Below are 70,325 nucleotides of genomic sequence, written 5' to 3'. Positions count from 1 at the left end.
GTTAAACCTTCATTTCTAGGTATTCATAACGGAGAGATTCTTTTTTGTATGATAAGAGTTTCTTCTCTTTTCAACTCAAACACTTCTTTTCTGGGCTGGATTGCTTCTTAGAACAGTAATCGGCTTAGAATATCACTGCTATAGCATTTGATGGTTTGGATTTTCTTTTCCTTGATAAGTTTGTGAAATGAAACTTTTTTTTTTTAATGATTTCTTACACCATGAAATATAGGTGGCAAAATGAAAAGCATGTTCAGAAACCATCCTGTTTTTGGTTTTTTGCTTCATGCCCGGAAATGGTACAAAGCTTGCAACTTTTGAACAAATCCATATATGCTTTTATTTGCTACAGAAGACTTGAAAGTCTTTAACTTCAAAATATCATCTGCTCATTTGTAGATACCTCCAAACTAGGTGTCAAGCCTTTTTGGCTTTGCATTGAGGGCTTTCTTTTGGAGGTGGTCTTCAACTAGTTGATCAAAATCCTATCAATAACAAACTGAAATAGGAAAAATGAAAATGTTTTAACCCATTAGCCTCACTTCCTCCCATATTTTTCTCAGTACAAATTCCCTTGGAACATTTTTTCTTCTCCCTGTTCCTATTTTTTTGGTGGGTCCGTGTTTATTGTCATTTATAAACAGTCAGATAAATAATGAAAGAATGTTTATTTTTAAGACTCAAAAAGATTGAGAAATCTAACATTTTTTGTTTTAAAACTACTTTACCTGGTCCTTTGATATTACAGCTTCTGTAAGCATTATTTTTTTTTTTTTTTTCGGTTTCCTTTACTTTTCAATCCTTCCTTTGTATTATCTTCTCTTGTGTGACAGAAATCTAAAATTGAAAATGCAGGTTGCAACGAAAAAGAAAAATATTGCAGATGATGCTACAGTAGTCTTACAGGCGAAACTAAAGCAATTAGCCCCTGCAACTTCTTGATTGCTCTAAGATTTTACTAAATTATTGTTGCAGTGTCTTCAGCAAAAGAAGTGCTTTCTATAACTTTCAATTTGAAACTTTTAAGGTTTTTGATCTGCTTAACAAGTGATCTTAGCTCTAGCGTATTCAGTTGTTTCACTCAGCGTTTGGTGAGGGCTTTCTCACTTGAAATCAAACCAGATTTGGATTGTGGTGACAATATTCAGATAGGTACATGTTGTGATATTTTGGGTGGCCGTTTTATTTGTTTTTCAATCAGCTGTACTTAAGAGGATTCATATATGTTCCTTGAGAGTTTATTTCCTTGACCCAACAGAAGTAGTTATATAATTTTATTTGTTTCTTGTCGCAATTTATGGTAGTATCAAAAGCAATGCTTTTACATTGAAACATTGACTTTATCAAACTCAGTTGGATTAAATATTGATTTGAATTGGAAAATTTATTTAAATTATCCAATTTAAGAGAATTGAAAATTTAACCCCACGTCTGTTCTATCCAATCTGATCTTGGGTTGAAATTTAATTTGATCGAATTCAATTTAAGAGAACTGAAATTCAACTCAATCCCATTCCAATTGAATTGATTTGGATGGAGCAAATTACCTTCATCTGACATGAACAGAGTAAATTGATATGTTTTTCTCTTAGTAGGTGAAATCCATTGTAGTTGAAGTGGAATCTTTTGCCTCTTTTAAATTAGTGGACAATATTAGGTGGTAAAAGATGATTGGGTGAGAGTGTAATTTTAACCTAATTATCTTTTACCATATAACGTTGTATATGTAGTATTATTTCTTTTAAATACTAATGTTCTTTCAGTTTTGGGTGAAATTTCAAATGAACTTTATTATCAGATTCAAATAAATTAGATTTTAATATATTGTTTTGAATTTGATCAATCAAATGAACTGATTGAATTATAGGTTTTCAATGTGTTGAGTATCGTTAGGATCAAAGCAAACCAATTAGAAGTTTCAGAATTTCAAATATACTAGGCCTTGAATGTTACAGTTTTGTTTGATTTCTCTGAACCAACCTGGAAAAAAACCAGCAGTTACCTTTAGTTTTTAGTTAATGCAGTGGCCGACCAAAGTGGCTTGTGATCTTTATTAGGTTATATGCATTTATATCAGTTCCCCATAAAAAATGAAGAGGTCAAATATACACCAGAACTTGCTTTGAAAATAAGCAGACTTGGGCAATTATTGAACCTTTAACCCGCGAAGTTGAGGTAGGTCTCAGAATATACAGGAATTACTTTTAGGTTATGGCAACATCACAAGAAGCAAACATAGATACTGAGAGGTATTTATTGCAAATACAGATGAGATTTGGGAGAGTCATGTAGATCTCTGATTCTTGCTCTAAGTTTACAGCCGTGTGATGAACATTGGTTCCAGACTCTTGTATGTCTTGTTTTCCCGAAGTCTTTGAAAATATGAAATCCTTAATCCTTTCTTCCTGGCAATATCAGAGCGCACCCAACTTGAATAGTTGTGTGGAGCACCACTGACTATTACAGACGTGTTCTCGTTAGCCAAATTACCCAGAGCTATCATTGTCTCTGGTTCAGTTGCTGATGAATCATCAACAAGAAAAATATGACTGAAATGTCCAGCAGTTATGCCTTCATTATGAAGCCGAGAGCTGCTCACAAAAGTAGAAAATATGACCCTGAATTGCCGCAGTTTCTGAACAGAAGGACAAGAAAAGCACTCCCCTTCGTAAAGACACAAAGGGAGGATGTCAACTGGTACCCCATCTACCTCTCTAAATGCAGCGTTGGCTCGAAACATATCTGACTCTGGAATCTCCTTCCTCAAACTTCTGATTAGCACATCACATGTTCTGTTTATTGGAGCACATATAAGAATTCGATTCCTAGGTGAGCTCCGATAAATTTGGAGTACTGCTTCTCGAACAACAATTCCAGTTTTGGATAGTAGTTGAGACTCAGTTACAGAAAGTGGACCCTCAAGGAGATATGGTGGGGAGCCTTGAAAGTTTAAGATGTGATGAACTGCAGAAGTTTGATCCGAACCAAGTTTATAATTGCGATAAAGATTTGGTGGTGATGGGGGGTTATTCTTCCGGGACGCACCGTCAGGAAAAAGATAGTTGTGGGATAAAGGATCAGATGCAGCTGCTATTGCTTGGTGAGCCCTTTTCAAACACACTCTGTTGAATGAGAAGCTAATATCATATTTGCGTTCCGAATGATGCTGAGAATAAAAATCTTCTTCAAATTCAACCAGCACAATGTTGCTCTTCACCACACGATAAATTAATCCCTGCTCCAAATTAGACAACAATAGTAATCTGAAAATGATTAAGATATGAAACCAGAAACTACATGAGGAGGACACTTACTTGAAACTGCTTGACAGTGCTGCCTAAACGTCGTGCATAGACGAAGTCCCTGGCCAAAAGGAAGGGTCGTCTCTCCGGAACAGAATCAACCTCAAAGGCTACAAACATTTTATCTTGTTTTTCATCATTCCCTTTCAACTTCTCGTTTTTGGGTGGCTTGTTATATATTGTTGCTTTATGAAACTTCAATGTTACGCTGAACAACTTAAACTCGCTCCACTTCTGAACAAATTAAAGGGCACAATTAGAAAGTCTAAAATTAATCAGAATGAGAGAGAGAGAGAGAGAGAGAGAGAGAGAGAGATAAAATTATTAGTATAAAACAGCAAATATGAAATAGCGTCGTTCATTTATCACCTCAGTGTAGAAATCCTCGGCGTATAGCAAGGCAGCGAAGTAATCCTTATAGGTTGTTGGAGACAATGGCTTCTTCAGAACGTCAGGCACAATGTCTTTCTGGATCAAATTTTCAATGTTCTTGGGAATCATATAAATTGGTGATGTGGCCTTTTGAGTCACTGTATAATTAGCTTGAGTATGCTGATTTGTTGAATGAATGGGGAGTGCAGAGAGAGTTGGCTTAGAGGATGGAGGAGCCTGCCGGGAAGGTGATTGTGATAATAGAGGTTGATCAGAAGATAAAGACTTCCCAAAAGAGGATGATGAAGATGCTATAGAGGAAGAAGGTATTGCAGGTTTAGGAAGTGGCGATGATTGTGCAACAGACTTGGGGGTTTTTGCAGCTGAAGATAATGAATTAGTAGCAGTTGATGTGTGTTTAGCTGAAGATTTAGACACTTCGGGAGCCCTTCTCAGATTTGATTGAAGAGATGCAGCATTAGGCTCTTTTGCAGTTGAGTTACTGATTGATAAATTTGGGTAATCTTCGTAGCAGTAAATTATGGTTGGATCAGGTTGGCGTAGCAGATCATTGCAAATTGGAGAAGAACCCACCTTCACAGAAGAAAGTGGTTTAGAAGAATGTGAAGTGGAATTAGAGAATGATGAATATGGTTTAGAAGATGATACAGAAGGATTAAATGAAGGCGGAGTCTGTTTAGCTAAAGAGGAGCTGCTTAAAGTTTGATAATAAATTTTGGGATCAGATTGGCCTTGAAGATGATTACAACTACGAGCAGAATTGCTCCTAACAGAAATGTCATAAGAAGCTGACTGAAGAAAAGGGTCTCTTTGAGAAGTCTCGTCATAATCCCCATGATGAAATTCGTCATCGCAACAAAGAATGCATCGCAAAATTTCAAGAAACACAGACATGTTTTTTCTGCAATCAACAAACAGGCATTTATACATCTGATTTTTTCCTTCATTTAGTTGTTCAGAAAAGTAACAGTAAAAGTCTGATTTTTAAACTCCACAGTTATTTGTTTTATCAAAATGAAAATTTCAACTCCACCAAGTTCAGACAAAACATGTAATTCATCTTATCTCCTGGAGAAAAATACAGAGAGTGATAACTTAAACCCCTAAAGTTTGGATGATGAGAGAACTAAAGCTCAACAATTAATACTTGAGCAACTTAAACTAAGGGAAAATACAACATAAATGTACTCTTCTTTCTCTTATAGAATCAAAAAACTGAACAATCTAAAGAACAAAAGACACGCATCATGATGATATGAACACTGAAACAGTAAAGATTGAACTTTACCAAACACTCGCCAACCATGACTGGTGTAAAGAAGAAAAAACTATGAAAAGTAAATTAATATTATAAAAAGAAACGAGACTTACTTATATGGTTAGAGGCAGATGGGATCTGTGATGAACCATTTGTTAAAAGAAACAGGAAAATGTATAAAGCTTTTGTAAAGATGAAGATGAATATGGCATGACTAATAAATATACGCATTTTTCTTCCTTCCATATAAAGCAACCAACTCAGAGTGTTACCACGTCATCAACAGTGAGAATATGACGTGGAATTTAGGACTAACGTTGACAGTAATTGTAAGCGCGCTGACCAAATACAGCTTTTTCCACACGTCAACGTGGCTTATTTTTCCTAACTCGCATGGAATTATTATTTTTTTAGCTCATTAATATTTTGTAAGTGTTGAGGGGGGTGTTTGGACTAGCTTGTGCATACTTTAATTAATATTCGTGATCTATTAAATATTTTATAAGTCTAAAGGACCAGATAAGTTATAGTGTTATTGTGGTATGTAACTCTAAGTTTTAAACCTAATAATTCAATGAAAGGAGCAAACTTTCTTGATCGTCAGACCAATCCCTTGGATATATTTTTATTTTGGTTATTGGGGTGTTTGGGCTTACTTGTACACATCTCAATTAATCTATAGAGTCTATTGAATATCAGACAAGCCCAAAATATCAGGTAAGTCATAATGCTATTGTGGTAGGTGGCCCCAATGTTTGAATCCAAGAACTTAAGGAAGAGAGCAAACATCTTTGACTGTCAGGCTAACCCCTTGTGGTTCAGAATATCATTTATCTCCTTTGTGGCTCGATAAATACCAATAAAGCCCCTATTTTAAAGATTTTTTTTTTTTTTTTGGAGAGGTCCCTATTTTAAAGATTCTTGTGGACTTAAGTGATTTTGCCATAATGAAATTCAAACAAGGCTGTTTTTATTTTGGGATAAAACGAATGGTTTTATTGTTTACTACTTACTAGGGTTCTTAAAACGACACCTTTTAGTTTTCCATTGAGTCGTTTCAGTGGTATCCAAACGACATGTCGATTCTTTTTGAATGGCAGATTGTTTGTTTTGTAGAATATTTGCTAAAAAGTATGGAAATATATTGAAGCTTGTGAAACTATGATTCGTAGGAGACCTAAGTTATATTTACCAATTTCTTTGAGGTTAAGAATGACTAGCCGTAAACGAACTTTTTTTTTTTTTTTTAAACAATCGACATTCCGTTGATCAATCGACCTATTATACATTCTACTATGAATGTTGGTAACTCCCCATTTTTCTTCGTATTACTAAAAAGGCCCCTAGTTTTTTTATTCTTAGTGTACATAAATAAAAATTTACTCGTTGGAAATGGAATCCTTCTTCCATTATTAAAATGAATATCTTAACTAAGCTTAGCAATGTAATGCATTGTTGACGTTTGATTTTGGATGCCAACGACTCGCACGTGAGAAGCGCTAAGCGGACATAGGAATCACACGTGATGGATCCATGAGATTTGAATATGAAGCTGAGATTATATATGTTGCAGAAAACATAAATAAAAGATTGGCAAGAGGGGTTTTTATAGTGGTTCGGATGCAACAAGTGACTCCTACATCCACTGTTATTTTATTGATCTCTGACTATTTCTATGATATTGCCCATAAGACATACAAAGATGAAGAAATATAGTGTTTACAGAGAGAGAATGAAATGAAGCTCAAATCTCAACCCAGCCTCCTTCTTCGGGAAGAGGAGTGCCCATTTATACACCTAAACACTTAATGTAATGAGTGTTTTGCAAGTTGCCTTGACACATGGAAGGCTCTCATCCATTCATCTCTTTGAAATGAGATAAAGTTGGTGTGAATATTTTTGAGGAGATATGAGCTTGACAGCACATTTATTAGGCTGACATAAGCGTGACTTTTGAGACATAACAGAAGCCCCCCAGTTTTTGAAGTGCGTAATCGCGCTTCAGAAACTAAAGTCTTTGATCTGAATGGCTGTAGTCTCGAACTGAAGACCTCGAACTGAAATCCGTTAGGAGTATGACCTGAAATCTGTTAGGAAAACGACCTGAAATCTGTTAGGAGCTCGACCTAAAATCTGTTAGGAAAATGACCTGAAATTTGTTAGGAAAATGACCTGAAATCTGTTAGGAGCTCGAGCTGAAATCTATTAGGAAAACGACCTGAAATCTGTTAGGAAAATGACCTGAAATCTGTTAGGAGCTCGACCTGAAATCTGCTAGGAGCACGACTTGAAATCTGCTAGGAGCACGACCTGAAAGGTCATAACGAGCTTAATCTAAGCAAAACGAGCTCAACTTGAGAGCAAAACGAGCTCAATCTTATTCTATTCAACTCAAAATATTTAACAATTACATTTCTTAATAAAAGTTTATAAATTAACAAAAACACCACTATCCACCCAAGCAACAGTCACCCGCCAACACTAGCACCACCACCAATCACTGTCGCTGCCATTGCCAGCACTAGAATGACATATGATTGGTCAGATCTGACCAATTGTGTGCCGATCTAGATATTTTTGGCTAGATCTACGGTCAGAGATCTGGCCGTTGATGGTGGCTAGATTTTGGCCGTTAATGACAGCCAGAAAAGATTATGGTCGTAGAGATCTAGCCGTTGACAATGACTATATCTTGACCGTCAACTTTGGCCATTAACGAAAGGCAGATTATTGCCGTAGATCTAGCCGTTTCTGACCAAATACACGGTGGATTTGGCCAGAAAAGGCCAGATGGTTGTGCTCCATTTTGGCAACTGTCAACCATGGTTTGACGGTGGTGGTTGGCTGCTGGTAGTCGGTTGGTTGGGTGGATGGGGTGTTTTTGTTAATTTATAAACTTTTATTATGGAGGGTGTTTAGCTAAATTAACAAATGTAGGGGGTTAAAAATTAATCTAAATATTTTCAGAAAATGTTTTCTAAAAATGTACCAGACACATTCTCAGAATCTTATCCTATTTGATTAAATCTTATCCTATCATATTCATAATATAATATTATTTCAAATAATGTACCAAACAGGCCCTATGTTTTAATATTTTGTAAGCGCGTTGACAAGGTGTTCGGGCTAGCTTATGCACACTTCAATTAATATTCGTGGTATATTAAAATACCCTACAAGCCCAAAGGACCAGATAAGCCACGGTGTTATTGTAGTAGATAGCTCCAAGATTTGAACCCAATAATTCAATGAAAGGAATAAACCTTCTTGACTATCAGACCAATCCCTTGGAGTTATTTTATTTTTTATTTTGGTTACTAGAATGTCTAGGCCAGTTTGTGTGCACCTCAGCTAATCTTTGAGGTCTATTGAACACCATATAAGCCCAAAAGACGAGGTAAACCACAATATTTTTCTGGTAGGTGACGTCAAGGTTTAAACCCAAGAATTTAACTAAGGGAGCAAACATCCTTAACTGTTGGACCAATCCTTTATGGTTCAGAATATCATTTATCTCCTTTGTGGCTCAATAAATACCAATAAAGCCCCCATTTTAAGGATTTTTGTGGACTTAAGTGATTTTGCCATGATGAAATTTAAGCGACACTGTTTTTATTTTGGGATAAAACAAATGGTTTTATTGTTTACTAGAGTTCTTAAAACGACACCTTTTAGTTTTCCATTGAGTCGTTTCAGTGGTATCCAAACGACATGTCAATTCTTTTTTAATGGCAGATTGTTTGTTTTATAAAATATTTGCTAAAAAGTATGGAAATATGTTGAAGCTTGTGAATCTATGATTCGTAGGAGACCTAAGTTATATTTACCAAATTCTTTGAGGTTAAGAACGACTAGTCGTAAACTGGCATTTTACTATTTTAGGGTTTGGTTTTTTTTTTTTTTTTTTTTTTTTTTTTTTTAACAAACGACATTTCGTTGATCAATCTACCTGTCATACGTTCTACTATGAATATCATTAACTCCCCATTTTTCTTCGTACTATCAAAAAGGCCCCTAGTTTTTTTTATTTTTATTGTACGTAAATAACATTTACTCGTTGGAAATGGAATCCTCCTTCCATTCTTAAAATGAATATCTTAACTAAGCTTAGCAATGTAATGTATACTAAAATTTTATATTATTAATTAATACAAATATCGAATTGATCATATAAAATAATTGGATTTCTGGCTGAGATTCTGAGTCGATGAGGTTGGTAAACCCTGACAGAGTTTTCCATTTGAATCAAGGTGGTAATCATATGAAAGAATATTCTTTCTCGAATGAATGAAGGGCCGAATGCAGCTGCTACAATTAGAGAAAGAGAAACTGATGTCATATCATATTTGCGGTTTCTTCAAATTCAACTAATACAATACTGTTCTTAATTAGAGCACCTGCTCCTTAAATTTGAAATTTTGACTAGAATTTGTCAAACCTACACAATTTTGGTCATTCATGCACGCATAACTCTGAAATTTATTTACCATGTCCAGTTTGAATCGCTGCATCTTCAATAAATTTCACTTTTATAGCTTCTTTTGAGCTTAACTAATTAAAAAAAAAAAAACAGTTTACTTTTTTCGCCGCATCTTTGCTTACTGATTAAATTTCAAAGAGCAATTTTTCCAATCTCCAAACTCTTAATGAATTTCCTCCATATTCAGATTACGAACTCTGATTTGAGACCCCCATCTTATATGAGATACATGAGAGTTTAACAAGGATTTTTTACCTTTACTTTGTATACGGAGTTGCTCAAATTTTGTGTATAAATTAATTTTTGTCAATGCTCTATATCAGATTAATCAGTCGTCCCTGGAACACAGGAAATGCATATAGCAACAGATACAAAATCAGCTTACCCAGGATCCTAACATTAGCAGCAACACAGTTTAATAAAATAGCGGTTGCTGTTATCGTGTTTGTTGGTTTTACTGGAGAGTGATGAAGAAAAGATATTAAGCAAAGGAGAAAGATATTAAGCAAAGGAGAAAGAGACGACAGCATGAATATGTGCTCTGCTTTTCATTCATAATACTGGGGAAATATACACGCAAACCAGTTCACTGTTACACCTAATGCAGTGGATATTTTTACAAATTTGAGTTTGAACTAAATTACATTCAACTAATACAAGATCAAGTCATTCAAATACACCACTTAACCACTGCAGGTTTCAACTAAACCTGTCACAAATTACATTAAAATACAACAAAATAGCAGCTTCAACTACTGCAATCAGAACAACAACTTTGAACACTTGGCGCCAAAAAGGTTTTTTAAAAAGTTGACTGATTTTGCAGCATTTCTAGCAAAATATCACCGGCTTCAACACTCCCCCTTGATATTTTTGCTGGAAACACCAAGTTTGAGCCTTAAATCTTCAAACTTGGCTTTGGATAAAGCCTTAGTCATGATATCTGCCACTTGGTCTTCACCCTTACAACGGACAAACTTAACTTCTCCATTACATTTTGCCTCTCTCACAGCATGAAACTTAATTTTGATGTGCTTGGTTCTGTCGTGTAAAACAGGATTTTTTGCCATTGCCACGACTGATTGGTTGTCACAAAGGATCACAGTAGGACTCCTTTGTGTTTGCTTCAAATCCTCCAAAATTTTTCTAAGCCAAATGGCTTGATTTACGGCAGCAGCAACATAAATGTATTTTGCTTCTGCTGTGGACTGAGCTACGATATCCTTTTTTTGGACAGCCAACAAATAGCACTTGAATTCAAGAAGAATATGTAGCCGGAAGTACTCCTCATATCATCAATGGATCCAGCCCAGTCACTGTCAGAGTATCCAACAAGCTAAAATTTTTTAGACCTCTTAAACCATACACCAAGATCAGAACTTCCCTTAATGTACCTCAACACCCTCTTGGCTGCCCTGAGGTGAACTTCACTCGGGTTACTCATAAACCTGGAGAAGAGGCTTGTTGCAAACATTAAGTTAGGCCTAGTGGCTGTCAAATACAATAGACATCCTATCAAACTTCTATAAATTCGCCATCAACCTTCACAGCCCCATCATCTTTGCTCAGCTTCAAGTTTACAACCAATGGAGTGTCCATTGGTCTGCATTTTTCCAAGTTGAACTTGTTTAGGACTTCATTATTATATTTTCTTTGGCTAACAAATATCCCATGAAGAGTTTGACTAATCTCCATTCCAAGGAAATAAGACATTTCCCCTAGATTAGTCATTTTGAATTGATTATGCATTGCCTTCTTAAATTCTTCCAACTGACTTGGACTGCTTCCTGTGATGAGCATATCATCTACATATAGTGATAAAATAATGAACTTCCCTTCCAGCTCTCTCACATACAATGTGTGCTCATTTGGGCTCCTCATATATCCCAAACTAATTAAGTAATCGTTGATTCTAATATACCAGTTTCTAGGGCCCTGTTTTAGGCCATATAAGTGTTCCTTAGTAGATAAACTTTGTTCTCCTACCCTTCAACTTCATATCCCTCTGGCTGCTCCACATAAATTTCTTCATTGAGCCAACCATTCAAGAATGCAAACTTGACATCTAGCTGATAAATCCTCCATTCAAGTTGGGTTGCTAAACAAGGAGAAACCTGATTGTATCATGCCTGGACACTGGTGCAAATGTGTCTGAGAAGTCCAATCCAAACTGTTGAGCAAACCCCTTGACAACCAACCTTGCTTTGTGTCTATGAACTGATCCATCTGGATTTAATTTTCTCTTATAAATCCATTTAACTTGAATCAGTTTTCTGTTTGTTGGTCTGCCTACCAATTCTCAGGTGCCATTTTTCTCAATCATGCTTAACTTCTCCTTCATTGCCTTCCTCCAAGTATCTGGCTTAGTAGCTTTATTATAGTTTGCAGGCTCAAGTATGGCTGCATTATACCTTTCATAAACCTCTGTCAGAGGTCTGATACCTCTAACTGGAACATCTTCATCTTCATCTATCCCCTATTGCTTCACCTTGGTTCACTGCTGGTTCTGTTAGCTGTCCCCTGGAGTCTTCATCAATTTTGTTTTCTCCCAGTTCCATACACCATTGTCATCTACTTTCACATCTCTAGTGATGTGAATTTTCTTAGTTTCTGGAACATAAACTCCGTAAGCCTTGGATTAACCACTATAGTCAATGAAAATTCCTATCATGGCTTTGTCATCCAACTTGCTTCTCTTAACTACTAGGATAAGAGCATATCATATACTCTAAAAAATTCTTAGGTTTTCCACTACAGGCTTCACCCCATACCAAGCTTCATTTGGAGTTTGATTAACTAAGGCCTTAGTGGAAAGTCTATTAAGCAAATAGACATCAGTGTTCACTACCTCTGCCCAAAAGGACTTAGGCAATTTCTTCTCAGCAACCATGCACCTAACTATCTCCATAACAGTCCTATTTTTCCTCTCACTAACTCCATTTTGTTGTGGAGTATAGGGACTACTAAATTGGTGTTTAATTCCAGCGTGCTTGCAAATTGATTCAAACTCGTTTGAAATGTACTCACTCATATTGTCACTTCTCACTGTTTTGATACTAAGGCTTGTTTGGTTTTCAACTTGCAGCTTAAATCTTCCAAACATGGCTGCAACTTCATTCTTTCTTTTCAGAAAATAGACCCAGCACATCCTAGACCAATTATCAATGAACAAAATAAAGTATTTGCTCCTACTCAATGAATGTGTCTGTATGGTCCACACACATATGTGTGGATGAGTTGGAGTTTCTCAACAGCTCTCCAAGCCTGGTTTACGGGAAAGGGCTGCCCACTCAACTTGCCAAGTTGACAAGTAGCATACACAATCTTAGTTTCTTCAATCTGGGGCAGATTCTAGACAAGGTTTTTGGTCTAAATTTCTCCAAGACCATGGTAGTGGAAATGGCCAAATCTCTTGTGCCATAACTCAAACTCATTTACTTTAGTAGTATAGGCTTTAGGTTTTGGCTTTTTCAACCTAATAGGGAAACTTTTCCCCATCAATCTAACCCTCATTAGTTCACTACCTTCATTGTCCAAAATTGTGCAGAATTGGTCGTGGAAATGCAGGATGTAATTCTTTTCTAGCATTTGTCCTACACTAAGCAAATTGTGACTTATTTCTGGCACATACAAGACATTAGGAATTAGTTTAATACTTGGCTTAGTCTGCACAGCAACATCTCCTTTCCCTTTGACATCCACAAACTCTCCATTCCCAACTTCAACTCTGGAGTGATATGCCTTGTCCAAGTTGACAAAATCTTGCAAGTTTGTTGTCATGTGGTTGGTGCAGCCACTGTCTATCAACCAAGCATCATTGCAAACTTGAGTTGCACAGCAAGATGCCACAAATAGTTGCTTAGATTATGAATTTGGCTGATGATCTTCAACAATCTGGGCTTGCTGTGGTGGCTGGTTTGGCTTGTTTTTGCAAACTTTTTCAATGTGGCCAAATTGTTTACATGCTCTAAATTGAATATTTGGTCTGAACCAGTACCTCTTCTTGGAATGGCCCTTCTTCTTATAGTAAGAGCATGTTGGATACTCTTTCATTCCACCTGATTTGTTCCATTGATTACTGGTTTTCTCCTTCCCCTTCTTATCTCCAGCAAACCTCTTGCTTCCTCCTTGAACAACTTTGCCTTTAAAGCCTGCCACCATTGCACCCTCACTTGAATCCTCTTGTCTTAGCAACCTCCTTTGCTCTTGAGCTTGCAGAGCATGTACCAGTTCTGTGAGTGTGATCTGTGACAAATTCTTAGAGTCCTCAAGAGATGAGATCTTGGACTCAAACCTCTCGGGTAGGGTCACTAATACTTTCTCAACAATTCTTTTCTCTGTCATTTCCTCACCTAACAATCCAATTTTATTCACCATATTCATCAACCTATCCACATACTCCTTCACTGATTCTAATTCTTGCATCTTCAGCATCTCAAACTCCCTCCTTAAGTTCAATACATGCATATTATTAGTTGTATCACTATTCACTACCACCAAACTCCTCTGTGAGCTTGTCCCATGCTTCCTTGGTTGTTTCATACGTAGAGCTAGCAAGGACTGGTCCCAAGCAGGATTGGGCCTGGGCCCATTTGGGACTATTCCCATTTAGGACCAGTCACTCATGGGTCCCAGGCCCATGAGCAATTTTAGGACCTAGGACCGGTCCTGGGCCTATAGGACCGGTCTTATAGGCCTGCAAAATTTTATTTTTTCCTATCTTTTTTATATTTTAGGGGCGAAATAAAATTTTGTAGGGGGGTTTACGTAATTTTTAGGGGTAGATTAGTAAGTTTTTTAAAGTTTAATTAATTTTAAAAAATAATAAATAAATTAATGGTTAATTTTAACATAAATGTAATATTCACACAATCACACATTCACGCTTCACAAATAAACAATTAAATAAATTTTTTTATTCAACAATATTTAAATCATTAAAATTGTGTTCCTAAAGAGTTCGAGTAGTTCAAGATCTTCAGGGTGATGTTATAGTCTTTTCTTTGCATGAGTCCAATCTTGTAAACACCTTATCACTTCAATCATCTCATTGGTTAAAGAGCATCTTCTGTCTTCAACAATCTGGCCACTCGTTGAAAATGCTGACTCGGATGCAATTGTAGAAACCAGCACAGATAAAATGTCACGTGCCATTTGGGCTACAATGGGGAATCGACTTTGATGTTGGTTCCACCATTGAAGCACATCCATCTCACGTTTCTCTTTCTTCGTCATGTAGAACATGTCCATTTGTAGGTAGTGATTTAGCTCATTTGGTCCATATATGTACAAGCTAGAGTTGCTACTTCCGCCATGTTCCATATACGTCCAAATGCTCGATCCTTGATGGAGGTCTTCATCAGGGCCTTGATCGTCTCTCCTGGACATTCTACTTCCACTTCCATTGTACCTGTTCTGATATAAAGAAAAAAGGCTTTCCAATTTTTGCATAAAGTCAATCAAATAAGATGTATAATCATGTCCTAAATGCTTGTCTATCTCAGTAATTATACATTTAACTACTTGTAATTTAAACTTAGGATCTACAACAAGGCTTAATCCATATAAGAATGGAATATCTAACCAATATTTCTCGTATTTTTCTTCCATCTTTAAAACAATTTCCATTAAAACGTCATTATATCTATATTTAGCAAAAGTTTTAGAAATTTGAAGTAAAATATCTAACGCTAAATTAGTAGTCGGATAATAAATACCACTTAATATATTAGTGGAATCATAAAAAAATTTAAGAAATGAATAAAAAAATTCACAAACCGCTCAATCATCATAGTTGACAACTTCCTCTGGATGGTTCTTATGGTTGACGGAATTTGTAATTTGTCTTGCGATTGACAAAACTTTTTCCAACATCAAGTAGGTGGAGTTCCAACAGATAGGCATGTCCATACATAACTTCAAAGGTCGAACCGGTGGGTCCTCTTGCCTACAATATTTGACGTATTCCTGCCATCTTTTGTTGCTACCGCCGATGATAAATCTGATAGCCGCGCACACCCTCTCCATCTTCAAATTTATAGCATCTAAACTTGCTTTAACAATCAAATTGATGATGTGACAAGCACATCTCTGGTGAAAAAATTTGCCTTCACCACGCGAATCCAATCTCTTTTCAAATAAAGAGATTGTCGTGGTGTTAGCAACTGCATTATCAAGCGTTAATGCTACAACTCTATTAGTTAATACATATTCTTGCAAAACTTCAAGATTTGTAAAATAAATAGTGTCAGCACTATGTTTTTCATATAATGGTTTAAAACCCATCAATTTTTGTTGTAAACCCCAACTATGATCTAAGAAATGTATTGTGATAATTAAAAATTTTGTTTTTGATCTACAAGCCCATATGTCTGATGTAAGTGCAATAGATATATTCCTAAAATTTTGAAATTCGTTTTTAAGTTTATTATTTATTTTGTTATAAAGTTTTAGTATATCTCTTCTACTTATACTTCTACTAACAAGGGTATATGCTGGACAAAATGCAGTTTTAATCATGTGAATAAAACAAGGATATTCAGATAAACAAATGGGAGAGTCCGTAGCAACTATGAATCTTGCTATCTCCTCTCATGCAACATTTGCATTGTATTGACATGTTGAGAGAGATAAGGATTGTGGTTAAAATTAAGTTGAGTTTGAATTTGCCTACTTGATCCAGTTGAAGATGTACAAGACAACTGCATTATTTGGGGGTGTTTCTTCTCCAAGTGTTGTCGTATCGTCGAAGTCCACTTCTCAACGCTTATAATGGTTCCACAGAAATTACATATCCCACACGATTCTTCCCCCTCCCCATTTGTCTTTGGCCATTTTGATTTGGTGAAGTGTCGCTATACATCGGACACGACCCTCTTTGATGGTCAAGGGGATTGGCCCATGCCCATGCCCATGCTCATTGAGTTGCAGCTCACTTGTGTTTGGCTGCACCTCGTTCTGGCCGAATGTGGTTATTGAATGGTAGTTGCTGCCTCTAGAGGAAATGGTGAAAATGGATCGAACCCTTCTATTTCTTCGGTGGATGGAACGTAAAACTCATTTGGGGATGATCCTCCGAATGCATCATTTTGGGAATCTATTATGAATTTATGATAAAATAATAAATAATTAAAATGAAAAAAAAATAATAATATGAATAAGAGATGATTATGAATAATAGAAAAAATTGAATAATATAAATAAATAAATAATAAATATAAATATAAATATAAATTGAATGAGAATTTGATTGGAAATTTGGAGTAGAGAGTAGAGAGTTTGAGTGGTGCAGAAAAAATGAGAAATTTAGGGGATATTTATCACCGACGGACCAACCACCCCTCCCCCCAACACCCCCCCCCCCCCCCCCCCCCCCCCCCCCCCCCCCCCCCCCCCCCCCCCCCCCCCAACCGACCGTTGGCTACTGCCAATAGTTATTAAATGCAAATTTTTTTAATTTTGTAAAATATCATTTTAACCTTTACAATTTCTGTCTATTTCAAAATTTATAGAGGGTTTTATGTAACTGTTTAGGGGGCTAAAAAAATAATCCAAAAGGGTTTGGACCTGCGCTTGGGACGGCCTCCCAAGCCCGGGCCTTGGAGGAGGGCCCAGCGGAGGGACCGAGTCCTCCTCCTTAGGCTTAGTCCAGTTTTGGGATCAGTCTTGCTAGGACCGGTCCTAGGATCAGGTTTTTGGACCCAATCCCAAATGCCCAGCTCTATTCATATGCCATAATTCTTATGAAAACAAGTTTAGTTACAACTGCATGAATGTGAGAGACAGCTCTAGGAGCTTTTGTAGCTTCCTCCTCAAGAAGCCTGATTTGGTTCAATGTGGGGTTTGGCCCCAGTGCAGGTGGTTGCTTATTCTCTTCAACATACTGCCACAAACATTGTCCCTTTAGGAAGGTCTTCATTTTGACAACCCATATGTGATATTGTTCACCATTGAAGACTGAAGGAGTAAGGGAAGCCGTGTGTTGTGCCATTGAATCAAGTTATTTGGAGTTTGACAGAAAATTTGACTGTAACAGAGGTTGAGGAGTTGGATAGGAGGAGATGAGTGTATCAGGCCCTTTAAGATCAATAAGTGCTCTGATATCAATTGTTGGTTTTATTGGAGAGTGATGAAGAAAAGATATTAAGCAAAAGGGAAAGATACGGCAGCATGAATATGTGCTCTGCTTTTCATTCATAATACAGGGAAATATATACACAAACCAGTCCATTATTACACCTAATGCAGTGGATATTTTTACAAATTTGAATTTGAACCAAATTACATTCAACTAATACAAGATCAAGTCATTCAAATACACCACTTAACCACTGCAGGTTTCAACTAAACCTGTCCCAAATTACATAAAATACAACAAAACAACAACTTCAACTACTGCAATCAGAACAGCAACTTTGAACACTTGCCGGCAAAAAGGTTTTTTAAAAAGTTGACTGAATTTGCTGCATTTCCAGCAAAATATCACCGGCTTCAACAGTATTAACAGACAAGACTTAAGAGAATGACAGAAAGCTTATTCATCTGATTCTTTGCTCTAAGAGTCGGAGTTGAGGATACTGATGAACATTGGATCAAAACTCATGTATTTGTTGTGCTCACGAAGTCTTTCAAAATATGACCTCCTTAATCCGTTCTTTCTAGCAATATCTGAGCGGACCCAACTTGGTTGCTTCCTCGGAGCGCCAGTGACTATCACGGACGTGGACTCGTTAGCCAAATTGCTGAGAGCTATAAGTGTCTCTGGTTCAGTAGCAGATGATGCATCAACAAGAAAAATATGACTAAAATGTCCAGCAGTTATGCCTTCATCACGCAGCCTAAAGCTACTTACAAAAGTTGAAAATATGACCCGGAATTCCCTCAATTTCTGAACTGAAGGACAAGAAAAGCACTCTCCTTTGTAAAGACACAAGGGGAGGATATCGTCCGGTACCCCATCTCTCTCTCTAAATGCAGCATTGGCCCGAAACATATCTGACTCTGGAATCTTCTCCATCAAACTTGTCATTAGTACATCACAAGTTTTGTTTATAGGAGCACATATGATAATTCGATTCTTAAGTGAGCTGGAATAAATTGCGAGTACTGCTTCTCGAACAACAATTCCAGTTTTTGATAGTTGTCTGTCAGTTACTGAAAGTGGACCCTTGTATTGTCTGTCGGTTACTGAAAGTGGACCCTCTACAAGATAAGGTGGTGAGCCTTGAAAGTTTAAGATCCGATGAACTGCTAAGAATTGATCCGAATCAAGATAATTATAGCGTTTTAAAATAGACTTTGATTCAGGGTCATTCTTTCGGGAGGCACAATCAGGAAAAAGATAGCTGTGGAATAAAGGATCAGATGCAGCTGCAATTGCTTGGTGAGCCCTTTTCAAACACACTCTGTTGAATGAGAAGCTAATATCATATTTGCGGTCTGAATGATGCTGAGAATAAAAATCTTCTTCAAATTCAACTAGCACAATGTTGCTCTTCACCACACGATAAATTAATCCCTGCTCCAAATTAGACAACAATAGTAATCTGAAAATGATTAAGATATGAAACCAGAAACTACATTAGGAGGACACTTACTTGAAACTGCTTGACAGTGCTGCCTAAACGTCGTGCATAGACGAAGTCCCTGGCCAAAAGGAAGGGTCGTCTCTCCGGAACAGAATCAACCTCAAAGGCTACAAACATTTTATCTTGTTTTTCATCATTCCCTTTCAAGTAATCATTTTTGGATGGCTTGTTATATATTGTTGCTTTATGAAACTTCAATGTTACGCTGAACAACTTAAACTCGCTCCATTTCTGAACAAATTGAAGGGCACAATTAGAAACATGGATGAAAGTCTAAAACTAATGATAATCAGAGAGAGAGAGAGAGAGATAAAATTATTGGTATAAAACAGCATATATGAAATAGCGTCGTTCATGTATCACCTCAATGTAGAAATCCTCGGCGTATAGCAGGGCAGCAAAGTAATCCTTATAGGTTGTTGGAGACAATGGCTTTTTCAGAACGTCAGGCCCAATGTCTTTCTTGATCAAATTTTCAATGTCCTTGGGAATCATATAAATTGGTGATGTGGCCTTTTGAATCACTGTATAATTAGCTTGAGTATGCTGATTTGTTGGACGAATGGGGAGTGCAGAGAGAGTTGGCTTAGAGGATGGAGGAGCCTGCCGGGAAGATGATTGTGATAATAGAGGTTGATCAGAAGATAAAGACTTCCCGAAAGAGGGTGATGAAGATGCTATAGAGGAAGAAGGTATTGCAGGTTTGGGAAATGGTGATGATTGTGCAACAGACTTGGGGGCTTTTGGAGCTGAAGATAATGAATTAGAAGAAGTTGATGTGTGTTTAGCTGAAGATTGAGACACTTCGGGAGCCCTTCTCAGATTTGATTGAAGAGATGCAGCATTAGGCTCTTTTGCAGTTGAGTTTCTGATTGATAAATTAGGGTAATCTTCGTAGTAGTAAATTATGGTTGGATCAGATTGGCGTAGCAGATCATCGCAACTTGGGGAAGAACTCACCTTCACAGAAGTTTCGGAAGAAGCTGATTCAACTGATGAGTTTCTTTTGGAAGTTTCATCATCTCTATCAATTTTATCTTTTGCATTGCGACCAAATACAAATCCCAATATTTCAAGAAATACAGACATATTGTTCTGCAATCAAAGAAGAGGAATTTATGCATCATATCATTCCATCATACAATCATCTCACACAGTTTTTAGTCTTATAAAAATGAAAATCTTTACTCCACTAAGACATAATCCCCTAAAGTTTTATTAACAGACACTTTAATGAAAGGAACATATGTTTAGATTCTGGGTACCTGAAACCGGAATCGAAACCTATGTTTTAGGTTTTGTTCTAGGTTTTTAGGAACCAGAACTGATCGATTGCTTCAAAAAATGCAGGGTACCGAGAACTGTTCACCCCTAATATCTAGACATTAAATCCTTGATATATTTTGCTAGGCAAAATCTATAACATTTTTTTTTTTTTATTATTGTTAACAAATTTAAAAATAATAATAACTTTAAAGGTACAATGGATCCGAATAGATCTAGGATAAAATTATGTAGGATAATCATATGTACATATAATTTATAACATATTGATCAAAGAATGTCATGAAATTAAATCTTGCCAAATTTATATATTTTGTTATTAGTTACTTATGGTATAAAAAACAATATTAATAGAAGGAAGAATGAACGATTAGATGAATATTTTCACTTCGAAAAAACATATGCATGTTTACATTTTTCACATTTTACATCTTATTTATATTAAATTAAATTAATTTGAAAATCAATTAATATTTTAAATATAAACTAGGGATATATAGCATGTTGGGCTTAAAATATAATAAAGAAAAAAATAAAAAATTTGAACTATAAACACATATTGAAATTTCTGGGTTTGGTGACGCGTTACCTATAAAAGTGCAAATAAGTGGTATAAAATTTATATTATAGCGAAATACTATAACAATCGTAATTGTACTTATCGAGTGATAGATAAAAGTCTAAAAGATATAAAAATTTCAAATTTTAATTATTTGCAATAAAGTAGGTTTGAAACCAAAATATGAGTTTGTATAATAGGTAGGAATTAATACAAAATACAAAAATTAGATTAAAAATACATAATAAATTTATGGGTTCGGGTTACCCAACCCAACCCAACCCAACCCAACCCGTTCTTAATTCTTAAGATCTTGAAGAAAGGGTTGGGTAAAACTCCATGCGGAAAACACAACCAAATCCAGGCCCGTATTTTTCTCATTCTGACATGGAACTTTAAAATGCATCAGTTCTTAATATCACTACATTACCATACATGTCAAATATTGGAATATTTTTGGGGTCAAGGGGTTTGATTCTTCTGTAGTCGTAGGTTCGAATCACAAGAACGATTATTAATATTGTTGGTCACATATCGCAGAACTTTTCTTATTTTTGAAACTTTATTTGGGGTTGAAGGATTAATCAAAGTACGCGTAAATTGGCCTAAACATTCTAGATAACGTAAAAATTATTGGTATATTTTTATTTTTCTTTATTATTACAAAAAAAATAAAATAAAATAAGGCCTTTGATTAAAAAATTTAAGACGAAAAAAGTAAAATCAGAAAAGAAAATGGTGACTATAAAAAACACAATAATGGCACCATCACAGCGAACCCAACTTGAATGGTTTCGAGGAGCACCAGAGACTATCAGTTCTCGTTAGCCAAATTACCGAGGGCTATGATTATCCCTGGTTCAGTGGCAGATGAGGCTGGCATAACAATATGACCAAAATGTTCAGCAGCTGCGTCTTCCTCATTAAGCGGAAAGCTATTAACAAAAGTGGAAAATATCACCCTCCATCAATTGCTTCAATCTCTAAATGCAGCATTGGCTCGAAACATATTTGATTCAGGGATCTCCTTCTTCAAACTTCCCATTAGCACATCACATGCTTTAATATTGGAGAACACAAAAGAATTCGATCCTAGGTGAACTCCTATAAATTTGGAGTAGTACTATTCTAGTTTTTCAGAAACAGAGAGTGGACCCTCCCAACGTTAGAATATTCCTTCAATGTTAAAATGCACTTCCCCAACTCACTTGCAATGCAAAAATCCTTCTTTCTGTACTTTGTAGTTTTGCGGCAACTTCAAACCGATACTCCTGAAGAGTTTGGGCCCTCGCACAAGAGAACTGGAACGACATCGTTTAGTGTTCAGTTGAAAGGATGGCATTTCAACTGGAACCAGAACGACATTGTTTTCCGTTTAGTTGAAACGTCGTCGTTTGGAGGGGAAGTAAAACGTTGGTAGTTGCTATTTACTAAAACAGCATGGTTGTACGTAATATCATTTAACTCCCTTGTGGCTTAGTAAATATCAATAAAGCCCAACTTAATTATTCTTAATTTCTTATGGACTTAAGTGATATTGGCCATTAAGCATATGAAACGATATTGTTTTTTGTTTTAGCGAAACGACGACATTCTGACTAGGTGGGAACTTGGACAACATCGTTTTTGGACAACATCGTTTGGAGGGGAAGCAAAATGTTGTCGTTTGATATTTACTAAAATGCTGTCGTTTGACGTAATAACATTTAACTCCCATTGGCTCGGTAAATATCATTATCCCTATCTTGAGTAGAGCTGGGCATTTGGGACCAGACCCAAAAGCCCAACATCAAAACCCGGTCCTGAGAGGACCGGTCCTAGGAGATCTGATCCCAAAACGGGACCAGGCCTAAGGAGGAGGGCCCGGGCCTGGGCCCAAATTTTTTTTTACCTTTTATCATTTTAGTCCTTTGTAAAATTATTTAAACCCCCTAAAATAAGTAAAAATTATAAGGACTAAAAACTTTTTTACAAAATTTATTAAAAAAAAAAATTTACTTTTTATAACCATTGGCTGCCAACGGTCACAACTCACACCAACGATTATAAACTTATAATTATAAGTTTTTTTTTTCATTTCCCCCCCCCACAACTACACTATAAATAACCCTAAAACCTTTAATTTTTTTCACCCCAATCAATCTCTCATTCTTTCATTCTCTCAATCTCTCCACTCCAAATCTCCAATCAATTTCTCATTCAATTTATATTTATAATTTATTTATATTATTCAAATTTTTTTCTATTTTTCAATATCATCATAATTTCATATTATTATTTAATTTCTTTTCATTTTAATTATTTATTATTTTATCATAAATTTATAATGTCTTCCCCAAATGAGTTTTACGTTCCATCCACCGAAGAAATTGAAGCCTTCAATCCATTTTCACCATTTCCTCCAGAGGATGCAGCTGTAATTCCACAACCACATTCGGTCGGGACGAGGTGTAGCCAAACACATGTGAGCTGCGAGTCAACGGGCACGGACATAGCCCAACCCCCCCGACCGTCAAAGAGGGTCGTGTCCGATGTCTGGCGATACTTCACCAAATCAAAACGGCCAAAGACAAATGGGGAGGGGGAAGAATCGTGTGGGATATGTAATTTATGCGGAACCATTATTGGGGCTGAGAAGGGGACTTCGACGATGCGACGACACGTAGAGAAGAAGCATCCCCAAATAAATGCATCTTCAAGCGGATCAGGTAGACAAATTCAAACTCAACTTAATTTTAATCCACAATCCTCAACTCTCTCAACATGGCAATACAATACACATGTTGCACGAGAGGAAATAGCAAGATATATAGTTGCTACGGACTCTCCCATTTGTTTATCTGAAAATCCTTTTTTTGTTAATATGGTTAAAACTGCATTTTGTCCAGCATATACCCCTGTTAGTAGAACTACAAGTAGAAGAGATATACTAAAACTTTATAACAAAATAAATAATAAACTTAAAAACGAATTTCAAAATTTTAGGAATATATCTATTGCACTTACATCAGACATATGGGCTTGTAGATCAAAAACCGATTTTTTAACTGTTACAGTACATTTCTTAGATCATAATTGGGGTTTACAACAAAAATTGATAGGTTTTAAACCATTATATGAAAAACATAGTGCTGAAACTATTTATTTTACAATTCTTGAAGTTTTGCAAGAATATTTATTAACTGATAGAGTTGTAGCGCTAACGCTTGATAATGCAGCTGCTAACACCGCGGCAATATCTTTATTTGAAAAGAAATTGGATTCGCTTGGTGAAGGCAAATTTTATCACCAGAGATGTGCTTGTCACATCATCAATTTGATAGTTAAAGCAGGTTTAGATGCTATACATTCAAGGATTGAGAGGGTGCGTAGAGCTATCGGATTTATCGTCGGCGGTAGCAATAAAAGATGGCAGGAGTACGTCAAATATTGTAAGCAAGAGGAGCCACCGGTTCGACCTTTGAAGTTATGTACAGACATGCCTATCCGTTGGAACTCTACCTACTTGATGTTGGAAAAAGCTTTGCCAACCGCGAAACAAATTACAGATTTCGTCAACCGGAAGAACTATCCAGAGGAAGTTGTCAACTATGATGATTGGGCGGTTTGTGAACTTTTTTATTCATTTCTTAAAATTTTTTATGATGCTACTAATACATTAAGTGGTATTTATTATCCAACTACTAATTTAGTGTTAGATATTTTAGTTCAAATTGCTAAAACTTTTGATCAATATAGACATGATAACATTTTTAGTGAAATTGTTTCAAGTATGGAAGAAAAATATAAGAGATATTGGTTAGATATTCCATTCTTATATGGATTAGGCCTTTTTCTAGATCCTATGTTTAAATTATCCGTAGTTAACGGTGTAATTACTGAGTTAGGCCATTATTTAGGACATGATTATACGTCTTATTTGATTGACTTTAAACACAAATTGGATAGACTTTTTTCTTTATATGAGAACAGATACAATGGAAGTAGAAGTGGAAGTGGAAGTGGAACGTCTAGGAGAGGCGATCAGGACCTTGATGCAGCCCCCCCTCAAGGATCGAGCAAGTGGACGTATGTGGGACGTGGCGGAAGCTCCAGCTCCAGCTCGTACATACATAGACCAAATGAGATGACTCGTTACCTACAAGTGGACTTGACCTTTATGACGATGAAGGAGCAACTTGACATGGATATTCTTCAATGGTGGAACCAACAAGAAAGTCAATTCCCCATTATATCCCAAATGGCACGTGACATTTTATCTGTGCCGGTTTCTACAATGGCATCCGAGTCAACATTTTCAACGAGTGGTCAGATTGTTGAAGACAAAAGATGTTCTTTAACCGATGAGATGATTGAAGTGATAACGTGTTTACGGGATTGGACTCATGCAGAAAGAAGACTACAACAGCACCCTGAAGATCCCGAACTACTCGAACTCTTTAGGAATACAGATTTGAATAATGTAACTAGTGTTGAAGATGAATAATTTAATAAAAAAAATTATTTAATTGTTTATTTGTGAAGCGTGAATGTGTGAAATGTGAATATTACATTTATGTTAAAAATTAAAAATAACTATTAATTTATTATTTTTTAAAATTAATTAAATTTTTAGAAACTTACTAATCAACCCCTAAAAAATACTAAAAATCCCCTATAAAGTTTTGTTTTGCCCCCAAAATATAAAAAAAATTGAGGGGGGAACATAAAATTATCCAAACCCCATGGGACCGGTCCTAGGACCTGTCCTGGGCCCATGGGACCAGTCCCGACCAGGCCTTAGGCCTGGTCCAGGTCCTAGTTTCTCTCATGGGCCTGGGACCAGTCCCAGGCCCATGAGTGACTGGTCCCATTTGGGACCAGTCCCAAGGGACCGGTCCCTTGCCCACCTCTAAATTCTTGAGTATTCTTGATGGAGTTAAGTGATATTTGCCATGAGGAACATGAAATAATATCTTTTCCAGTTCTAGGAAACGACGATGTTTGGGCGGGAACTTGGACGACATGTTACCGCCAGTATGTAGAATATCATTTAAGTCCCTTGTAGCTTGGTAAATATATAAAGCCCTTATTTTAAGGATTCTTGATGGACTTAAGTGATATTTGCCATGAGGAATATGAAACGATATCATTTTTTAGGTTTGCTAGATGGCGGCGTTCCTTCTGTAACTTGGACAACATTGTCTCGTGTATAGTTGAAACGTTGTCATTTGGATGAGAAGCAAAATGTTGGCTATTGAAACAGCGTCATGCTACTGTCTATCATTGAAGTCCTTCATGTCTCGATAAATATCAATAAAGCCCCACTTTTTATGATTCTTATGGACTGAAATGGTATTAACCATGAGGAACATGAAACGATATTGTTTTTCTGTTTTGGCGAAACGACGACATTCCAGAGTGAACTTGGATGGCATCGTTTTTTGTTTATGTGAAATGTCGTCGTTTGGTTGGGAAGCCAAACATTGTCATTTGCTATCTAATGAAATTGTCTTGTTCTACGAAATATTTAACTCCCTTGTATCTCAGTAAATAACAAATAAAGCCCCTATTTTAGGATTCTTAATGGACTTAAGTGATATTTGCCATGTGCAACGTGAAATGATATCGTTTTTGGGTTCTACGAAACAACGGAATTCCGATGGGAAATTGGACGACGTTGTTTTGGGTTAGTTGAAACATCGTTGTTTAGAGGTGAATCAAAACATTAGCATTTGCTACTCAAACGATGTTGTTCTGCTGAAAATTATTTATCCCCCTTATGTTAGGTAACTATCAATAAAGCACCTGGTTTTTAGGAATCTTGTGACTTAAGTGATATTTTCCATGATAAATTCAAACATCATCGTTTCTGTTTTGGGATAAAACGAAGTGGTTTTACTGTTTACCATGGTTTTTAAAACAACACCTTTTAGTCTTCCACCGAGTCATTTTAGCGGTATCCAAACGACATGTGAATTCTTTTTTAGGCCGAACGACATGCACCCACCCATAGTTATGCACACACCCATAGTTCGGCATAAAGACAATTTGGTACTCGAAAGGTTTGAAAATGATAATTACCCACTTTCTGTCCAAATCTATTAGTAAAATCAGTTTAACTAAGGACAATATAGTAATTTTATATCTAACCAAAAAATAAACTTTAATATTCATCATTACTTTTAAATTAATCCATAAACCCCTAATTTTTTTTATTTCCTTTTTCTCTTCTCTCTCTTATCCTTCTTCTTGATCTCTCCCTTCTCTTTCTATCATTTCTTGTCCGTCTTTTCCCTCCTCCCCTTCTCTTTTTTTCCTTTTATTCTCCCTCTTTTCCCAAATTCATCGAGATTCGCCAGAAAAAATCACCTCCCATAAATATAAACACAATTGAAATTCATCCCCATCTTAACACCACATTCAAAATTCATTCTCCATCTCAACTTCATAATCAAATTCATCTTCCATCTCAACTAAACAATCATGTAAGAAAAAAAAAATCAAAAATCAAACCCATAAAACCTATTGCTGAAACCTATGAAAAAGAAAAATAAAATTGTTATTGTCTCGGTGGGGACCTCCACCAGCTCCAAACTCGTCACCAGAACCACCAAATACAACCATCACCATCACCACCGCCACAAACCACCACAAATTTCAAACACTTCTAACCCAAACTGTAAAAATTTGAAAAAAAAATTAAAAGTTAAAAAATTGAAGAGGAAAAGATGGGTTCTTGCCTAGCGGCCAAAGGGAAAATAGGGTGAAGAAAAGGGAAAAAGAGAAGGGGAGGAGGGAAAAGACGAAGAAGAAAGAAAAGAAAGAGAAGGGAGAGATGAAAAAGAAGGATAAGAGAAAGAAAAGAAATAAGATAAACAAAAATTAGGGGTTCATGCATTAATTTAAAATTAATGATGAATATTAAAGTTTATTTTTTGGTTCGATATAAAATTATTATATTGTCTTCAATTAAACGAATTTTACTAATAGAGTTGGATAGAAAGTAGGTAATTGTCATTTTCAAATCTTTCAAGTATCAAATTATCTTCGTGGCAAACTATAGGTGGGTGCATGTCCTTCGGCCTTCTTTTTTAACAGCAAGTCATTGGTTTTGTAAAATATTCGCTGAACCACCAATAAAGTACGTAAAGATATAAAAGGCCATGAAACTAATTCCTGGGGGACTGTTAAAAACGGCTGGCCGTAAACTGACATTTTATTTTATTTATTTTTTAACAAACTACATTTCACTGATCAATCGACCTATCAAAAAGACCCTTGGTTTTTTATTATTACTGTACGTAAATAACATTTACTCTTTGGAAACGGAATCCTCCTTCCATTCTTAAAATGAATATCTTAATTAAGCTTAGCAATGTAATGTATACTAAACTGATAGCTGTTTCTGAGTCGATAAGTTTGGTAAACCCTGACAGAGTTTTCCATTTGAATAAAGGTGGTAAAAGGTAATCATATGTAAGAATATTCTTCTGGAATGAATGGAGAACCTGATGCAGCTGGCAGCTGCTGCAATTAGAGAAAGAGAAGCTGATATCATATCATATTTGCGGTTTCTTCAAATTCAACTGACACAATACTGTTCTTAATCAGAGGACTTGCTCCTTAAATATGAAATTTTAACTAGAAATTGTCAAACCTACACAATTTTGGTCATTCATGCATGCAAAAATCTGAAATTTATTTACCATGTCAAGTTTGAATTGCTGCATCTTCAATAAATTTCACTTTTGTGGCTTCTTTTGAGCTTAATTAATTAAAAACAAAACTGTTTACTAATTAAATTTCAAAGAGCAATTTTTCCAGTCTCCAAACTGTTAATGAATTTCCTCCATATTCAGAATACGAACTCTGATTTGGGACCCCCCATCTTATATGAGATACAGGAGAATTTAACAAGGATTTTTGACCTTTACTTTGTATACGGAGTTGCTCAAATTTTGTGTATAATTAATTTTTGTCGATGCTCTATATCAGATTAATCAGTCGTCCCTGGAACACAGGAAATGCATACAGCAACAGATACAAAATAAGCTTACCCAGGATCCTTGAGTGTTACTAACATTAGCAGCAGCACAATTTAATAAAATAGCAGTTGCAGTTATTGTATTAACAGACAAGACTTAAGAGCATGACAAAAATCTTATTCATCTGATTCTTTGATTGGAGTTGAGCATACTGATGAACATTGGATCAAAACTCATGTATGTGTTGTGCTCACGAAGTCTTTCAAAATATGACCTCCTCAATCCGTTCTTTCTAGCAATATCTGAGCGGACCCAACTTGGTTGCTTCCCCGGAGCGCCAGTGACTATCAAGGATGTGGACTCGTTAGCCAAATTGCTGAGAGCTATAAGTGTCTCTGGTTCAGTGGCCGATGATGCATCAACAAGAAAAATATGACTAAAATGTCCAGCAGTTACGCCTTCATTACGAAGCCTAAAGCTACTTGCAAAAGTTGAAAATATGACCCGAAATTCCCTCAATTTCTGAACTGAAGGACAAGAAAAGCACTCTCCTTCGTAAAGACAAATGGGGAGGATATCATCTGGTACCCCATTTATCTCTCTAAATGCAGCATTGGCCTGAAACATTTCTGACACTGGAATCTCCTCCATCAAACTTGTCATTAGTACATCACAGGTTTTGTTTATAGGAGCACATATGAGAATTCGATTCTTAAGTGAGCTGCAATAAATTGCGAGTACTGCTTCTCGAACAACCATTCCAGTTTTTGATAGTTGTCTGTCAGTTACTGAAAGTGGACCCTCTACAAGATAAGGTGGTGAGCCTTGAAAGTTTAAGATCTGATGAACTGCTAAGAATTGATCCGAATCAAGATAATTATTGCGTTTTAAAATAGGCTTTGATTCAGGGTCATTCTTTCGGGAGGCACAATCAGGAAAAAGATAGTTCTGGAGTAAAGGATCAGATGCTGCTGCAATTGCTTGGTGAGCCCTTTTCAAACACACTCTGTTGAACGAGAAGCTAATGTCGTACTTGCAATCTGAATGATGCTGAGAATAAAAATCTTCTTCAAATTCAACCAGCACAATATCACTCTTCACCACTCGGTAAATTAATCCCTGGACCAAATTAGAGAACATAAATATTCTGAAGAGATAGAGATATGAAAACAGAAAAGAAAATGACTGGATTTGATATGAGCTACATAATATCTTGGCTATCTGATCAAATTCTTTCAAGCTTAACTTATAAAAAGAAACCAAGATGTATGAACTTTTTTTGTCTAAATGGAAATGCCTTGGGAAAGATGAAATGAATAACAAGGAAATAGCATTCTGTACTGATTTTGGTTGATGTACCTAAAATAGACATTAAAGTCCAAATACTATAATCTATTTGTAAATACAGCAGTTGTTCCTATTTCAAACTGAATAATGGTTCGAAAGAAAAAATTTAGTCAATCATATTCATCTATGCATCATCAGTACATTTTTGTTGGCAAGTCAAAACATGCCTTTTATACTACTACTAAGACATCTATTACACATCAAGTAAATATAATGATAGAGGAAGAAAAGTGTTAAATTCAAATACTAATGTTGGATTCTTACCTAATAGTTTAAGCCTCTGAGTTAAGTGGTTATTTAACATGATATGACAGCCCTAATTGCACAAAAATGGGTGGAAATGAGAATGTAATAATCCTGGTTGATTACTGATGTACCTCAAATGTAATTTTTATTCTGCTCCATAAGTGGATTCTTTTCTTTATGATGAATGCATGAAATAATATTAAGTTATAAATATTATTCGGAAACAAAGAATATTCAGCTGCCACTACTATGTCTGCTGTTGAGAATAAAATTTATGTCCACCGCTTTTCATCACTTGTATCAAATCAGGAGAATGTTATGTATTGACACCCTTTCTTGAGAAGGGTGAAAAAAAAAATTAAAAGCTGCAATTAGAATTATAGTTAAGACAGTTGAAAATATAAGGAGAAAGAAACAGAAATTAGATCTTCAATCTGAATAACCATTTTTATCACTGGACTACGGCCAGAGATTCTCCATATCACATGTTAGAAAGTTCAAGAGACTTACTTGAAACTTTGATTCATTGCCTGCAGGTCGTGCATAGACAAAATCCCTAGATAAAAGAAACGGTCGTCTCTCAGGAACAGAGTCAATCTTAAAAGCTACAAAGACTTTATCATCCTTTTCATCAAACTTGTCCTTGAATGACTTCTTATATTTCGCCGCTTCATGCAACTCCAAAGTTACATTTGACAATGAAACCCGCTCCACTTCTGATAAAATGAAAATATAATTACCTAAACAATTAGAAATTATGGAAACAATTATAGACGAAAGTCTAGTGTTTTTCAGTCCATTGCAAATCTCTTACACCCATACTCTATAAAATGTATGATTCATATAGAAAAATCACACATAAGAATAAAGATAACAGAATGCTCTAATTAAAATATAATTTGACTGCATTTAAAAATTTAAGATAAGAACCTTTTACATCTCTGCCACATCCCATAACAAAGGGTACTAGAACTTTTATTGGGTGATTTATATTGACTGAGAACAACCATTATTCCTAAAAATAAAGCTTAAGAGAAAGAGTGCAGACAGATGTATACTCGCTCACATTTTCATGCTGCCAACTGACAAAAACCTAATTCAACCCCCTTTCGAGCTGCCAATGCATGAGGGAAATGAAACTCTAGGCTCAATCCAAACCCAATTCAATGGCTGCAAGACCTTATCCTGTCCATTTTATGAGTTCAAAGTGCTAGTCCCCATCTCCCTGTCTTAGCCTTAAGATGCTTACTCACTGAACCTAAAACGTCTTTATATTGTCTGAAGTGTTCCAAATTCCAATTGAACTTTTACTGGCAATGGGAAACAACTTAAGAGATTACAGATTATCAGTTGCGAACGATTATACCTAATAGAGCAACAGCTTCCCAATAATATCTATTAAATATTTCACTACAATCACAAGAGTTATATAATTCTAATATAACCTTGCATACTCTAATAAATTATTTTCTTTTGTACTAAAATTCTGGCATGAACAAGTTAAATAGATTCTTCAAGTAGTTCCAAAACCACATAATTTGGCTAAATCCAGGCTAACTCTACTAAAATCCATTTTTATGGAGCTTCTAGTACGGTCCTGCTTCAATCTGATTTATTATACAAGGTTATATTGGTAATAGGTTCCATTAACATGAGTAGCTAGATTACTTTCATCTAAAATCAATTTTTTTGCAATTTAAACATGAATAAGTCATAGTGCACCAAAAGCATCAAATATTTCTTCAATGAGCAGCAGGTATACACAATATTTATGGCAGAAATGAAGTTATTTTTAATTAAAAACTGAAATATTTATAAGAAAAAGCATTGTATATTTTTCACCTCAATATAGAAATCCTCGGCATGTAACAGGGCAGCAAAGTAATCCTTATAGGTTGAAGGAGACAATGGCTTCTTCAGAACATTAGGCACAATGTCTTTCTTGATCAAATCTTCAATATCATTGGGAATCATGTAATTTGGTGACGTGCCCTTCGGAACCCTCATATATATAGCTTTTGTATGCTGATTTCTTGAATTAAAGGGGAGTGCAGACAGAGTTGGCTTAGAAGGTGGAGTTTTCTTCAGGGAGGATGGAGGCAGCTCAGAGGAAGATTGGGGCATATCACATGAAGACGGAGATCCTTTAGTCGGAACCCACATATATTTATCTTTTGTATGCTGATTTCTTGAATCAAAGGGGAGTGCAGACAGAGTTGGCTTAGAAGGTGGAGTTGTCTTCAGGGAGGATGGAGGCAGCTCAGAGGAAGATTGGGATAAATCACATGAAGACAGAGATGCTTTAGTTGGAACCCACATACATTTATCTTTTGTATGCTGATTTCTTGAATCAAAGGGGAGTGCAAACAGAGTTGGCTTAGAAGGTGGAGTTGTCTTCAGGGAGGATGAAGGCAGCTCAGAGGAGGATTGGGATAAATCACATGAAGACGTAGACGCTTTAGTGAGAGATGGAGATTGCTTCAGTGAACATGGTAACGGCTCAGCAGATGATAAAGGATGACCAAAAGTAAACGGAGGTGCTTCAGGTGAAGATAAGGACTGTCCAAGAGAAGATGGTGGGGATTTAGTGGACGAAGAAGATGCAGAAGAAGTTATTGAAGGTTTAGTCAGTGTTGGAGATGATGGAACAGCTATAGTTGAAGATAGTGACGGCTTAAGAGAAGACAACGGGGGTTTAGAGAATGATAATGACTTTGTAGTAGATGAAGAGGCTTTTGGTGGCAAAGAAAGTGGTTTAGAAGAATGTGATGTGGAATTAGAGAATGATGAATATGGTTTAGAAGATGACACAGATAGATTAGAGGAAGATGGAGGAGCTCCAGTTGAAGACAGAGACGGCTTGTGAGAACATGATGGAAGTTTAGAGAATGATGATGATTGTGTAGAAGATGAAGAACTTGATGTGTGTTGAGCTGAAGATTGAGAGACTTCGGGAGCCCTTCTCAGATTTGATTGAAGAGATGCAGCATTAGGCTCTTTTGCAGTTGAGTTACTGATTGATAAATTTAGGTAATCTTCATAGTAGTAAATTATGGTTGGATCAGATTGGCGTGGCAGATCATTGCAACTTGGGGAAGAACTCACCTTCACAGAAGTTTCAGAAGAAACTCCATCATCTCTATCATTTTTATCTTTTGCATTGCGACCAAATACAAATCCCAATATTTGAAGAAATACAGACATATTGTTCTGCAATCAAAGAAGAGGCATTTATGCATCATATCATTCCATCATACAATCATTTCACACAGTTTTTAGTCTTATAAAAATGAAAATCTTTACTCCACTAAGACTAAACGGGGGTTTAGAGAATGATAATGATTTTGTAGTAGATGAAGAGGCTTTTGGTGGCAAAGAAAGTGGTTTAGAAGAATGTGATGTGGAATTAGAGAATGATGAATATCGTTTAGAAGATGACACGGATTAGATGAAGATGGAGGAGCTCCAGTTGAAGACAGAGACGGCTTCTGAGAAGATGATGGAGTTTTAGAGAATGATGATGATTGTGTAGAAGATGAAGAGGCTTTTGGCGGCGAAGAAAGTGGTTTTGAAGAATATGTTGTGAAAGAGAATGATGAACATGGTTTAGAAGATGATACAGAAGGATTAACTGAAGGTGGAGTCTGTTTAGCTGAAGAGGAGCTGCTTAAAGTTTGAGATACTTCACCAGCCCTTTTCAGTGGCTTGTTATTGTATTTTGATTCAAATGACGCATTATTAGGCTGTTTTGCAGTTGATTTGCTACTAGTTGGTAGATTTGGGTAAAATTCGTAATAATAAATTTTGGGATCAGATCGGCGTTGAAGATGATTACAACTACGAGCAGAATTGCTCCTAACAGAAATGTCATAAGAAGCTGACTGAAGGAAAGGGTCTCTTTGAGAAGTCTCGTCATAATCACCATGATGAAATTCGTCATCGCAACAAGGAATGCATCGTAAAATTTCAAGAAACACAGACATGTTTTTTCTGCAATCAATAAACAGGCATTTATACATCTGATTCTTTCCTTCATTTAGTTGTTCAGAAAAGTCTGACTTAAACTCCGCAGTTTTTTGTTTTATCAAAATGAAAATTTCAACTCCACCAAGTTCAGACCAAACACGTAATTCATCTTATCTCCTGGACAAAAATACAGAGAGTGATAACTTAAACCCCTAAAGTTTAGTTGATGAGAGAAGTAAAGCTTAACAATTAATACTTGAGAAACTTAAACTAAGGGCAAATACAACATAAATGTACTCTTCTTTCTCTTAGAGAATAAAAAAACTGAACAATCTAAAGAACAAAAGACATGCATGATGATGATATGAACACTGAAACAGTAAAGATTGAACTACCAACCATTGCTAGTGTAAAGAAAAAAAACTATAAAAAGTAAATTACGATTATAAAAAGAAAGAAGACTTACTTATATGGTTAGAGGCAGATGGGATCTGTGATGAACTATATGTTAAAAGAAACAAGAAAATGTATAAAGCTTTTGTATAGATGAAGATGAATATGGCAAGACTAATAAATAGTTGTGTATGAAAAAGAAATACTTTTCTTCCTTCCATATAAAGCAACCAACTCGGAGTGTTACCACGTCATCAAGAGTGAGAATATGACGCGGAGTTAAGACTAAAGTTGACAGTGAGTGAAAGCGCGCTGACCAAATACAACTTTTTTCCACACGTCAACGTTGCTTACTTTTCTTAACTCACAAGGAATTATTTAATGTCTTAAAAGTCTTAACTCGTAAAGAATTATCCTCGTATTTCTTCAACTTTTCAAACTATATCCTATTTCACTATCTCATCTCAAAAAACATAAAAAATGAGTTTATTTTAATTTTAACTATCCAATTCAAAATTCAACCATATTCTATTTAACTTAAAAGCATTTAATAATTATTTTTTCAATAAAAATTTATAAATTAACAAAAACTCATACTCACCCAAATAAGAGTCATCCACTATGTAATAACCCTCTCTAGCTAGTATACTTTGAAAAAATATATTTTGAAATCACTAAATATATTATAGAAAACATAAATGTACATAAATATAAGATAGTGGGTCCAAAAATAACATTATTTTTATATACAAATCTCTACATCAAATACCATAGTCACAAAAATAAACTCAAAATACAGCCAGACAATGTTGCCTTTCTCCTTCGCTATTTGATGTCGGATCCGACCGCATCTCATCTACTACTTGCGAAAACAGTGAAATAACGGGGTGAGCACTAATTGCTCAATAGGTAAACCTACAATACTTCTATTCTTTCTCTGTTACTCAGATCTTGGATTTTCTTTCCTCACACCAAACTTCTCAATTCTTTTTTGCCCTTTATAAGATTCTAGTTTCTCACTTACCAATATCTAAACACAAATAGTGAAACTAACTCGGGATAGTAGAAATGACATGATGCATATACACAAATGCATAAACTTTTTCAATGCATTGCATTTTCTTTTCTATTTTCTTTCTTTTTTCTGCATTTCTTTCTTTTTCTTTTTCTCTTATTTCTTTTCTGTTTTTCTTGCTTTTCTATTCTTACTTTCTTTTTTATTCTTTTCTTTCTTTTCTTTTTCTATTCTTTTCTTTCTTTCTTTTCTTTTATTTTCTATTCTTTCTTTGCTTATCGAACTTGATTAAGGCATGGATTCAGAATCCTGATCGTATGAGTAGGTACAGTCCTCATCTACATGCACTTCTAACAGACTGTACAAATTCTTCTCTCTTATTCTGAGGCCGCTCACTAAAGGCGGCGTGCATATGGGTTATTCTTCTTCTCGGTCGCTCACGGGTTCCTCATCACAACAACCTTCTCTTCTCTTATCTTTTTACATTTCTTTAAATAAAATTTCAAATTTGAATTATTGTTTAATTATGTTCTTTAGAGGATGATTATACAATTTATTTCTTTTCTTTCTTCTCTTTATTCTTTAATGTTCTCATACATGTATATGTGCATAGAAATATCCTCATTCTTTGCTATTCTTTCTAAATACAAATGTGAGAATGCATTATGGCATATAAAGATATCATTAGGGAACTAGTATTCTCTACCAACAATATTCCCATACTTGAAATCAATCATAAATTATTAGACTAAAAATAAATTAATAAATTGGAAGCACTTTTGAGATAGTCATTTTGGATAAGTCATATTCAAAGAGGCATATCTCGACTTATATATATCGGATTGCTATGATCTTGGTCTCATTTTAAAGCTTAGAGAAGGGCTACAAATTTTATGTTTAAGTCTTAACCCAGTTCGATATGTAAGATGCTCAAAAATCACTCAGAAAGCCACAGATTTGACAGAGCAACCATGGTAACATGTTTTCTCTTAGGATTTTCATCAAACAATTCATATGCACATGCAAATACTAAGTTGCCTACACTTCCACATCTTTCTCAAGCCACCAAACAAGAGTAAGAACTCCCTAAAGCCAACAATCAACCTAGCTGAAATTCTTCCTCCACCTTTCCACATCCATACTTTCATTTTTCATCCAAAATTCCATCAACTCAACATATACAAATACATCAATTATCATCATATATCAATAAATCAATTCTCATCCCATACTAATAAATCAATTCTCTACACATACTAATGAATCAATTTTTCATCACATACTAATAATTCACTTCCCATCATATACTAATAAATTACTTCTCATGGTCATGAAATTCACATATCAAACAACCTCAATTTTCAATCCATAATTTCTCATTATCCAAACACACATACAACATAAAATAAATTTCTCTACACAACTTCTGATTAAATGAAGGCTAAAGTTGGATTTACTTACCTTGAATTTAAGCAACTCTAACACTATAATCTCTCTTTGGTAGAATTCCCTTTCCTCTTTGTTACAGATGTATATTTGGTAGTTATAAGTTACATATATTTAGAAGTTAATTTCCAGGATTATAGGGATCACATTGATATTTTATCCTAATATAGATTGATCACATACTTAGTTTAGAACACTGCAAGTGTGTATATATATGTATTCTTTTTCTCTATGAATAAGACAAGAAGAATATTCATTCTTAATACTTGTTACATGGTATCAGAGCCAGGTTCCGATCCTAGGACCTGTGGGTTATGGGCCCACCACGCTTCCGTTGCACATATACAACCATAAGAATTCAAAACTTTAAAATTAAATCTCACTTCTTGGTGCAAGAATCTTACCTTTGGATGCTTAGAATTAAAAATCTATCAAAATCTAGCCAAAATCCTATGAATTTCCTTAGAAATTTAGTGAAGAAATTTGAGAGAATTTGGGTAGAGAAATGGCATGAATGGAGGGGTAGAGTGGATAGGGTTTCTCCTCTTGCACTGTTATAAATAATAATAATAATATTATATATATATATATATACTGATATTATATATATATATAGTTAGTTAGTTAGTTAGTTTCCCATTTTACCCTTGCACTTTCTAAAAATTTTATCTATGACCCTTAGTCAATTACAAGAATGCTCTCATTTTTATTATCTTCTCCATGTTATTCTACTTCTTTGCACTCCCCACTTTTTCAACTAATTATGAGTGAAAAGACAATTTTACCCCTAGTGAAGTTTTAAAGAATTTTCTTCACACTTTTCAAGATAACTTTAACAAAATTCAACTAAGGGTATTAGAACATAAATAAAGTTACGTACCTTGATGTGGGCATTATACACTAGCAACCATTGTTAGGCATCGCCAGTGAAATGATCCACGATCGGTCAGATCTGATCGATCGTGCGCCAATCTGGATGTTTCTAGCTAGATCTACGAATAGAGATTTGGTCGTATCTATCTGGCTATTGATGACAGCCATATCATGGCAGTCGTTGATGGCTAGATTTTGGCTGTTATCGTTAACGATAACCAGATTATGGCCATAGATCTAGCCATTTTTGGCTAAATATATGGTGGATCTAACTAGAAAAAACCAGATCGGTGCACGACCGACCAAATCCAATTGGTCGTGCGCCATTCCAATGACTACAGACCATCGTTTAACAAATATAAAGGGTTAAAAAATACTCTATATATTTTCAAAAAATGTTTTCTAAAAATGTACCAAACACATTTTCATAATCTTATCCTATTTGATTAAATCTTATCCTATCATATTGAGAATAGAATATTAATTCAAAAAATATACCAAACAGGCCTATGTCTTAATATTTTGTAAGTATACTGATAAGGTGTTCAGGCTAGTTTGTGCGTACCTCAATTAATCCTGGGGATCTATTAAACACCCTACAAGCCCAAAGGACCAGATAAGCCACAATATTATTGTGGTAGATAGCCCCAAGGTTTGTATTTAGTAACTCAACGAAAGAAACAAACCTTCTTGATTGCCAAGCCAACCCCTTGGGGTTATTTTTTTTTTCAATTTTTGTTTTTTGTTACCAGGGTGTCCGATCCAGCCTACACACACCTTAATTAATCTTCAGGGTCTATTGAACACCTTATAAACCCAAAAAGACTAGGTAAGTTACAATGTTATTGTGGTAGATGGCCCCAAGGTTTGAACCCAAGAACTCAAGGAATAGAGCAAACCTCCTTAATTGCTAGGCCAATCCCTTGTGGTTCAAAATATCATTTATCTCCTTTGTGGCTAGATAAATTTCAATAAAGCCCCTATCTTAAGAATTCTTGTGGAGTTAAGTGATTTTGCCATGATGAAATTCAAAAGACACCGTTTTTATTTTGGGATAAAACGAAGCGGTTTTATTGTTTACTAGGGTTCTTAAAACACCTTTTAGTTTTCCACTGAGTTGTTTCAGTGGTATCCAAACGACATGTGATTCTTTTTGAATGTAACATTGTTTCTTTTGTAAAATATTTGCTAAAAAGTATGGAAATATATTGAAGCTCATGAAACTATGATTCGTAGGGGACCTCATTATATTTACCAATTTCTTTGAGGTTAAGAACTACTAGCCGTAAATTGACATCTTTGTTTTTTTTTTTTTTTTTTTTTTTTTAAACAAACGTGAGAATTTGTCAACGTGGCTAATTTCTCTTAACTCCTAAGGAATTATTATTTGTCTTAACTCCTAAGAAATTATCCCTATTTTTGTTTAACTTTTCAAACTTTATTCTACTATACTATCTTATCTTAAAAAGTAAAATACATATTTGTTTTAATATTGACTACTCAATTCAAAATTAAATCCTATTTTATTCAACTCTAAACATTTAACAATTACACTTCTCAATAAAAGTTTATAAATTAACAAAAATACCCCCACCCACCCAAGCAACAGTCGCCCGCCAACAACCACCGCCTGTTGCCGCCAGCCATCAGCATCAAAACGATGCACAATCAGTTGGATCTTGTGAGTTTAACAAGGATTTTTTACCTTTACTTTGTATACGGAGTTGCTCAAGTTTTGTGTATAATTTTTTGTCAATGCTCTATATCAGACTAATCAGTCGTCCCTGGAACAAAGCAAATGCATACAACATATACAAAATCAGCTTGTCCAAGATCCTTAAATGTTAGTAACATTAGCAGCAGCACAATTTAATAAAATAGCGGTTGCTGTTATCGTATTAACACTAACAGACAAGACTTGAGAGAATGACAGAAAGCTTATTCATCTGATTCTTTCATTGGAGTTGAGCATACTGATGAACAGTGAATCAAAACTCATGTATGTGTTGTGCTCACGAAGTCTTTCAAAATATGACCTCCTTAATCCGTTCTTTCTAGCAATATCTGAGCGGACCCAACTTGGTTGCTTCCTCTGAGCGCCAGTGACTATCACGGATGTGGACTCGTTAGCCAAATTGCTGAGAGCTATAAGTGTCTCTGGTTCAGTGGCCGATGATGCACCAACAAGGAAAATGACTAAAATGTCCAGCAGTTATGCCTTCATCACGCAGCCTAAAGCTGCTTACAAAAGTTGAAAATATGACCCGGAATTCCCTCAATTTCTGAACCGAAGGACAAGAAAAGCACTCTCCTTTGTAAAGACACGAGGGGAGGATATCACCCGGCACCCATTCTCTCTCTAAATGCAGCATTGGCCCGAAACATATCTGACTTTGGAATTTCTCCATCAAACTTGTCACTAGTACATCACAGGTTTTGATTTTAGGAGCACATATGAGAATTCGATTCTTAAGTGAGCTGGAATAAATTGCCAGTACTGCTTCTCGAACAACCATTCCAGTTTTTGATAGTTGTCTACAAGATAAGGTGGTGAGCCTTGAAAGTTTAAAATCTGATGAACTGCAGAAGTTTGATCCGAACCAAGTTTATAATTGCGATAAAGATTTGGTAGTGATGGAGGGTCGTTCTTCCGGGACGCACCATCAGGAAAAAGGTAGTTGTGGAATAAAGGACCTGATATAGCTGCAATTGCTTGGTGAGCCCTTTTCAAACACACTCTGTTGAATGAGAAGCTAATATCATATTTGCGGTCTGAATGATGCTGAGAATAAAAATCTTCTTAAAATTCAACTAGGACAATGTTGCTCTTCACCACACAATAAATTAATCCCTGCTCCAAATTAGACCACAATAGTAATCTGAAAATGATTAAGATACGAAACCAGAAACTACGTTAGGAGGACACTTACTTGAAATTGCTTGACAGTGCTGCCTACACGTCGTGCATAGACGAAGTCCCTGGCCAAAAGGAAGGGCCGTCTCTCCGGAACAGAATCAACCTCAAAGGCTACAATTCCCTTTCAAGTTCTCATTTTTGGGTGGCTTGTTATATGTTGTTGCTTTATGCAACTTCAATGTTACGCTGAACAACTTAAACTCGCTCCACTTCTGAACAAATTAAAGGACACAATTAGAAACATGGATAAAAGTCTAAAACTAATGATAATCAGAGAGAGAGAGAAAATTATTAGTATAAAACAGCAAATATGAAATAGCGTCGTTCATTTATCACCTCAATGTAGAAATCCTCGGCATATAGCAGGGCAGCGAAGTAATCCTTATAGGCTGTTGGAGACAATGGCTTCTTCAGAACGTCAGGCACAATATCTTTGTTGATCAAATTTTCAATGTCCTTGGGAATCATATAAATTGGTGATGTGGCCTTTTGAATCACTGTATAGTTAGCTTGAGTATGCTGATTTGTTGGATGAATGGGGAGTGCAGAGAGAGTTGGCTTAGAGGGTGGAGGAGCCTGCCGGGAAGATGATTGTGATAATAGAGGTTGATCAGAACGTATAGACTTCCCAAAAGAGGATGATGAAGATGCTATAGAGGGAGAGGGTATTGCAGGTTTAGGAAATGGTAATGATTGTGAAACAGACTTGGGGGCTTTTGGAGCTGAAGATAATGAATTAGAAGAAGTTGATGAATGTTTAGCTGAAGATTGAGAGACTTCGGGAGCCCTTCTCAGATTTGATTGAAGAGATGCAGCATTAGGCTCTTTCGCAGTTGAGTTACTGATTGATAAATTTGGGTAATCTTCGTAGTAGTTAAATATGGTTGGATCAGGTTGGCGTAGCAGATCATTGCAACTTGGGGAAGAACTCACCTTCACAGAAGAAAGTGGTTCAGAAGAATGTGATGTGGAATTAGAGAATGACGAATATGGATTAGATGAAGATGGAGGAGCTCCAGTTGAAAACAGAGACGGCTTGTGAGAAGATGATGGAGGTTTAGAGAATGATGACGATTGTGCTGAAGATGAAGAGGCTTTTGGCGTCGAAGAAAGTGGTTTTGAAGAATATGTTGTGGAAGAGAATGATGAATATGGTTTAGAAGATGATACAGAAGGATTAAATGAAAGTGGAGTCTGTTTAGCTGAAGAGGAGCTGCTTAAAGTTTGATAATAAATTTTGGGATCAGATTGGCCTTGAAGATGATTACAACTACGAGCAGAATTGCTCGTAGCAGAAATGTCATAAGAAGCCGACTGAAGGAAAGGGTCTCTTTGAGAAGTCTCATAATCACCATGATGAAATTCGTCAGCGCAACAAAATATGCGCCGTCAAATTTCAAGAAACACAGACATGTTTTTTCTGCAATCAATGAACAGGCATTTATACATCTGATTCTTTCCTTCATATTGTTCAAAAAAGTAACAGTAAAATTCTGACTCTTAAACTCCACAGTTATTTGTTTTATCAAAATCAAAATTTCAACTCCACCAAGTTCAGACCAAACATGAAATTCATCTTATCTCCTGGACAAAAATACAGAGAGTGATAAACCCCTAAAGTTTGGTTGATGAGAGAAGTAAAGCTTAACAATTAATACTTGAGAAACTTAAACTAAGGGCAAATACAACATATATGTCCTCTTCTTTCTCTTAGAGAATCAAAAAACTGAACAATCTAAAGAACAAAAGACATGCATGATGATGATATGAACACTGAATCAGTAAAAAGATTGAACTTTACCAAATACTTGCCAACCATGACTAGTGTAAAGAAGAAAAAACTAGGAAAAGTAAATTAATATTTTAAAAAGAAACGAGACTTACCTACGTAGTTAGGGGCAGATGGGATCTGTGATGAGTCATTTGTCAAAAAAAAAAAAAAAAAAAAAAAAAAATTGTATAAAGCTTTGATGAAGCTGAATACTGAGGGTAAATGAGAATTTGACTAATAAATAGTACACATTTTTCTTCCTTCCATTCCATATAAACTAACTCGAGGGACTAAAGTTGACAGTGTGTGAAAGCACGTCAACGTGGACTCCTAAGGAATTATGTTTATGTCTTAATATTTTGAAATTTTATTTTATTTTAAAACGTTGGAGAAAAAGGACAATCAAATCAAAATGCCAGTCAATAAAACTTATAGGTGTTAATCTGTAATTAGCTTTAACATATTTTTTAGCACACAAAATAGTATTTTAAAACCCGGCCTAGTCCGACTGGTTGAGCCAGTTCAACTTGGACTTGAGGTCTTATCGTACCAGGTTACTAATTTTACTATTAATTAAAAACCCTAGAAATTAGAACGTAGACCGATAAACAATTGAAGGTTTGGATGTTAGGGTTTTGAAGAGGAAGGGTCAATGAGTGGAATGGTGACGACAAATGTGATTTTTGGTGAGTGAATCAATTGAAAATTGCAAAAATAAATTGTCGGAAACAATTCACTGTTGTTGGCGATTGGTAAGGCAAATAGGGGAGGGGTGAGATTGGTTTTGTTCAAAAGGTTGGGAGGAGTGTTTTCATGGTGGAGAGTATTATTGTCATCAGAAACAAACCTTAATTAACCTTAATTGTCTATGTCAACGGTAGTGTTTAAGGTGTTTTTGCAAGATTTCAAAATTATAAAGACTTATAAAATTTTTAAAAGTGTTTTTAATAAATTTTAAACTTTTAGAGCCGACCACTTTACCGGGTTTCACTTTCATCCGAGGTTTGCTATTAAAACACCGATACAAATACACAAAACTAAATTTTTCGAGTAACATTATCATCCATTGGCACCACAAATGCTATAGAATCTATGTATATATTGTATCACATTCGGGCAAAAAATTATTTTCTTTCCAATGATTTCATCAAATTGCCCAAAACTTAATCAAAAGTAAAATGAAAATTAATTTAAAGGTCTTGGAAGTTGGAAACAATCAAATAAGAGCCAAATTTAAGAAATGCAATGCATGGAAAGCCTTTTATTTAGTTTTCCATAATATCGGCTATGGAAATTTGTTCAATTGCCCCGAAAAACAAGTTAAAAAAAAAAAAAAAAAAAAAATCACTGTCAAATTATTTCACAATTTCTCATGTTTTACAAGTCAAAACATTTCTACCCCAACTTCAGGAAAAAACTGGGGGTAAAAAAAAAGTAAAAAAAATTTGGAAAGTAAAATACATTAACCATGTAAGGTATAAATATTGCTCAATAAATCAATTAGTCAATTAGATACAGAATCTACTTGTACATTGAGGTCGTTGCACATCAAAAAGCTGGACTCCATTTTCATTCTCTGTAAAACTAAACAAAATCATCTATAATCTGCACCGACTGCTTCAACGATAGATTTGAAACCATCCCTTTCTAGGCATTGGGCCAGTTCGACCTACAGAGAAACACAATTCAATGAATAACATCAGACAACATGAGATATTGATAATAGCAAGTTAGCAACAGTGCACACAACTCTGTTTCAAGAAAATATTCTGCCACTTTTTTATATTCTAGCCTTTTATCAATATTAACTACGTAATGATGAAATACCCTTTTATGCGTAGTCCACATATACAGACACTTATTTAAATTTTTTTTTTTTCTCTGTCATTCAAACCTCAAAGTCACGAAACTCATCGTAATACCTTTATTTGAGGAATAAGAGCAGGTCCCCCATAAGCAAAGCCAGTATAAAGCTGAACAAGAGTTGCTCCAGCTCTTATTTTTTGGTAAGCATCCTCACCACTGAATCAAAGAATATATGTAAACCAAGTTCAGACAATGAAAGCCGGAAGAGGGGAAGTTTTTATAGACCAGTCATTATACACATGACCAAAAAATGTTTTGGTATAAATAAAGATTACAAGGTTTTCTATGCTGATTTTACCTGCTAATACCTCCACAACCGATAAGAGGAATCTTTCCCTGAAAGAGATAACACAATGTCAAACTTAAAAAGCCATGAATTGAAGGAAAACAACTAATAAGGCGTTTAAACTTGTAGTCGACTTCTTTGTAGGGTATAAGTACAGTCTTCAGATTGATAGGATAGGAAATATCCTCAAAGGTTGAGGAAGAGATTTTAGAAACTAATGTAAAAAGGAAGAAAAAAATTTATATGGCTAGATAGAAGACAACCCATCAGTTCAAAATTTCAGACTGCCTCACTATCTCATGGTGAACTTGCATATATCTCTCCTTAGGAAGTCAAGTTTACCAAAACTCCATTAAAAATTTAAAATCTATCTAAAAGTACATTTGCCATTTCACTGCAATCCCACACACATCAAAACCTTGAAGATGATACTCTTCAGTCAAACATGCTTTCAAGCTATGCATTTATTTATTTATTTATTTTTTTTTTTTTTGAGATTTTCAAGACCACCTACACAGTTTAAACAAATTTCCCGCAGAAATTCAAGTTTAACTTTTGGTCAAAAAAAGAAAAAAATAAAAATCAACCTTGAATTTCTTGGTTTATGATTTAAAAAAAAAAATCAAATGTGAATTTCCACCTGCAATTTAACCTAACCTCAGCGATGGTTTGTAGAATGCTCCCCTTTATTATTATTTTTTTTTCTTTTTTTGGGCCCTCTCGCTACTTGAACACAAGACCCTAGGATATAGCTAACCCTAGTGGCTAAAGGACTTGCCATCCGGCCACAAGGAAAGAGGTCGTTCTTTCTCCTTTTTCTTTTACCAATAGAGCATTCAAGTGCTTTCTCATTTTCTATTACCAAGTAGAACCATCAAAGTCATGGCCAAACTGAAACACAATCAGTGAAAAAAAAAAAAAAAAAAAAAAAAAAAACACTACAACACCAAGAAAATCACTAAATACTAGGTTGAGAAGGAAAAATACTATTAAAAAGTTCGACATTCTTGGAGCCCGTACTAAGGTAGATTAAAGTTGTGAACTTTGTAGTATCTCTCTTGTGGTCTTAAAAATCAACTGATTGGCTATGAGAACTTCAAAAAAAATTTAAAAAATTCAGAGTCTAGGGAGTGCAAAGGATAGCTGGTTAAGGTTTATCCCAATGGTTATACAAGGGTGATTTTCGACCATTATAGGATGCAACTGTGCAGTAACAAGAGAACTTCAAGTCCTTATAAAGATGTCCAATACAGATGTGGAGTGTATTCAAATCAAGTGAGGTAACTAGAAAAAACTGGGGAGTGAATAAAGAAGAAAACTATAAGAGCAATTTAAAGTTCATTTAATCTTGTTTAGGGAAGGTTTGTGTAACTAGTTGTGGAAGATACTTCTGTTTTCTGTTTTATCTTTGCTTTTGCATTTTGTTTGTTTCCATGATTTCATATGCTTCTTTGTATTTTTCTTTTATTGGCAACACAAAGGATACCTGATCTTTCTTTTAGTATTCTGTTCTTTCTTTAAAACACTTAGTTCTCTAGAATAAAAAAAATGTCTAAGGTCAACAGTGGCAAAGTGCTAACTAATAACTCAAATAACCCATTTTCTAGTTTTTATTTTTATTTTCACCAAATGAAAACAGTTTAACTTACAATGGAAATCTCAAACATCAATATGTGATGATTAGAATTGTCAGCTTAAAAAATTCACAATAAACCTTCCAGAATTTCCTTTGTTTCCAGTCCATATACTCAGTCTTTCATGGTTTTTACCATGAAAAAATCTAGGTCAAATTCCGAAAAAGGGCAGCTCCATGAAAAATAAAATATAAGAATAGCAAGCATACCCTCGTCAAGAGATACATCTCCTTCAAGATATTGGTTGATAAATTAAAAAGTGGTTTCCCACTTAATCCACCAGTTTCCTTGGCAACAGGGTTTTGACTTGCAGGATCTGGTCTTGAGACGGTTGTATTTGATATAATCTAGACAAAAATCAAAAAGCATCTGTTAGAAAAGCAGAAGTCCCAAAAAATAGCACAAACTTCAACAGCATGAGTTAATCAACCAAAAATGCATTACAAAATAACATATTAAGCATTAGACAAATAGTTTAGGAAATGTAAAGCACAAAAAAAAAATAAAATAAAAAATAATAATAATAACATATAATCAAAAGTATCGATATTTAGAGTTAAGGAGCAAGAATAATAGATTGTGTTGGATGAACATTTACCAATCCATCCAGGCGGAGTGCAAGAGCAACCTATAGAGTCAGAAAAGAACCATCAGAAATGTAATGAGGAGTTCAGAAACCATAATTAATAAGAGTATGTACACACTGCCGCAATATCTTCAAGGTCTTCCTTAGATAAGTCTGGAGCAATTTTCACAAGTAATGGAGGTGGACCCTCCTCACCCCATTGCATTTCATCACGAGCAGCTTGAATCTTGATTTAAAAAAAAAAAAAAATAGTTACATAAAACCTCAATTCTGAATCAACAATAAGATAATTATGCAAAGAAAACAGTAAATTCATGCCCAAACCTTCTTCACAAGGTCCTTTAATTGCTTTCTTCCCTGAAGCATACGCAATCCTGGAGTATTGGGTGATGAAACATTAATAACCTACAAAGGAACAAAATAAATATGTTAGCAAATGCTTCATCTAGTTAGTTCGAAAAGAATTTAAATCCTCACATCTAAAAAGTCAGATCCTAAAGGATGAACTTAATGGAAAAACATTTCAAATGAGTAATATAACCAAACTATGGAGGATTTTACTGTCAGAAACATCGTTTTACAAGCATAGAAAAGATTTAAAAAAAAAAAAAATATATGATACGTGATGGACACCTGGTCACCAAGTGGTATAACAGAAAAGGGGCAAACAGGGAAAAGGAGATCATGACAAGGCAAGACAGATGGCAGGACAGTTGGCAAGGAAGCAAATGGCACAATGAAGGCTCAACAGATGGCGAGTTTGTTAAGAGGAAGGAATCTTGAGTGAGAATAAAAGGAGAGCAGTAGTGTAGGATAGGCATGGAAATTAGTGGAGAGTTGTATAGGAGAAACTGACCCTTGAAGTTAAGTGTTGTGCTGAGTCTATTTTCATTTCCTGTTTGTTGTTTCCATTTTGTTATTTCCATTCCAGTTGTTACGAACTCTTTTCCATTAATATAGTTTTATTTCAGTTTTTTCCAATCAAAAGTATTGTTTGTTATTGAGTAATTGTTTTTAATTTTATTAATTGCGATTAAACGTGAGTCTGGAAGGCTGGTTCTCATCAATACGATGAAAACAAAATAATTGTTCTACAGTATCCTTTTAGCACCTTTAATATACAAATCCAACAAGCCCGTCCAAAAAGAAAAAAACAAAAGAATGCAAGTAGCTCATAACAACATCACACAAACACCAATAGCAACAACACTGCAGCTAGGCAAAGTTCTTTTCCATCAATGATGAACCTCGAGACTAATTCTCACATCAACTTTGAATTGATGCAGTTAAAGTTCACTTAACTAAAGAGGATAGATCAGTTCGATGGCACAAAGAATGAGGTGACTCTAATCAACTGAGGCATCAATAAGTCTATAATCTATTTTCAATAAATATATATGACAATACCATATATGAGGGGATACAAATTTTAACAAAGCAGATAAAAGAATGCATACCAAGTAATCGGCATACTGGGACAATGAATGAACCCCTTGTACATAATCTGAAGCAGCATCTTCACTTGTCTTATTCTTTCCAAGATTGACTCCAAGAATACCAGGACCAGCTTTACCTCCATATTTGACATCATCACTGGAGGTAGATGAAGTGCCTGAAGTTTCATCCAACTTCCTCTTACCATGCTGGGCACCCAAACGCTTTGCAACAGCAACAATTCCTTCACTATTAAAGCCACATCTATTGATGATAGCACTGGCCACAGAAATGAAGCAGTCAGATAAATTCAAGAAAGATAAGCAATGGAAAGAAAAACCTTTTTTCCTCTATTCAGAACTAGTTGGGATTTAGTAGGCCCCATCATTTTGGTATTCAGGCTTAGTTGAGTACAAATCAAACTAAACAAACAAACACAAACATATTATTTCCATAACAACTTTTTCTCTCAACCATGCAAGACAGTACCAACTTTACTCAAACTACAATACAAGCTAACTTTAGCTCAGATAGAAAAGAAGATTAAATATGCATATTTACCCCTCTGGACGCAATCTGAAGATACGTGGCTTTGGATTACCCTCTTGTGGAATAGGGGTTACAGAACCAACCTCCACAAAACCAAAACCCAAGCCCAGTAATCCTTCGATGGCTTCAGCATTTTTATCAAAACCAGCAGCAAGACCTACAGGATTTGAGAACTTCCTTCCCCAGACTTCGAGCCCCAAAATTGATGGATCAGGTCTCTTCTCCCTTGGAACCCAACCACGAGCAGCGGCTGAGACAGCTAATGTATGAGCAAACTCAGCATCCAGAAGAGCAAAGAATGGATTGACAAGTCTTGTTGCTTGAAATAGCCAGCCACTGTAAGATTTATGCAGTACAAGTTCATCATCAGGGATCACAATTTGAAGCGAACAAGTTTAATTTTTGATTAATTCAAACTTGGATCATTTCAGGTATGAATTTGATATGCAGTATTTTGAGTAAAATCACTAGTATGTCATAAAGAGGTACCAGAAAGTTGCTTCATCCACAGTACTCACATAAGCTCCTCCAGCTATGACTAGACCTAGGGTGGCTCCTGTCAATAATCTCCCCTATAATCCAAATTAAGAAGAGACTCCATTCAGAAATCAGACAAATATCTTACACTTAAAAATAGTATAATTCAGTACTAGCGGGAAATAATAGCAACTACACAGCTTGCATTAGAAATTGAAAATGCCACAAGTAACAAAAGAAGTAAACAAATAAATTCAACTCATAAGCAGAAAGATGGCACATAAAGAAGACAGTTCCTAGCGACGAACCAAATTTAAATGTCAGAAGGAAGAAAGGAATTACAAGAGATAGAGGTAAAGAATTGCAAAGAGATCAGCATTTCTACAGTCAGAAATTTCTGAAAGAAGACAACAATGCAAGAGAGGAAAAGAAACAAATGAAAGGCTAAAAGACAATCAGTGAAAGCAATCAGACATATCTAATTTTCTTCACAACGGCAAGCCGTTCATGTGTCAAATATGCTTTGACATCACCAATAATGGCAGACGTTTAGTAACTATGTTAAATAATGTTTCACCAAAATCTAGTCCATATATTCAGTGCCACCAAGCACAATATACTTCTTCATCTCAACTCCATTTGTCTTCTTCATCTCAACTCCCTTTGTCATCTTAAAAACTAAAAGATAAACTGAAAGAATGTTGAAGCATTATAATCTATGACTGACTCCTCTATGCCATTTTAACACATTTTCTTCTCGGTGCTTCAGATACACTTATCCATCAAGTCCACTATCATAGGCTCTAAAGTGAAACACGTAGACACCATATGGGACATGATCATTAATCTCAACCAATCTTATGGTCTCCAAGGATCTCCAACTTGATAGATTTGCATCACTGGTGACAACATTTGGATTCAACAAGTCACGAGATCATATTACCCCGCTCACATTATACAAAGAAAAGAAAAGTAGAGATGTCCATAATACATGCTGAATACAAATAGATAAGAGTATCAGCTGCTAGTCCCACTAAACAATGGTTTACCAAAAAGGGCTCCTGATTGACACTTTTAGGAACACACAGAAATTTGAAGATTGCAAGTGTTTGTTAGCCAGACACAATCAGAGTGAACTAAAGCCTCGAGAATGAAACGCTTATATGTATTTTTTTTTTTTTTTTCAATTTCATGTTAAAGAAACAATCACTATCTATTAATAATTTCACATTCATATAAAAATTACAAATTAAATATATAAACACAATAACCAATATAAGTGAAGTCGGTTGTTTGGAATAGAAACGAGGAGAAACCTAAACATGCAAAATATAAATAAATAAATAGAGATAGAGAAGAGAATACTTTTTTGGAAGAGTGAGGGATTTTAGAGGCGGTAGGAGCAGCAGAAGCAGAAGAAGAAGTAGAAAAAGAATGCCTGGTGCGTCCGAGAGTAGATGAAATAACTCTTTGATACCAAAAATCTCTCAATAGTTTCCTTGCTGCCATTAATCAAAGAATCGTAAGAAAGAATTGAAGAGGAGGCTTTAGTAATTCGCAGGAGATTTAGATTGAGGTTCCCCTTATTGCTCGCTTCTTCTCATAACAGGATTTATTAAACCTTGGCTCTCCTAAAACCTGTCAAGCCTAAACCCTCCTAATTTAGTTGTCCTTTTTTAATAAACAAAGGGTCCCTCTTCTTTTCTTAATATTCGGCTACATCCATTAGTTATGGTGCCTTGGGAATCTTTTGCTTAATAAAAGTAAAATTTTTAATTTTTAATATTGAAATTATAATTTATTCTATTATTATATTAAAATGATACTTTAGAATATTAGTCAACAGCAAATCATGTTTAACAGTTTGAATTACTCGTGTTAAATAAAAAATGCAGAAACCAAATCGAACTATTCGGTTCAAAGAAATACAAAAACTGATTTTCGGATTCAATTACCGGTTTACGAGAATATGGGAACCAATTAACTGAAACCGGTTTTATAAATTGGTTTATTATAAAATATTAAATTAAAATAAAAAATAAAAAAACTAATTTATTATAAAAATATATAAAATATTAAATTAAAATCAGTTAACTGGTTTTTCCCTTAATCAGTTTGATTTCGATTCTGGAAAATTACTTAACCGAAAAACTGGTTTGGTTCACAAAATCAGTTTACCAGTTTTAAACACCCCTAGTTTGAATGAATTATATAATAACTCAACATCAATGTAATTTAATATATTTTTTTTTGCAAATATTATTTCTATAATTTTATTTGATATTTAATATCCATTTTAAACTATATAGTAAAATAAAAAATGTTACTTTTAATACTTATTAACCAAGTAAATCAATTGATATAAAATCTTTCTATTTAAAACTCCAAATCAATTTCTATCTTAAAGAACGTTAATTATATTCCATGTCAAATATATTTTAAACTGTTAGATTAATGCATTGAATGGTTGAGATTACATCTAAATATAGTATTTTAAAAGTGATTAAATATTTAAGTTGTGTTAAATTTTAACCTTCCAAACTGTATTGATCTAATAACTTATAAATTGTGACATATTTAGTGTAAAAAAAAAATAAATATGATGCTCTTGAACCTTTCTCATATGTGAAAGTGTATTTTAATATTTAATAAATAAATCATTTTAATATTTTTAATCGAAGTAAAATACAATAACTAATAATTAAAATTAAAATTTTAAACTCCTCATTTAATTATAATGTAATTATTTGGTTAAAAAAAAATTAGTGCAAGACAACAAATAAGAGAGTGAAAGGAATTTAGAATAATATGTATATAATACCTAGAACAAATACATGAAATTTGGGCAAATATCAAGATTAAAATTATCTCCTGTAGCTTAGTACCCTTTTTTTTAATTAATTTTAGTTAAATATAATTTTTTATTTGAAAAAAATATATTAATAGAGATCAAATAATAAATAGGGTAAATTAGAACCATTTTTTATAAGAAGTTTTCCATTTTTGGTTTCAAAACTTAATGAAGAAGGCATAGGGCCCGGTCCACCAAGTGCTCACAAATCCATAAGACTTGCCCGGTCTTTTAAGCCGGGCCAAATCGGCCCATGAGACGGGTTGGAAAATCGGGCTTCTCATATTGAACCTCGGGCCTTTCAACCCGGTTGACACCTCTGTTTAAGACAAACTTTCCACTTTCCAGAGAGCGAAGTAAGAAAACACAGAATCCGAATGGGGTCTTCTACTTGTAATCCTTTCGCTCTAACTTCACATCCTTTCGTCACTGGCTTCAAAAGTCCCAAGCTTTCTCACTCGGTTCGTTATATGTTTGAATAAACTCATTCAAAGCACGATAAACATTTATTTCTTTATCCTTTTATTTATTTACTTTTTGTTACAGAGAAGAAGGTTGAACGGGTCACAAAGAGCTTCCAAAGTCACTGCTTACTATGGTTTAAAGGAAACTCCTTATAAACTTGTAAGTGAGTCTTGATTTTTGTCAAAATGGGTTGTGGGAAATTGTAGTTTGCAGCTATTTGTACTTGTTTATGTTGGTTTTGATTTTGGTTTTGTAGGATGCTTTAGAACCATATATGAGTAAGAGGACATTGGAAAAGCATTGGGGAGAGCATCATCGTGGTTATGTAGAAGGTTTAAATAAACATCTTGAGAAAGATGATATATTGTACGGCTACACTCTGGATGAGCTTGTTAAAGTAACTTATAACAACGGAAACCCTCTACCCGAGTTCAATAATGCAGCCCAGGTTAGTATGCAGTCGGTATTTAGTATCTCCTTGGTGTAGAGTCTTGGTAGCTTTGGTAGCTCATCTTTAATCGTATGAGGTCAGGTTGCTTTTGATAATGGTGTAATAATTTGTTTAATGTATTTCTTTCAAATTCTAAATCTAGTTGGATGTTTATGTCCTGGATTTGGAACAGATTTTTGGCTGTTTAGCTTAGAATTTGACGGGAAGACACGAATTCAATGTTATGCCAATTTTTATTGCTTTAGCTGGTGATAACTGAACTATTGAGATTGATATATTTTATCAGTAAAATACAAAGTTTTGCGTGATTAAGAGAAGAAAAGTAAAAATGATTCTGAGTTTAATTCTGTTTGTATTAGCCGAAAGTATCTCTTAGAAATTAGAATGTGCTATACCATATTGGAAGACATTTATATTTAGGAAATATACTTGTGTGCAAGTTCTAATATCCAGACTAGGGGTGTTCAAAAAAATGCAAAAACCGAACCGAACCGGAAAATCGGTTAACCGAAAAAACGGTTCAAAGAATTAAAAAAACTGGATTTTAGGTTTGGTTTGGGTAAAAATGAAAACCATTTAACCGAAACCGGTTTTTTGAACTGCTTTACTAATATATATATATATATTAAATAAATAATAATAATAATAATCTTAATCCCTAAATTTGCACAATTTCTTTTGTTGTTTTCCATTGAGTCTTGTTTAATTATTTTGTTGTTTTATTATAGACATTTCATTACGGACTTTTATTTTTGTTTAACTTCAGACTTTTATTTGTATCAATCTTTAATGTATTATTAGTTGTGGTCAATAGATATGATGAATGTTTAATTTTTATTTGGATATGTATTGTTGATGTTTACAATTTAATTTAGGAAAAATTAAAAAAAAAAAGTTTTATCCAATAAAAAGGGGAAAACCAGTTCGGTTCAAGAAAGCGGTTAACCGGTTCGGTTAACTGCTTTTGAACACCCCTAATCCAGACAGGAGTGGTAGCTCAAACGTTGCCCCTTATAGCTCAACTCGTCTGGTGGGTGAGATGTGCCTTAAATTTTCTCTCCTAAATGGCCTGTTTCCTTCAATAGCTTTCTTATGTTTCTATTAGATGAAAACTCTTAAGAAACATGGCATGGCCTGCTCCTAGATCTTTGGATTAATTGAGTGGGGTGCAGATAAATTGCATTTGATGAAACTAGCTGTTCTGTAATATTTTCTGATAACTCTTCGGAGAACTTAGTATGCTTGTGTTGAAACTTTTTTTATTCAAGTCAGATTGGCAATCTTATAAGAAAGAAGGTTGGTAAGAAAAATGGATCCCAAGGCTTAAGTTGAAGTTATAAATCCATCTATTAAAATCAACTGCTATGGCAATGGCATTTTGCACAAACCACAGATTCAACAATCTATTGGATCTTTATTTAATGCAAGACTAGTCTTTTGGATATTATCCACGATGGAGTGTCTGGATGGTTTGTTTCTTTATTCTCTCAAACTGGTCTACCATTTGATAATATGGTTAACTGTTTTTTATGATTGAGAGTTGTCTTGAACTTAATTCCATATCATTCAGTTTAACCAATTTTCACTTGTAGTTTTGTTTTATCTAAAAAATGGACTTGATTCTATTTCATCCTGTTTAAATAATTTTTACATCCGTTTTAAGTGAAAAATTATGACATGGAATGGAAACTTAACCTGTCACTGCAGGTTTGGAATCATGACTTCTTTTGGGAGTCCATGCAGCCTGGTGGGGGTGACATGCCCAAATATGGAGTACTTGATCAGATTGAAAAAGATTTTGGTTCCTTCACAAATTTCAGAGAAAAGTTTATAGAATCTGCTCTTTCACTATTTGGCTCTGGATGGGTTTGGCTTGTTGGTAAGCCGTTTGTTAAACTCTATTTTCTGCAGGTGACAGATTGGTGGTCTCTTTGTGTCGATTTGTTGTAGCCATGTATAAGACAAAAGCACTTCTTCCACCCTTCCTTTATGTTCTTATTTATTTATTTTTTTGTAAGTGATGTGAATTTGCCTGGTAGCGGCTCTTGCTAGTGATAGTCTTCATTTTGTTGACAATTGTTGTTTTATTATTATTATTATTTTTCCCCCAATTCACCTCCTTTACTTAGCGCTGCTTTGATTGTATTAGTGAAAAGAGAGGAGAGACGACTTGCAATTGTTAAAACATCAAATGCCATTAATCCACTAGTGTGGGATGACATTGTAAGTCAATCTTTATATCCTTCAAGTGAGTGCTTGATTTCATTTTTGTAATTGCATTGACCACTTTTCTTTGTGCAGCCCATCATCAGTTTGGATATGTGGGAGGTAAGTTTATAATTTTCTCTGTGGAGATTCACCATTAATTCCTTATTATGCTTCAAGGTGTTAATATTTTCTCTTTATTGCTTGCAGCATGCTTATTATCTGGATTACAAGGTATATATCACTTCGTCTTCTTTTACCTTCCACAAGGTGCTTCTTAACAATCCTTTGCTGCTTCTAAACAGAATGACAGAGCCAAGTATGTAAATGTGTTTATGAACCACCTTGTATCTTGGAATGCCGCAATGTCGCGTATGGGCCGTGCGGAGGCGTTTGTGAATTTAGGTGAACCCAAAATTCCAGTTGCTTGATATGGTGCAATGCCGAGAAGCTGCTGGTGATTCTTACCACCAAATGAGTTCTGGTTGAGAGAGGTTAAAAAATGTAACGCTGAAAAATTTTGTTGATATTTGTAATCCAGTTAAATATGTAGAATACAAGGCTAGCATTAGGCATGTAGCTGTTTGTAAAACCCAGAAAAATTTTGATCCTGATATTTTTGTATCTTGTACCATGATCTTATTGAAGCTACAGTGAATTAGCCAGTCAAAATTTCGATTTAATCAAACATTTTCATAGTGAATGGTAACATTCTAATTGAGGAATTATAAGTTCCAAGAGATGGAATTATTACAGCCCGGCATATTATAAGAGAATGCAACAGAAGTGATCTATGCGGGGATTTCTAATGGAAATTTACGTTTTCTGAATTTTATCGTATCTTAGTGAGATTTTCAAAATTTTGCCATTTTAGTAGTTCTTATATTCGAATATTAGATTATTTGTAAAATAATAACGGAAGTACAGAACCACAGTTTCTCCTCTCAGCTCAAGTTTTGATCCATTCTTGATGGCAATTACGCTTCATGACAAAGTGCAACTACGATCATAAATATACTTCTCAAACTCATGAGAAGCTTGAAGCTTTCTTTTACTTCATGCCTGAAATTTATCTTTCGCTTAACAAACAAGCGTTGTTGTTACTTTCATGCAACAGTCTCCAAACCTCAACAGGAACTCCATATTAACAAAAAATCCTTCTGTAATCTTATTGTGAGAAACGACCCGATTTTGATCGCAAATGCCCTTTCCCTGTCTGAGAGTTTTAAATCTTGTTTTCTTGGTACCCAAATCCATGGCCATATTATCAAGTTGGGATACAACGGTGACATTTTCTTGCAAAATAATCTGATCAAAATGTACTCTAGATGTGGAGTTTTAGCTTATGGGATTAAGGTGTTTGATGAAATGCCTGAAACAAATCTCGTTTCTTGGACTTTGATCATTTCAGCTGCAGTTCAAAGTGGGGAATTTAAATTGGCTTTGGACGTGTATTTGGAAATGACAAGAAATGGGTTGAGACCTAATGAGTTTGCTGTTGGAAGTGTTATGAAAGTGTGTGGTTGTATGGGAGCCACTGACCTTGGTTTGTCTATTCACGGTTTTGCTTTGAAAATTGGAATTGAAACGAACCCGTTTGGGGGTTGTTCTATTTTGAATTTCTATGCTAAGTTGGGAAATATTGAAGGGGCTGAACAGATGTTTGATTGCATAAATAGTGTTGATACTGGCTGTTGGAATGCTATGATAGGAGCATATGCACAATGTGGGTTTGGTTTTGAAGCTTTGAAGTTTGTATCTTCAATGCGATGTAAAGGAATAAATATGGACAAATACACCTTTATCAATGCTCTTCAGGGGTGCTCTGTTGTGGGTGATTTAAATACCGGAAAACAGATGCATGGATTGATTATTCGCAATGAAGAGGAATGTAGCATCTCAGTGATGAATGCTCTTATGGATATGTACATAAAAAATGGTGAAATGGATTCTGCTTTCAAAATTTTCAAAAGGATATCTAATAAAGATGTTGTATCATGGAATTCTCTCTTTGGGGGGTTTTCTGAATATGATAATCTAAGAGAAATTGCAGAGTTATTCCATGAGTTTCTGCTATCTGGCATAAGGCCGAGCCATGTAACTTTCTCTGTACTGTTTAGACAATGTGGAGAAGTACATGATCTTAAATTTGGGCTTCAGCTGTATTGCCTTGCACTGCATTTTGGATTTCTTCATGAAACAAATGTCACAAGCTCATTAATCTATATGTTCTGTAGGTGTGGGGTTGTGGAGATGGCGTGTCTAGTTTTTGACAACGTACTTTACAAGAATATAACCATTTGGAATGAGTTAATCTCAGGGTATAATTTCAATAGTTGTGACATGGAAGTTCTAAAGACATTTTGTAGTTTATGGCAGTCAGGTTTTGAAGTAAATGAATTTACCTTCTTCTGCACTTTGGAGGTTTGTTGTAGATCTGAAAACCAACAAATGGGTAGACAGATACATGGTGTTGTTATTAAGTCTGGTTTTTCTCATTCTGGATATGTTTGTAGTTCTTTAATTAAATCTTATGTTAAATTTGGACAACTAGATGATTCTTTTGAGTTCTTTAATGGGCTTGAGAGATTAGATACAGCATCCTGGGCGACCATGATATCTACATTGGTGCATCAAGGCTATAACTATGATGCACTCAGATTTTTCCACTACTTGATAGAATCTGCTGAGCAGCTTGATGAGTATATTTTGGGTAGCATTCTAAATAGTTGTGCCGACACTGGAGTTTATCAACAGACTAGATCTATCCATCCATTTATTATCAAATTGGGATTTGATGCTGATGTTTTCGTTGCTAGTGCTGTTATAGATGCTTATGCAAAGTGTGGGGACATTAAGGGCGCTAAAATGGCTTTTGATCAGTCATTTAAATCCACTGATGTGATTATATATAATAGTTTGATTATGGCTTATGCTCAGCATGGTCTTGTTAAAGAAGCAATGGAAATCTTTGACAAAATGAAGTTGGCCAATCTAAAGCCTAGCCAAGCCACCTTTGTTTCAGTTTTATCAGCCTGTAGTCATAAGGGTCTTGTTAAACAAGGATGTCTTCTGTTCAAATCAATGACCTTACAATATGGAGTAGAACCATCTCCTGATAATTATGGTTGCTTAGTGGATATGCTGTCAAGAAATGGATACCTTGAAGATGCTGAACATGTAATTGAGGTAATGCCCTTTCCACCTTGGCCTGCTGTTTATAGATCCTTGATTAGTGGTTGTAGGATACATGGCAATAGAGAATTAGGAGAACGGACTGCTAAGAAGTTACTTCAGCTGCTTCCTCAAAATGATTCTGCTTATGTATTGTTGTCAAAAGTGTATTCTGAAGGTGGCAGTTGGGAAGGTGCGGCAAAAGTGAGGAGGGGTATGACAGAAAAACAAATTCTGAAAGGCCCTGGGTATAGCTGGATTGAGACATTGAATCCTTGAGGAACTCTTATTTGTCCATGTTCTAAAAGCTGTTCGGCCACTGGGAATATTAGTTTATTGGGCTGAGGTCTTTCATATCAATTTAAGCAAAATTTTGGGTGAAAATTTTCTTGGTTTACGAAGTCCAGTTATCTTTACATGTGATGGAAGAGCTGCTTGGACACTGATGATTCAAATTTATCTTGATGATTGGTTCTTTGGATAGCATTATTTCCCTTTCTGTGAAGAAACACAGGTAATTCTATATTACTTCACTGATTGCAGCATGCTTATTATCTGGATTATAAGATAGAAAACTATCACTGTTTTGTCTTTAATCCTCCTAGATGTAGTTTTTTAATTATCCTCTTGCTTCTTCTAAACAGCATGACAGAGAGGAGTAAGTGAATGTATTTTTGAACGACATTGTATCTTGGAACACTGCAATGTCGCCATCGGGAATGGCCGGTGCAGAGGCCTTTTTAATTTAGTTGAAACCAAAATTCCAGTTGGTTGAATTGTTTGGACACCAAGAAGCTGCAGGTGAATGATACTACCTAGCAAGTGAGTGTAAGCAGAGGTCACAAGCCCTTGGCAAGTACAACACTGAAGTCAAGGTTGAGAAAAACATATGTAATGCCGAATGGTATCGTTTATGTCGGTAATCAATTCAATTATGTAGAGTAGAAAAACATAGGCAATTTTGATCCAAATAGTTTTGTATTTAGTTCCATGATCTAATGGTTTAGATACTGGAACAAGCTGTTTCATGTCAGCCATGTTAGTTGCTGGAGATGCTCCATTAATATGAAAAATTTAGCTTTTTTTTTTTTTTTTACACTCTTTACAATTTTTTTCTTATTTTCTCATGTAATTCCATTATCTGGTGGCAGAATTGCTACACATTTGATGAATTTATTATTATTTTTTAACTTTTCTTATTTTATTGTTTATTATGGAAATTTGCAATTAATTTGGGTAAAAACCCTTTATTAATTGCTTTGTAAACACCTAATAATATTTCATAAATAAATTTTATTGGGGAGGTCTTCGAATATTCTTTGAACTATATGTCAAATTATTAAAAGACAATTGTGATATACATATAAAAGTGTAATATTCTGCATTCTATTAAAACAAGGGTTTCCTTTTATCATGACATGAAATATTTTAGAAGATTTGAGGCCTCTTTTGGGAAATGTTTATCAAACTAAAATGCTANTGAAGGGAGGGGTCGTTTTTTAATTTTCAAAATTTAAACAAATTTCCATGAATTATCTATTACCCATATATGTTTCAATGTTTTCACTCTAGCCCCTTTTTTTGCATGTTTAGTTACAATTAAGTGTGCCATGTCAGATTTTTCAATTAAAAAAAAAAAAAACCCTCTGATTTTCAGGGTTATTTTTTGAAATCCAAAATTGGGATGTCAGGGGAGTTAAATTTCCTTAGTGTTTTGGTCGGAAGATTAAGCTAACCCCAAGGTCTTTTGACTCTCTGTATCTCTATTTCTTTCTAAGAAACACATATTCTACTTGTGCTTTTATCCGATTTGATTTAGTTGATTCATTTATTAATTAAAGTCTAAATATCTGCTTAAAATTTTCTTTTATTTATTGACAGTAATTCATCTCACCTTTATTGTACGCTAGACGTAATCGTTTTGAATCCTCAAAATTCATTAGAGATTGAATTAAATAAGTCAAAATTCGCATACTGCCTTGCTTCGTGATGATTTACTTAATATCTCAAATGCAGGATATGTCTTACATGAAACATCTTCTGGCTGAAATTGAGGCTCATATTTCATTGTTGATATTATATAGTTCTACATTCAGCATGTCAAGTCTGAAGTAAAATCACCGCAAGCTCGTTCATCATTGTCATTAATTTACTGGGCCACCCTTATTCTGTATCTCGCTATAACAAACTAGTGACAGAAAATTGACTCTTTGTTTTATCAAAATGACACAGATTTTCAATTGCACAGGTTGCAGACAATTATCTCAAATGTTCTTGGCAGTTTTCTTCTTTCATAGTTCTGAATATGTTCTAGCAATTTCCTTCCATGGTAGTTCCAATGTTACTCTTAAGTCATTTTTTATTAGTAAGAAATATATTTGTGTTGTGTTATTCTTATTGATGGAGTACTTTGTTGAAATCTTTTTCTTTCCTAGGTTGAAGGAATATTGGTGGATTAGTGTCTTGTAACGGTTATAATCGGGGAAATCATTAGGAAATTGGCGATTATAACGGCTGGTCAGGCCTTCACACATCTAATTAAGATTCACCGTGAGGAACATCACAAACTAGTTACTCATGGAGTCTATAGTTGTGTCCGTCATCCTGGTTACTTTGGTTTCCTCATCTGGTCAGTTGCCACCTAGATAATGCTGTACAATTGGATTTGCAATTGTTGTTTGGAAATTTTTTGCTGAGCGGTGTTGATAAAAAGAAGAAGAAGAAGAATGTAGGCTCTCAGTTTTGAGTAGTTTGGGGTTTTCAATATTTGTAAGGCATAAGTCATGTGTTCCTGACTGGCTGGCATGTATAAAAAGACGCGCTTCTTCCTTTTACCCATGTTAAAGTTTGAGAAGTGAAAAATACCGAATCCTTTCTGTTAGAACTCACACGTTTTCATGCTGTTTATTCTGGCGTTGTTTCTCTTCTAGAATTTGTCTTCTTCATCTCATGAAAACTTTTCGATGGTGTTAGAGCCCAGACTACGTCTAAGGTGATCTTTGTGCTTATAACTCCTTACAATTTTCTTTCTTTTTCTCTTCAAGAAGAAAAAAAAATATGGTTACAACTGGATCCAGTTGCTGTACTCATCCCATAGGCGTACCTCGTTGCCATCAGTCCCACGTGGGTGAAACCAAGACACAGCAATAAACCCCCTACAGCCCTCTAGTGGAACAAGTCTCAGCATCTAGGACAGCCTTGAGACTCCAGGTGTGGTGCTCCTGTGTGGAGGGATAAAAGTATGTTTTCGCAACATGTGTTGCGGAATGTGGTTTACATTTGAGACAAACAGGAGAAAAGGTTAAAAGGTCTAACCCTAAACTATTCAATAGAAAAAAGGTGACAAGATTTTTATAAGCTCTTCTTCAACACTTTCTCGAGTCTATGTTTAGAAAATGGTGCTAAGTGAGTAGCCTTGAAATTGGAGAGTTTAGAGTGGCATTTTCATCAGTCTTAAGGCTTTAGACACACTGCACTTAAGGACACTTACTGCAGACAACTAAAGAAGGATCATGTAGTCATTAGTGAATAGGTGCTAAAGATGAAAGAAATAGGAGAATGAGTTTTGAATGTCTGTGCGGTGACTGATGTAGTGAGATGGAGGAACTAGTTGTCTATGATTAGATGAGGTTTGGGACCGCGATAGTATGATGCTGTGTTGCATTCCCTCAATCTCAATGCTAGTTATCATATACAAGAAGCTTATTCGTGGTGCACAAACATGAAATAAGATGATTGGAGAGGCAAACATTAGGGCCTATCACTTGCCAGACAATAGCTGTCGCTCGTCTGGTTTCTAAACCAAACTGCAACGAATGCGGAAAATTGATGCTGTCTCACAGACAAAGGACGTCAGGACAAGTGCAATAGTGGAATCTTCAGGAATTATTTGATACAAATCTCAATTATCTCAGTCCCCTGAGGGTCAGTACATCTGGAATAATCCTAGACCAGCTTTTCCTTTGGTGGCTACCTTCAAATATGTTCCCAAACAGTTACTCATGCATGTTTCATTGCTGCTCCATACTTCTCCTGGACTGTATAGTTTCCAAATCTCCCATAAGGAATGCGTATCCGAGCGAGGAAGGGGTCAGTTTAGACCAAAACTGATATTCAGTTTTGTGGCAAAAGAGGACACTCTAACAGTTAATGGCTATCATATGATTTGATCAGATTCTCAAGGATTCTAAGGCTCTATTGGTTTTTAGATTTTTTCTAGTCCAAGGTCTTACCTCTGTTACCCCACAACCCACAAATCCTGGCAAACAATGAAGCAGCTCTCCAGGCTATTTGCGATCCGCTCCTCACACTATTGGTTGTACATGAGTTGGCCCGTATACAGTCGTAGCAGCCTGTACTAACTTCCTCTGTGGATCGGGGTCTTCTAGGCAACGGGGGGGGTCGGGACGTGTCGCCGGGCTCTGTCTACTTAAGCTCCACACCGACTCGTTTGGGTGTTTGTTTCTCTCTCCGGTCTTATGGTGGAATCCAACAGGTTATTGCCATATCTAACACAACGAAACAACAGTATTGCGCCTGGCTACTTGACTCTAATGGGTTCGAATGGCTCTTCCTCTAATTGTGTTATCAATACCATGTTTTTAATGACTAATCAAAATCATAGCACCCTCAGCATTTGGAATGTCCTTCATGTTAGCACACCTGTAAGGGAACTCATTTATCCCCTAGTCCCGTTGCCTACTCCTTAGATAGTTGCTTATCAGACTTAGTATGGCTGGCTCAGGAGCCACAATCAGATCACACTGGTGATCCAAGCAATCTGATCCTTTAAGTACTATCTATCCAGAAGGCTCTAACAGTTCAAGTAGGAAATGGTTAGAAGAGTGAGCCTGTCAACACAATACAGTTGATTACCTTATTAACTCAAACTCATCACATAGAGTGTTATACTTCAAAACATGTTCTGTAGTACCACATATTCCAAAAATTTGTTGAGTATTCTCTCAATAACTAGAGATAATGGAGTTTTTATACGGGATATTCTATGCGACTAAGCCCTTGTTAAGGATACTTCACAACCAAGAAATACGACTAGAAGTTACTCTAAAAGATTGACTCTACCACTTCAACCTCCCTTGGCCTCTGCAAAGCCATCTACCCTCGACACCTGGAAATACAGTACACCATGCAATCTGTCATGTTGGTAATCTACTTAATAACACTCAAAGAATGTAGGCATTTTACCATTGATGTGTCTACTAATAATTCGTATAGGATAGTATCCCAACTCAAGCGTGGTCCAACAATACAAGGCTGCAGCACCCGTTCATCACCTGGAAATTCTAGCAGTCTAGCAGCAACAATACTATCAAGCTACTCACTCTGAAAAACCTTGTAATCGTTGCATGCCAGGCTAGGACTTCCATAGAGAAAACTTTGATATTTGTGTTAAATAATCCATGAACAAATGACTCTAATTGCTAAAAACTTTCTGTGAGGCCTATCAATTTGGGAAGATGCATCAGGCCGCTGTTTTTCCTATTTCTGATTTTCAAACTCATTTTGCTGTTGAACTAGTATAATTCAGATCTGTGGGGGCCTACTCCAGTATGTTCATCTGAGTGATATGAGATATTACATGTCTCTTTGTAATGATTATAGCCGTATAGTGGATCTATCCTCTTCAAAGTTAAATATGAGCTCTTACAATTTTTACTTAGTTCCATGTTTCGTGAACACGATGTGTAAACTAAATGGCTTACAAACTAATTAGGGAGGTGATTTAGGCCCTTTACTCGTGTATTTACAAACACAATGGTATCGCCTTTAGACATCCTTGCCCCACCACACCCAAATGGGAGAATAGAGGAGGCATAAACCATCACAAGAATTTGCGTACCCTTGTAGCACATGCAGTATGCCTCTTAGTTTGTGGTGGCAGCTTTTACAACAGCAACCTACTTGATAACATCTGTCGCCAGCTCCTCGGTTGCACATATGTCCCCATTCTAGAACTACGCAACAAGAACCTTTGTACACTTGGTTAAGAGGTCTTTATGAGTGATTGTTTGTTATGTCCTTAGATCATCCGTCCATATCAATACATAAATGCTGCCTATCACGACTCAACCAGTGTGTGTAAAAACAAGAAACAAAAATAGATTAAACAGAGAGTCATTATAGCACAATGGATCCTAAGCCAATCGGTTACATATGTTTTATCCCTCTCTCAGGCAAAAATTTACATTGTTAGCCATGAATCCTTATGCTTCTTAATTGAGACGCGCTATGTTATCCCTTCAACGAGAGATTGTAAATGTTGTCCTTTCAAGCTCCTATAGCACTGATACTAAGGGGTGATTCCCGCCTTAAAGGTTTATGAAATGCGTGTACTGACACAGTCGCTAGAGGGGCCCTTGCTCACCCCCTAGCGTGTATTAAAATAGTAGTTATTATTTCTGGTGCCTAAATTGACTTTTCATCTCTAATTGACCTTCTAACTGCACCTCTTGTTAACCCGCCTGATGAATTACACTCCATAACAAGGGTCACAGTTAGTTCAGATAACAGACTCTGCGATTTTACCACACCACCACAGAGAAGAAACAACACAGACTTCAGCCTTGATGGAACCTGTTAATTGCGTCCAGCTTCAACTACTCATTGAGGTCCCTGGTAGTCAAGAGGGCAACAACTATGGAGCGCAGGTAGAGAGATCTCCTCGCTCACATATCGGCTGTGTGCCTTGTTATATTCAACTTACTCTATGCGGCTATCCTCTACCTAAACCAATAAACGTGACTCAACATCCTATGTGAGGGGTGTCAATTACAAGATCAAAAAGTCTTCAAACTAGCAGGCCACGATACTTTCTAATAGTACCCGCCGCAATTTGCTTAAGAGTCCGACAACGAGGGGGGGGTGGGGCTCTGAAAAAACAACATAATAAAATAACAAAGTGCATACTCGAATGAAGTTTGCAATGAAGATGGAAAAGTTTTAAAAAGAGGAGGAGCCGAGAAGAGAGGCAGCTACAGGAGTGTATGCGACACTGAGAAGAAGCTGAGTTGGTTGCTCCGTCGTCTATGTGATACCCTTATGACATCTAGATATCTGCACAATAACGGGATATTAGGTAATGTGTAATATTGGTTGTTGGGAGGCCGATGGAGTACCTCTACAAAATACAAAGCCTAAAGTAGTAGGCCTAAAGGGTGGTCCGAACCAAGACTCTAGACGCTGACCTACTTTGCTGGATACCTATTTTCACCAATAAGACTGTACTGTTGTCTCCATTATAATTGCCGATTTCTCATGTGGTTACCTGTGATTGGGACGACCCTTGGTGTTTCATGAAGCATATTCCTGAATTGCTTATGACTGACTCTTCAAAGTATCTCTCCTTCATACATGGTTTGTAAGCTTACCAAGCTTTGGTAGGTTTTATAAGCAAGCCCTTAGGGGTCAGGAGTGGTTTGGTGCCACCACGTGCCATGTGTCGGGTCCAGCGCGGGCAAGTCCCGACGTGGCCAGTCTCTCTCTAGGGGGATTTTGCGGCTGTGGGCGTTCCTGATCTCAGGTGTGTACATGTGGTTTGATGACACCAAGCGACCCGTGGGTCTGTTGTTTGACTCGAATCACGTACGAACTATAACAGTACGTGACACACACCCAGCAAGTGCTCAAAGTTGAAGAACAGGGTTCCAGTGGAAGGGTAGAAATCGGCTACATCAGGTTTGGAGTGAGACTACCTAGACCTAGAACACTGAGATCACAAGCGCGAAGACAGAAAGGTCGTCGATCTATAGGGCAGAAGGAGGCGGCAGCAAGTGCTGTCAGAGCGAAGGGGTGAGACGAAAATCTTCTACAATCAATCTCGAAGCTGAAAAAGTGTGACGGCCCAAGAGTAAGAACTCGTCGGTCTCAGTGGCGACGCGAGAGAAAGAGGCGCGGACGAAGGATGGTAGTGGCTACAATGGCGGGAAAAGACAGGAAACCACTAGTGTGGGGCCGGGCCGTGTTGGGTGGAAAGAGGGTGCACACACGGCAGAGTACCATCGAAACAAATAACCAACACCCCAACACACAAGGGGGTTATGCGGACACAGCATCAAAAGAAGGTCCTCAGGGGATGTGGGTTAATTACGAAGCGCAGCGAATGGCCAGAGGGGAAACCAGCCCAACGCCGAAGAACTGCAGGGAGAGGTAGCCGACGGAGAATAGCCAAGATAGGATTAAGAATATGAGGCGTGGGGGGGGTCAACCAACATGAGACAGAACAGGGTAGGGGTGCGCTTCCACTCCTCACGGAAATGCGTCGCACGCTTCATAGTCAAAGAACCGTACTTAACCGCGGTTGCCTTAAAGTAGAGGCCGCACAGGTGGTAAAAGGGGTCCGTGGGAGAGAGGCCGTAGGCGTACCATGCAAAAGTAGAATAGAGGAGCACAACATTGCCGACATGTGGTACCTGGACCGGCTTCGAATGAATAAAATTTTCTCTTTAAGGGTAGTATCGCTACCTAATGCGGACCTGCGGGCCAGTCAAGTAGACCTGTAGCTGAGGTGTCCGCAAGATCAGTGACCAGTCGGCGGATAGAGCAACGTCTACGTTAAGGATGGAATTTGTGGGAGGCCTAGGAGCCAAAACCTCGCGTGCAAGAATGAGCTGTGTCTCGTAATATAGCCGATAACCAAGCCTGAGGCAAACGCAGTACAGAGATCGTAGTATAAAAACTGCAGCCACGGCGAACTTGCGAATCTGAACTCCAGCGAGAGGGCAGACGAGGACGTGAAGAATAACCACGTAAACACATAGAGATAGAGCGCTCTCTGAAGAAGTCCGTCCCTGCAAGGACCAAACGGGCGGGGGTTTAGAATCGCTCAAAAACTGGTTACAAATAAATAGACAACGCGCAGAAAGCCAGGCATAAGCGGCTGTACTGTGGTGTCAGACAGACGGCTCGTAGGCCAAGGCAGAGTGCATCCTAGGGAAAGATGCCGAGTCCACGAAGAACGCATGGATTTAATGGTGTCAAAAACACCAAGACAAAACATAAAAACAGAAAAAGAAGAAGCAGCAAACAACGCGAAATCAAGAAGATAGAGGAAGAAAACCGTAACGATTGAGAAGAGAAAGAGAAGGGAAAAAAGAAGGAAGAAACGGAAAGAAGAAAAAGCAAAAAAGCAGAGAAAGGAGATCAGAAAAAGACGAACAAGGGAAAGAAAAGGGGAAATACATGAAACAGCCAAAAAGAAAAAGCGAACGGGGGAAAAAAAATTGTAGTGGAAACATGTCACGGTGTGTACACGGAGGTATGGAAAAGCAATTGCGTCTGAGTACAGATTGCATGTTCTACAAGCCTCTCTCTGGATCACGGTTTGAGCTACTTAGACACAAGCTAAATGTTTGTTTCATCTCTAAATTTCACCTTTCACCTGCGCAAAATCAACACTCTCAACATAAATCTGGAAGTCAACAACAAAGCTTAGCTTACGGGATGATATTGAGAAGGATGAGAATAAAAGAGTGTTCAATTTAAGGGTGATTTGAAGAATAGAGAACCAAAGGTGTCATTAAGGGGTGATATTGAAGAGATGGAGAAGCATAGGGTGTCTAGTTTAAGGAAGATGTTGATAAAAGAGAAGAAGAAGAATGTAGGCTCTCGTTTTGAGTAGGTATCTCGGGTTGTGGTTATTGGTCAATATTTGTAAGCATAAGTGTAATACCAGCTTTTTAGCAATATTAAAAACGCTGCGTTTACTGATGGCTGCATGTATAAAATACAGCCTTTCTTCCTTTGTACTCAGTTAGTTAGAAAGTGAAAAACAGAATCCTTTCTGTAGAACTCACAAGTTTCATGCTTTTTTTTTCTGCGTGTTTCTCTTCTAGAATTTTCTCTTCATCTCTGAAACTTTTCAAGCGGATACCATGTAGGAGTATTCTCTGAGACGTTTTTTGGGCCATCGGATATCAGAATATGCCCAGCAAGTTCTTTCTGGGTTGCCATTTGTAAGTAGTAGTCTAGGTTCTGTTGACAGGTTGTGCATTTATCTTGCATACTCACCTTGCTTCATCAAGTAATTCTGCAGTTTTATCACAGATGAAAATCTTTGAAGGTGAACAGATAAATGGTTGGCGAGAGCCGGAGTGACCATTTATTTATCCTTCTATATTGTGGCTTATGCTTGGCTGAGACTCTGTACAATTGACATAGGTGAGTGTTATGACGATTTTTTTTGTTGCAAGGTATTGCTTGTCAGGAACAGCTTACAGATATCCTTCCTGAGTTATTTTTAGTCAGTTCAAGGCTTTACTCAATTTATAATCCATAAGGTTATTGTTATTTTCTGTTTGTCTGAATGTAAAAATCCCATTGAACTGAATTTGAAAATTGTGAGCCCATTTGTTATGTACCTTTCATTTAGTTTTCTGCTTGTATTGGTTTCTTGTAGAGGAGCATTTAGTCATAACTTTTTGTCCATCAACTGCAATTCAAGATTGGTTCCCGTCAGTTAGATTCACACATAGTTGCCTTGCTGAGAACAATATAGTCAAACTATATTTAGTGAATGTGGATATTTGCCATTCAACCGATTCTGAGATTATAACAGGACTTACATTCGCTTTGGTCGTGAAATTCTTTACTATTGCTTGGAGAAGCATTAGTCTGATGCCATTGCACTTTTAGGATTTATACACTAATGTAAATAACTAAGATCGCTATTGTATTATGATTGGGTTAAATTAATTTCATGAAAAATAAAGATGTTTGCCTGTCAATCAATCACCATAAACTCATTTATCCACAACGATATAACAAGAAAATAACAATTTCCACCAGGTGTTAATTCTGTTAATCATCTCTAAAAAACACGTAAAAAGGTTAAAGGATTATGGGACACTCTAAAACAAATAATTAAAAAATTTCAAAGTGTTTTGGGAATACGAATATTACTGCGGCAGGAATTTGCCACATAATACAATTTACACAATTGTAATTCATATTGATGCATATGGAATTGATTGCTGGAATTATGCTCCTGAATCATGGCAATCACAGATAATCAGCACAAACATCATTAATTGAGTTTGTTATGATTTCTTGTAATTACGACTTTGATTATTTCCTTAATTTGTTACTTCTCACTTGTATAAATACATACGGTAATACAATGAAATATAATACAAAATAACAGATTCAATTGACCATCTTCTTCTTCTTGTATTCTGGCATTCTTAGGCAACACAGTTTGCCTCTTCTTGCTTAGATTCTGAAACATACACACACTCATTTTCCAAGAGATCATAGATGATTGAAACCGTAATGTATGAAGCATGCTTAAGACTTTTTTCAAGAATTTACAAGTACAGTGTTTAATTTTTTTTTTTTTTTTTTTTTTTTTTTTTTTTTTAGGAAATTAAAATATTGGTGCTATAGGAAAGTGAAATATTGAAGCACCACATGCATTTGAACGAGATTGTTTAGAAAAACGGGACAAAACTAAAACATGAAATTCAACCATTCTGAAAAATAAATTTGGTCTTCATAACTCAAACCTCTTCGCTCAAACTTGATAATAT

The 70,325-nt window shown here is 35.8% G+C and overlaps 10 protein-coding genes across 11 annotated transcripts in view; 4 read left to right on the top strand and 6 right to left on the bottom strand.

The window, feature by feature from the left end:
* The window catches only part of LOC116134027 (probable prefoldin subunit 5), a 3,654-nt gene extending 2,360 nt beyond the window's left edge, over nt 1–1,294 (top strand). The window contains exon 4 of the mRNA XM_031419671.1: nt 856–1,294. Coding sequence (XP_031275531.1) covers nt 856–942 — 87 coding nt within the window. The 3' untranslated portion in view covers nt 943–1,294. The remainder of the gene's footprint in view (nt 1–855) is intronic.
* An 827-nt stretch (nt 1,295–2,121) lies between these two features.
* Nucleotides 2,122–5,159, bottom strand: LOC116134025 (probable RNA helicase SDE3). Its single transcript, XM_031419669.1, has 4 exons — nt 5,067–5,159; nt 3,672–4,596; nt 3,315–3,536; nt 2,122–3,235 (listed from the first exon to the last, which is right to left on the bottom strand). Exons 2-4 carry the CDS (start codon nt 4,587–4,589, stop codon nt 2,315–2,317), a joined length of 2,061 nt encoding a protein of 686 aa, XP_031275529.1. The 5' UTR covers nt 4,590–4,596; nt 5,067–5,159; the 3' UTR covers nt 2,122–2,314.
* A 12,828-nt stretch (nt 5,160–17,987) lies between these two features.
* On the bottom strand, nt 17,988–22,176 carry LOC116134036 (probable RNA helicase SDE3). The gene is made up of 4 exons (XM_031419680.1): nt 22,072–22,176; nt 19,384–20,115; nt 19,030–19,251; nt 17,988–18,950 (listed from the first exon to the last, which is right to left on the bottom strand). Exons 1-4 carry the CDS (start codon nt 22,174–22,176, stop codon nt 17,988–17,990), a joined length of 2,022 nt encoding a protein of 673 aa, XP_031275540.1.
* Nucleotides 22,177–28,801: 6,625 nt separating this feature from the next.
* LOC116134047 (cell wall protein RBR3-like) lies at nt 28,802–34,915 on the bottom strand. Of its 2 annotated transcripts, XM_031419692.1 has the most exons (4): nt 34,856–34,915; nt 32,266–33,633; nt 30,934–31,139; nt 28,802–29,949 (listed from the first exon to the last, which is right to left on the bottom strand). In XM_031419692.1, the coding sequence occupies exons 2-3, from the start codon at nt 33,625–33,627 to the stop codon at nt 31,110–31,112; spliced, it is 1,392 nt and encodes a 463-aa protein (XP_031275552.1). In that variant the 5' UTR covers nt 33,628–33,633; nt 34,856–34,915; the 3' UTR covers nt 28,802–29,949; nt 30,934–31,109. The 2 variants fall into 2 exon arrangements, with proteins under 2 accessions (XP_031275552.1, XP_031275553.1); XM_031419693.1 differs by lacking the exon at nt 34,856–34,915 and having other exon boundaries at nt 32,266–34,031.
* On the bottom strand, nt 33,723–34,406 carry LOC116134035 (putative protein TPRXL). The gene has a single exon (XM_031419679.1). It carries the CDS (start codon nt 34,404–34,406, stop codon nt 33,723–33,725), a length of 684 nt encoding a protein of 227 aa, XP_031275539.1.
* A 6,222-nt stretch (nt 34,916–41,137) lies between the features above and the next one.
* Nucleotides 41,138–42,852, bottom strand: LOC116134034 (uncharacterized protein PB18E9.04c-like). Its single transcript, XM_031419678.1, has 3 exons — nt 42,835–42,852; nt 41,370–42,347; nt 41,138–41,245 (listed from the first exon to the last, which is right to left on the bottom strand). The coding sequence occupies exons 1-3, from the start codon at nt 42,850–42,852 to the stop codon at nt 41,138–41,140; spliced, it is 1,104 nt and encodes a 367-aa protein (XP_031275538.1).
* Nucleotides 42,853–44,154: 1,302 nt separating this feature from the next.
* LOC116134043 (dihydroorotate dehydrogenase (quinone), mitochondrial) lies at nt 44,155–51,289 on the bottom strand. Its single transcript, XM_031419687.1, has 11 exons — nt 51,002–51,289; nt 49,649–49,731; nt 49,172–49,495; nt 48,634–48,889; nt 47,501–47,581; nt 47,295–47,402; nt 47,189–47,218; nt 46,800–46,937; nt 44,969–45,006; nt 44,727–44,826; nt 44,155–44,473 (listed from the first exon to the last, which is right to left on the bottom strand). The coding sequence occupies exons 1-11, from the start codon at nt 51,143–51,145 to the stop codon at nt 44,399–44,401; spliced, it is 1,377 nt and encodes a 458-aa protein (XP_031275547.1). The 5' UTR covers nt 51,146–51,289; the 3' UTR covers nt 44,155–44,398.
* A 1,554-nt stretch (nt 51,290–52,843) lies between these two features.
* Nucleotides 52,844–56,286, top strand: LOC116134045 (superoxide dismutase [Fe] 3, chloroplastic). Its single transcript, XM_031419690.1, has 8 exons — nt 52,844–52,948; nt 53,034–53,111; nt 53,209–53,400; nt 55,111–55,282; nt 55,553–55,626; nt 55,705–55,731; nt 55,819–55,842; nt 55,914–56,286. The coding sequence occupies exons 1-8, from the start codon at nt 52,865–52,867 to the stop codon at nt 56,037–56,039; spliced, it is 777 nt and encodes a 258-aa protein (XP_031275550.1). The 5' UTR covers nt 52,844–52,864; the 3' UTR covers nt 56,040–56,286.
* Nucleotides 56,287–56,925: 639 nt separating this feature from the next.
* On the top strand, nt 56,926–59,874 carry LOC116134033 (pentatricopeptide repeat-containing protein At3g09040, mitochondrial-like). The gene is made up of 2 exons (XM_031419676.1): nt 56,926–59,296; nt 59,427–59,874. The coding sequence occupies exon 1, from the start codon at nt 56,926–56,928 to the stop codon at nt 59,059–59,061; it is 2,136 nt and encodes a 711-aa protein (XP_031275536.1). The 3' UTR covers nt 59,062–59,296; nt 59,427–59,874.
* A 1,098-nt stretch (nt 59,875–60,972) lies between these two features.
* On the top strand, nt 60,973–69,260 carry LOC116134032 (protein-S-isoprenylcysteine O-methyltransferase B). The gene is given in 6 exon segments (XM_031419675.1): nt 60,973–61,240; nt 61,243–61,441; nt 61,443–61,481; nt 64,023–64,035; nt 68,679–68,782; nt 69,197–69,260. Coding segments are annotated over 6 exon segments (654 nt in total). The 5' UTR covers nt 60,973–61,005.
* The last annotated feature ends 1,065 nt before the right edge of the window (nt 69,261–70,325 follow it).

Source organism: Pistacia vera, unplaced genomic scaffold, assembly GCF_008641045.1.
Source record: "Pistacia vera cultivar Batoury unplaced genomic scaffold, PisVer_v2 Contig281, whole genome shotgun sequence".
NCBI lineage: Eukaryota > Viridiplantae > Streptophyta > Magnoliopsida > Sapindales > Anacardiaceae > Pistacia > Pistacia vera.
The sequence above is the reverse complement of the archived record's forward strand: the minus strand, read 5'-3'. Positions and strand labels throughout refer to the sequence as shown.

Bases quoted from the DNA above. Each gene is read 5' to 3' on its own strand.
- LOC116134025 (XM_031419669.1), bottom strand. From the start codon at position 4,589: ATGTCTGTGTTTCTTGAAATTTTGCGATGCATTCTTTGTTGCGATGAC. The intron at 3,537-3,671 runs GTGATAAATGAA...TAATTTGTTCAG, and splicing joins CCGAGGATTTCTACACTGAG to AAGTGGAGCGAGTTTAAGTT. The intron at 3,236-3,314 runs GTAAGTGTCCTC...AATTTGGAGCAG, and splicing joins GCACTGTCAAGCAGTTTCAA to GGATTAATTTATCGTGTGGT.
- LOC116134036 (XM_031419680.1), bottom strand. From the start codon at position 22,176: ATGTCGTTCCAGTTCTCTTGTGCGAGGGCCCAAACTCTTCAGGAGTAT. The intron at 20,116-22,071 runs GTGAGTTGGGGA...CTTTGATTGCAG, and splicing joins GAAGGATTTTTGCATTGCAA to AACAATATGTCTGTATTTCT. The intron at 19,252-19,383 runs GTGATACATGAA...CAATTTGTTCAG, and splicing joins CCGAGGATTTCTACATTGAG to AAATGGAGCGAGTTTAAGTT.
- LOC116134047 (XM_031419692.1), bottom strand. From the start codon at position 33,627: ATGTCTGTATTTCTTCAAATATTGGGATTTGTATTTGGTCGCAATGCA. The intron at 31,140-32,265 runs GTGAAAAATATA...TCATTTTATCAG, and splicing joins CCGAGGATTTCTATATTGAG to AAGTGGAGCGGGTTTCATTG.
- LOC116134035 (XM_031419679.1), bottom strand. From the start codon at position 34,406: ATGTCTGTGTTTCTTGAAATTTTACGATGCATTCCTTGTTGCGATGAC.
- LOC116134034 (XM_031419678.1), bottom strand. The intron at 41,246-41,369 runs GTGATAAATGAA...TAATTTGTTCAG, and splicing joins CCGAGGATTTCTACATTGAG to AAGTGGAGCGAGTTTAAGTT.
- LOC116134043 (XM_031419687.1), bottom strand. From the start codon at position 51,145: ATGGCAGCAAGGAAACTATTGAGAGATTTTTGGTATCAAAGAGTTATT. The intron at 46,938-47,188 runs GTAAATGTTCAT...ATTTTTGTCTAG, and splicing joins CACTCCGCCTGGATGGATTG to ATTATATCAAATACAACCGT. The intron at 44,827-44,968 runs GTAAAATCAGCA...TCTTTGATTCAG, and splicing joins GGTTGTGGAGGTATTAGCAG to TGGTGAGGATGCTTACCAAA.
- LOC116134045 (XM_031419690.1), top strand. From the start codon at position 52,865: ATGGGGTCTTCTACTTGTAATCCTTTCGCTCTAACTTCACATCCTTTC. The intron at 55,627-55,704 runs GTAAGTCAATCT...TTCTTTGTGCAG, and splicing joins CACTAGTGTGGGATGACATT to CCCATCATCAGTTTGGATAT. The intron at 55,843-55,913 runs GTATATATCACT...GCTTCTAAACAG, and splicing joins CTTATTATCTGGATTACAAG to AATGACAGAGCCAAGTATGT.
- LOC116134033 (XM_031419676.1), top strand. From the start codon at position 56,926: ATGTACTCTAGATGTGGAGTTTTAGCTTATGGGATTAAGGTGTTTGAT.